Source organism: Schistocerca nitens, chromosome 8 (genome assembly GCF_023898315.1).
Source record: "Schistocerca nitens isolate TAMUIC-IGC-003100 chromosome 8, iqSchNite1.1, whole genome shotgun sequence".
Classification (NCBI taxonomy): Eukaryota; Metazoa; Arthropoda; class Insecta; order Orthoptera; family Acrididae; genus Schistocerca; species Schistocerca nitens.
Window position 1 is genome coordinate 113,086,158 of NC_064621.1, and position 72,089 is coordinate 113,158,246.

The following is a 72,089-nucleotide window of genomic DNA, read 5'->3' on the forward strand; positions in this document are numbered from 1 at the left end:
AGCTGGACTGCAGATTTCATTTGAAAAAACCGTGTATATGTCTAATCATAGAAATAACAAGAAAAATCTTATTACTAAATACGGCAATATTAAGAGAGTAGAAAAATTTAAGTATTTAGGTGAAATAATCCAAGTGAATGGTTTAGACAAGAGTGCAAACCAGGCGAGAGCAAGGAAAATGGAATTTGCTTTTCAAAAAACCAAAGACATATATAACAAAAAAAACATTTCGATTCAAGCTAAATTAAGACATTATAAAACTGTCATTAGACCAGAATGCCTGTATGCATCGGAGTGCCTAACTGTTAACAAAAAGGGGGAAATAGAAAACATGGAAAGGAAAGAAAGGAAAATTTTGAGAAAAATATTAGGACCGAGAAAGATTGGAGAAGAGTACAAGCTAAAGAGTAATAAGGAAATATACAATACTATTGAGAAAGTGAGTGATGCAATGCGTAAACGCAGACTAACGTTTTATGGTCACCTGTCGAGGATGGATGGAAACAGACTAACAAGAAAAGTGTTTGAACATAGTAACAGGAACGAAAAAACCAACAATAAATGGATACAGATGGTGAAAAAGGATTTGGCCTATTTTAATGTCACCCGTGAGTCAATCAGGGACAGGAAAAAGTTTAGACAAATAGTGAACGAAATTAAGTGTTTTCCAGAAGAAACGAAACTAAAGAATAATAACAGGAAATGGTCGGAAGAGCGGAGGAGGAACCATTCGAAAATGATGAGGAAATATTGGGAAGAGAGAAAAAAGATCAAAAAGCCGGGCAAGTGAATTGTTGAACGTGGTCCAAAGATGGCCGAAATCGAAAGAAGAAGAAGAAGAAGAAGCAACTTATAGAATTGACTTTCATTTCAAAACGATGTATACTAAGAAATATTAAAATTTGCGACCTCTCATCCATCCACTAAAACAGTTAGAAGAGGGAGAGGAATTTCAGTTTTGCCACTGGGAAAAATGTCCATTCGTCGGTAGATGTGTTCAAGCATGTAAGCGAGAAAAAATTTGGAAATGGTTTGAAATTATGTTTAAAGATTTTTGAAAGTCGTTAAGTGCTATCATAATAAAACACTTGATTTTACCGTGGATAACTTGCACTCTATTTTGAGCAGAAGGTAATTTTTCTGTCAAGCACTGGACGCATATACTAAGAGAAAGCTAGTATATCACTGATCTAAATGTTTATGGTGTCATATCTCATTAATTATGTGTCATAAACAATGAAGCTACCCCTCTTCGTCATAATTTCACCGACATTGAATCTATTGACTCGACGTCTGCTCATTGACCTAGAACGCATGACGTCACTAGCCACGACGCCCTTATCTATGACGTGATCAGCTTCACGAGAAATATGAGGCTTCCCTCACCTAAGGCGTCATTCACACTCCAAGAAGTCACACACTATTTCTTGGAACGTTGGCGTGCATTGGAACGAAACAGCCATTTGAAATATGACTGCTGATTGATCGATGTTATATATTTCTATATATGAATGCAACACATAATTTTTTCAGTGTTCTTGTGTCCAGTGAAGTGAATGCGCTATTTGCGAGCACATATTTATTTCATGTATCGACTATCTTCCTTTTCTCCTCATCACCCGTCCCACAGATAGTAGTAGCTGGTTATTTAATGTCTTTTGGTCTGATATCGACCGGTGTGGCAACCAAAAGTTTTCTTGAGTAATGTTAAATGAGTATAATCACGTTCATAAAGTGGTTTCCCATGCCCGTACATCAATTAGTTTCCCTCCTCCTTAAACTGTAGCTTCTTATCAAAAGAGAAATGGAAAAGATTGGTATTATGTTCAGATAATCAAAACCACACCAATGTACAATCACGTTCGGGGAAAGGGAGCGTTAGCATGGTGCAGAATTCAAATCATGATTCCTTGCTAATATCAAATCCCGATTGGCCGGCGGTAATACTCACAAAATTAGCTATCACACCATTTATCAATAATAACTGGCAAATTGCACAATCAAATCTTTGTATTTTAATGGCCCATAAAATCAAATAGGCAACCTCAGTGTAGCATCAGTGCAGCCAACATGGCTCTTTGTTCAAAAATATTTGAAATTAGCACCATGTTCATAAATACGCTGAACACCCAAAACATTATGGCCATTGCCCCTGGCTATGTTTCATGTCACTTGGTGAAGTTGGGGGCACTTGACAAGTTCATCATACAGTCATACAGTATTGAACATGGAGCTCGGCAGCAGATCACCCTTGCGTCTTCAAATATTAGCCGGCCGAGGTGGCCGAGTGGTTCTAGGCGCTACAGTCTGGAACCACGAGACAGCTACGGTGGCAGGTTCGAATCCTGCCTCGGGCATGGATGTTTGTGATGTCCTTAGGTTAGTTAGGTTAAAGTAGTTCTAAGTTCTAGGGGACTGATGACCACAGCAGTTAAGTCCCATAGTGCTCAGAGCCATTTGAACCATTTGATTTGTACAAATATTGACTCAAAGACATCGTCAATTACGATTGCAGTGAGTATGGGACCATCGGAATTCTACCGTCCATCAATAGAAACGAGCCTTGTCTTTGAGTGAATCCTTTTCTGCTACACTAGATCGATGGTCGCCTTCGCAAACGCCGTCATCGAGGTGAACGGCGCCTCGAACGTGCTGCGCGCCACGGACGCAGGCTGGTGGGAGCAGTATTATGTTATGGGGGACCTTCTCCTCCTCTTGTGTGGAACCTCAGCGAGTAATCGACGACACACTGACAGCTGCGAGCCACTTGCATCCCTTCATGCGTGATGTATTTCCCGACGGCGATGTCATCTTTCAACAGTATACTTGTCCGTGACTCGGAGCCAGAAAACTACTACAGTGGTTTGAAGAACGTTATAGTGAACTCACGTTGATGTCTCAGTGGCCAAATTCCCCCGATGGAAATCCTATGGAACCCATCTGGGTCGCTAACGAGCGCTATCACCACGTACGCAAATCAGCGGCAAGTTATTTACACGAATTACTTGAGCTGTCCGTAGACGTCTAATAACACATACCTCCACAAAAATACAAAAAAATTGTCGTATTTCCCATACTCATAACCACTGTACATTTCTTTCTAAAGACAGACAAACGAGCTATTAAACAGGTGGTCATAATGTTTGGCTCATCAGTCTACGTGGGTATACAGTTAATGTTGCAGTAATTCGCCCTAAAAACTATGCAAGCTTGAGTTTTGCGCACGTTTTAGACCCTGAAATAACAATGTGAGACTTGGCAAACATCATAGGCCTTGCAGAAAAATTCAGGTGTTGAAATAATTTATTTTAGTGTCGATTGTGCCTGTCACAAAGTGAAGACATATAAACTAAATGTTATCTGCAGGCTTAGTGTGGTGTCGTCCAAAGAGTGAGGTCCCAGAATGCAGCCAGTACCACAAGTTAAAGGAAGTCGCTGACAGTCGCAGCCACGAATGAGAGACGTCGACGAAGACACCCCTTCAAGAGGTTTCTTACGCCTCCGCTAGTGGATGTAGCTTTATGTAGAATGCCAGCTTGTGAACCTCGCAAGTAGCTTACCATAGAAGTGTCCAGCCGGCTGCATATCGTGGAAGCCCAACATGATCGGTCAACAGACTGCCGTACTAACGGCAATGAGACTCCTGTGTACGCATATACTTAGAGACCAGCTGCCGGTACCGAAGAAATCATAGCTAACAGCACGGCCGCTTTTTGAGAGCAGTGACTAAGCAACAATGTAGGACAGATGCTGAAAGCACGTATTTTGTTGTCGAGTATCCGAAACTGCACGCAATCAAGATGATATCTAGTGGCAAACTCTATCATACAAAAAATGGTAGCCAAGCTATAAATGTAGGTCCAGATGCTCTCTAGCAACCGAACACTTAAAGATCACTGCTGGAAGGGATTTTTTTTTTTTCGAAGGTGTGTACTTAAGCTGGCTGAATATACTCGGCATTTTGAATTTCTATGAGAATAAAAACAACGAGATAACTCGTGGTATAATGTTAAGCTGCCAAGCGTTGTGGACACAACTAAAGATGATTCAGAGGCTCCATCTAATTCTCTTCCTCACACTTCACAAGGCACTCACCTAAAGTTAACGTTAAACTGAATGCAGGCAGCGCTCAAATTAAGAGGAATAGTAAAGTCACATTACACACGAGATGTACTTCATAATACGGTGTGTGGTATTTTTATTTTTTTAAATATTTATATTTTGCGTGAATTATTGTTCTCTTGTGAAGATTCAGAAATCTGTTTTGAGTTTTGCACCACTTCTTGGTGGGAAGAGCAATGACTTTTCAAAAACTTAATTACTGTATTTGATAGTATATATGTCACCGGAAATCGTTTGCAGGAGGCGTGGCGTTCTCAAGATTAAGAACAGAGTTCGCATTGACACTTAATTTATTTGTGTCGTGATCATGTTCGATCACGACCGGATATGAGGCATAGCAACTACGAACAGAGAAACCTAAGAGACCAAACAGAGCTGGAAATTTTCTTTGCTATTCTACACCACACATTAAAAGAAATTGGATTTATATCACAAACAAGGTAAATAGCAATGCGCCTTCTACCTTAACTACGACGTTTTCCGACATGCAGTCGGTCCCTCGTAGCTGTATGAAAACTATAAAATCACCGTTATTTCTGTTGCCATTAATAGGAGATAGACAGCATAGAAATACTTTAAGTAATGAGCAGGCACTACAGCATTTGAGAGCACAATAACCAATTTAATTACCTTAGTCAGTATTGCTAATAACTGGCTCCATACATTTCAATTTTATATCTTGCTGGTTGTTTCTTTAAATGAAGTCCTTTAACAATTTCGACATTTCATCTTAGCTGCACACATAAATTCTTACATAGCACTGCACAATAGTAGTGTTTTATAATAACTAATTAGCGATTGCGGACCACGCCATATACGCGTCCGCCGTCTTCAAAAAAATATATCAGGACTGTGGTAACAGAAGAGGATTACAATTCTTCAGCTGTCAAAAAATAAGAAACACAAAATATCTCTATCGATACAATTTATGAACAAATCGTATTCTGCGCCGTGGCGCGTAAGATATTCTTTGAAATACACTCCTGGCTAATGGCTCTGAGCACTATGGGACTCAACATCTTAGGTCATAAGTCCCCTAGAACTTAGAACTACTTAAACCTAACTAACCTAAGGACATCACACACACCCATGCCCGAGGCAGGATTCGAACCTGCGACCGTAGCAGTCCCGCGGCTCCGGACTGCAGCGCCAGAACCGCTAGACCACCGCGAAATACACTCCTGGAAATGGAAAAAAGAACACATTGACACCAGTGTGTCAGACCCACCATACTTGCTCCGGACACTGCGAGAGGGCTGTACAAGCAATGATCACACGCACGGCACAGCGGACACACCAGGAACCGCGGTGTTGGCCGCCGAATGGCGCTAGCTGCGCAGCATTTGTGCACCGCCGCCGTCAGTGTCAGCCAGTTTGCCGTGGCATACGGAGCTCCATCGCAGTCTTTAACACTGGTAGCATGCCGCGACAGCGTCGACGTGAACCGTATGTGCAGTTGACGGACTTTGAGTGAGGGCGTATAGTGGGCATGTGGGAGGCCTGGTGGACGTACTGCCGAATTGCTCAACACGTGGGGCGTGAGGTCTCCACAGTACATCGATGTTGTCGCCAGTGGTCGGCTGAAGGTGCACGTGCCCGTCGACCTGGGACCGGACCGCAGCGACGCACGGATGCACGCCAAGACCGTAGGATCCTACGCAGTGCTGTAAGGGACAGCACCGCCACTTCCCAGAAAATTAGGGACACTGTTGCTCCTGGGGTATCGGCGAGGACCATTCGCAACCGTCTCCATGAAGCTGGGCTACGGTCCTGCACACCGTTAGGCCGTCTTCCGCTCACGCCCCAACATCGTGCAGCCCGCCTCCAGTGGTGTCGCGACAGGCGTGAATGGAGGGACGAATGGAGATGTGTCGTCTTCAGCGATGAGAGTCGCTTCTGCCTTGGTGCCAATGATGGTCGTATGCGTGTTTGGCGCCGTGCAGGTGAGCGCCACAATCAGGACTGCATACGACCGAGGCACACAGGGCCAACACCCGGCATCATGGTGTGGGGAGCGATCTCCTACACTGGCCGTACACCACTGGTGATCGTCGAGGGGACACTGAATAGTGCACGGTACATCCAAACCGTCATCGTACCCATCGTTCTACCATTCCTAGACCGGCAAGGGAACTTGCTGTTCCAACAGGACAATGCACGTCCGCATGTATCCCGTGCCACCCAACGTGCTCTAGAAGGTGTACGTCAACTACCCTGGCCAGCAAGATCTCCGGATCTGTCCCCCATTGAGCATGTTTGAGACTGGATGAAGCGTCGTCTCACGCGGTCTGCACGTCCAGCACGAACGCTGGTCCAACTGAGGCGCCAGGTGGAAATGGCATGGCAAGCTGTTCCACAGGACTACATCCAGCATCTCTACGATCGTCTCCATGGGAGAATAGCAGCCTGCATTGCTGCGAAAGATGGATATACACTGTACTAGTGCCGACATTGTGCATGCTCTGTTGCCTGTGTCTATGTGCCTGTGGTTCTGTCAGTGTGATCATGTGATGTATCTGACCCCAGGAATGTGTCAATAAAGTTTCCCCTTCCTGGGACAATGAATTCACGGTATTCTTATTTCAATTTCCAGGAGTGTATCAAGTGGTCGCTGCTCAGTGACGATCTAAGAAATTTTTAGACAAATTGTGTGGCTTTTACGAGCCTGCGCGGTTGGATTATCAGATGTAAGTTTATTTAAGCCATCGAAACAGACACTAATATTACAGTGCCTCCCATGAGGAGGGGATGAATACCGGATGTATTACTTCCGTCCTCATGTCACTCGTAATATTAGTGGCATTTAATACATGTCTACTGCTGAAATTGAGTAGTCATATAGTAGTGTACACTTGACGTTTGATAAAGTTACCATACTAGAGAAAATATTCATTATTAAGATCATTAGTAACAATTGTCTTTGTGCACTTCCTCTTCATCTGTGTTTTGGTCACAGGGTTTCTTATCATCTACAACAACATGGAGAGTATTACTATTTACAATCAAGAGCTATATACATTAAGTGGAGATAACTGGCACTGTCAAAAAAAAAATTGACATAGAAGTACCTATATAATGCTAAAATGCTTTCAAACTATGAAACATACATGACTTTTCGTTATTCTTTCACACGTTTTCCATTTCAATGTCTCTACAAGATCGAAAGGATTTTGTTTATTTCTTTGTAATATTATGTATTTTTTTTAACAAATTGTACCTGGCTGTTTCTTTAAATAAAGTCCTTTAACATTTTCGATATTTCATCTCAGCTGCACACATAAATTCTTACATAGCACTGCACAATAGTAATATTTTATAATAACTAATTAGATATTTGCGGACCACGCCATATATGCGTCCACCGTCTTTAAAAAATGTATCAGGACTGTGGTAACAGAAGAGGATTACAATTCTTCAGCTGTCAAAAAATAAGAAACACAAAATATCTCTATCGATACAATTTATGAACAAATCGTATTCTGCGACGTGGCACGTAAGATATTCTTTGAAATATCAAGTTGTCGATGCTCAGCGACGATCTAAGAAATTCTTACAGAAATTGTATGGCTTTTTATGAGCCTGCATAGTTAGATTATCGAATGTAAGTTTATTTGCCCCCCCCCCCCCCCCCCCCATGTACCATGGACCTTGCCGTTGGTGGGGAGGCTTGCGTGCCTCAACAATACAGATAGGCGTACCGTAGGTGCAACCACAACGGAGGGGTATCTGTTGAGAGGCCAGACAAACCTGTGGTTCCTGAATAGGGGCAGCAGCCTTTTCAGTAGTTGCAGGGGCAACAGTCGGGATGATTGACTGATCTGGCGTTGTAACACTCACCAAACTGGCTTTGCTGTTCTGGTACTACGAACGGCTGAAAGCAAAGGGAAACTACAGCCGTAATATTTCCCGAGGGCATGTAGTTTTACTGTATGATTAAATGATGATGGCGTCCCCTTGGGTAAAATATTCTGGAGGTAAAATAGTCCCCCATTCGGATCTCCGGGCGGGGACTAATCAAGAGGAAGTCGCTAGCAGGAAAAACAAAACTGGCAATCTACGGATCGGAAGGTGGAAAGTCGGATCCCTTAATAGGGCAGGTAGGGTAGAAAATTTAAAAAGGGAAATGGACAGGTTAAAGTTAAATATAGCGGGAATTAGAGAAGTTCGGTGGCAGGAGTAACAAGACTTTTGGTCAGGTGAATACAGGGCTATAAATATAAAATCAAATAGGGGTAATGCAGGAGTAGGTTTAATAATGAATAAAAAAATAGGAGTGCGGGTAAGCTACTGCAAACAGCATAGTGAACGCATTATTGTGGCCAAGATAGAAACGAAGACCAAGTCTACTACAGTAGTACAAGTTTATATGCCAACTAGCTCTGCAGATGACGAAGAAATTGATGAAATGTATGAGGATATAAAAGGAATTATTCACCTAGTGAAAGGAGAAGAAAATTGGAATTGGAGAATAGGAAAAGGGAGAGAAGGAAACATAGTAGGTGAATATGGATTGGGGCTAAGAAATGAAAGAGGAAGCCGCCTGGTAGAAATTTGCGCAGGGCATAACTTAATCATAGCTAACACTTGGTTCAAGAATCATGGAAGAAGGTTGCATACATGCTAGAACCCTGGAGACACTAAAAGGTATAAGATAGATTGTATAATGGTAAGACAGAGATTTAGGAACCAGGTTTTAAATTGTAAGACATTTCGAGGGGCAGAGGTGGACTCTGACCACAATCTATTGGTTATGAACTGTAGATTAAAACTGAAGAAACTGCAAAAAGGTGGGAATTTAAGGAAATGGGACCTGGATAAACTGACGAAACCAGAGGTTGTACAGAATTTCAGGGAGAGCATAAGGGAACAATTGACAGGAATAGGGAAAGAAATACAGTAGATGAAGAATGGGTAGCTTTGAGGGATGAAGTAGTGAAGGCAGCAGAGGATCAATTAGGTAAAAAGACGAGGGCTGGTAGAAATCCTGGGCTAACAGAAGAAATATTAAATTTAATTGATGAAAGGAGAAAATATAAAAACGCAGTAAATGAAGCAGGCCAAAAGGAAAACAAACATATCAAAAATGATATCGACAGGAAGTGCAAAATGGCTAAGCAGGGATGGCTAGAGGGTAAATGTAAGGATGTAGAGGCTTATCTCATTAAGGGTAAGATAAATACTGCCTACAGGAAAATTAAAGAGACCTTTGGAGAAAGGATAACCACTTGCACGAATATCAAGAGCTCAGATGAAACCCAGTTCTAAGCAACGAAGGGAAAGCAGAAAGGCGGAAGGAGTATAAAGAGGGTCTATATAAGGGCGATGTACTTGAGGACAATATTATGGAAATGGAAGAGGATGTAGATGAAGATGAAATGGGAGATACAATACTGTGTGAAGAGTTTGACAGAGCACTGAAAGACCTGAGTCGAAACAAGACCCCCGGAGTAGACACCATTCCATTGGAACTACTGACAGCCTTAGGAGAGCCAGTCCTGACAAACCTCTACCATCTGGTGAGCAAGATGTATGAGACAGGCGAAATACCCTCAGACTTCAAGAAGAATGTAACAGTTCAAATCCCAAAGAAAGCAGGTGTTGACAGATGTGAAAATTACCGAACTATCAGTTTAATAAGTCACAGCTGCGAAATACTAACGCGAATTCTTTACAGACGAATAGAAAAATTGATAGAAGCCGACCTCGGGAAATATCGGTTTGGATTCCGTAGAAATGTTGGAACACGTGAGGCAATACTGACCTTACGACTTATCTTAGAATAAAGATTAAGGAAAGGCAAACCTACGTTTCTAGCATTTGTAGACTTAGAGAAAGCTTTTGACAATGTTGATGGAATACTCTCTTTCAAATTCTGTTTTTGGCAGGGGTAAAATACAGGGAGCGAAAGGCTATTTAAAATTTGTACAGAAGGCAAATGGCAGTTATAAGAGTCGAGGGGTATGAAAGGGAAGCAGTGGTTGGGAAGGGAGTGAGAGAGGGTTGTAGCCTATCCCCTATGTTATTCAATCTGTATATTGACCAAGAAATAAAAGGAAACAAAAGTAAGCTCAGAGTAGGTATTAAAATCCATGGAGAAGAAATAAAAACTTTGAGGTTCGCCGATGACATTGTAATTCTGTCAGAGACAGCAAAGGACTTGGAAGAGCAGTTGAACGGAATGGACAGTGTCTTGAAAGGAGGGTATAAGATGAACATCAAAAAAAAAAAAAAAAAAAAAAAAACGAGGATAATGGGATGCAGTCGAATTAAGTCAGGTGATGCTGAGGGAATTAGATCAGGAAATAAGACACTTAAAGTAGTAAAGGAGTTTTGCTATTTTGGGAGCAAAACAACTGATGATGGTCGAAGTAGAGAGGATATAAAATGTAGACTGGCAATGGCAAGGAAAGCGTTTCTGGAGAAGAGAAATTTGTTAACATCGAGTATAGATTGAAATGTCAGGAAGTCGTTTCTGAAAGTATTTGTATGGAGTGTAACCATGTATGGAAGTGAAACGTGGACGATAAATAGTTTAGACAAGAAGAGAATAGAAGCCTTCGAAATGTGGTGCTACAGAAGAATGCTGAAGATTAGTTGGGTAGATCACATAACTAAGGTCTTTGGTGATATCACACCCTCTCCCCATTTTATCCAACCTTTCCTCTACTGCTGAATTTGCCAGAGCGTTTTCTTGGATTATCTGCCACAGATATTTGAACTTTTTTAACCCACTCAATTTGGACAACATCTGTTTTCGGGAATTTTGGAGCATTCTTAACGTTTGTTAAAAATTTCTTTTTCCTGCAGAAATTCTAAACCAATTTTATTGGCTATTTCTTCCAGGAGATTTATTTGTGTTATAGCGCATGCCGCATTTTCGGAAAGTATGCAAAATCATCTGCAAATGCAAGACAGTTGACTCCAATCTTTTTGCTTCCTCTTCCTAACCTTATCGGTGAACTGTTGAGTTAATAAATTTTTCGATCAAAATACTCACTGTTTTCTTTAACAGCACTAATAAAAACAATAGCGTGTATGCCGTCACCTTGTCCAACATCTGTTTTTATTTTGAAAGGCTGTGAAGTTTCTCCCATAAATTTTACTTCACAGACTGTATCTGTAGGTGCTTCACCGATCTTATTTGCCAGATTAGATTTTACGCCAAATTCCCTAATTATTTTATCCATAGTTTTGACTTTCACAAACATAACTACAATATCATTCCAATTAAGTAATCTGTGGCAGATTATTGACTTGAGAGGATATATTCGTTCTGCCCATGACGATCCCTTTCTAAAACCACCTTCATATTCATGTTGATGACTGCCTAGTGTTGTTCATATTCCGGTTAATAAAGTCTTGTAGAATACTCTATACGCTACTAGCCGTAAAGAGGTTCCTCTGTTGTTATTTACATCCTGTTTATTACCTTGTTTGTGGAGTGGATGTACCAAGGGAACTTTCTATTCCTCTGGGATTTTTTCTGTTTTCCAGATTTCTTCAAAGAGCAGATTTAGCTCATTTACTACATTTAGCAAGGACCACTTCGAACGTTCACCTGTAATAGAATCTTCTGTTTTAGCTTTTTTGTTTATGAGCGCTTTAATTACTTTTTCAATTTATTCTATAGCTGGTGGTAAATCTTGTCCCAAATTTTCATTAATATCTGAGGATTTCAATTTATGACTTGATTAGGAGAGGTTGGGAGCTGATTCTTATATTTTGCTAGTATTTCACAATTTTCTATATCCTTTTTTTTCATATTTCAAACACACATTAGGAGTTTGTTACACTTTGAAATAGTTCTTAAAAGTTTGAGTATTATTTTTTACAAGATTTCTGTTCATTTACAAAAGATTCTCCTTTTCAAAGGCTCTGATTGTCGTGAGTTTCCTTTCTTTCTTGATTAAATTAACCATACCCTTCACTGTTCTTTGAGCATTTCCATTTTCCGATTTTAGCGCTCTCTGCTATGGCTTCTTTGTATATTCCGTTCCACCATATTTTCCTTTTACTTTTTATTTTCCAAATGTTTTCTGTGCAGCACTATTAATTGCTTTGGATATTTCTTACCAGTAGCCATTTTTAGCCACTTTAATGTCGACTTGATAGTTTTTAACTGATTATATTTTATTAACCTTTGTGATTTTCTTTGTTCTTTATTAGCGGAGGTTTTACTTTAAGTTTAGAGGGAATAAAATTCACCACTACTTACTACTTCGACATGCATTATTTCCAGTGTACTTTTTTGCGTAATATCCACGTAATGTAACTGAAATTCTGCTAACATTGGGTGGAAGGTATGCACGTTTTAATTTTTATTGGTATTTTCCTAAGGAAGGTTGCTAATAGGTTCAGGTGAGAGTTTTTACACAAACTGATTAGCCTCATACTACATGCGTTGGTTCTTCTATTAGCTGGATATTGTCCTGCTACATTCCTTAATTTCGTTTCTCTTCCTATTTGTGCACAGGATGTAAATAACAACGGAGGGACCTTTTTACGGCTAGTAGCGTATAGGGTATTCTACAAGACTTTATCAACTGGAATGTGAACAACACTAGGCAGTCATCAACATGAATATGAAGGTGGTTCTAGAAAGGGAACGTCATGGTCAGAACGAATATTTCCTCTCAAGTCAATACTTAAATCACATAATAGTAACATGGTGTTCATCTGTAAAATTTAGGATACTTCACATTCTAAAAGATCACAGATTTTTTTTGGATTTTTCCTGTTTCTTCATTGTCTGATCCACGGCATTTCACAAGTGTATATACTGTACCTTGCTTTTGCACTTAACTGATAGGAAACATATTGTCACTGCTGAGTAGGATTAAAATTCTGTTACATTTCCTATTATTCTTTTATAAACATAGAAAGGTGTACCCCATCATGGCATCTGATTGATAATTTTGATTGCTTATTTGCCTCTGAAGATTCAACTATATTTTCATGTAGGAACCTTGTTGCTGGAACTGTTAAAATTTGAATTTTGCATTTGTCTGAAAGTGTTTCTAGAGCTTTTTGTTTACCAGTTTTGAGTAGAGAATTTACATTTAAAGTGCCTAGAAAAAACTTTTTTTGAATTTTATTGTAGGAGGATTCCATGGTTTCTCCGATTCAGCTATTGGGCATCCCGAGGACCGTTTTCTCAATGCACTGCGTGACGCAGTGGTGGATTTCTTTTTCACGTTACCACCTAGGGTGGTGCATTTATTTTGTAGCCTTTTCATACCGCAATCGAAATTATTTAACACGCAAAGTAGAGAATTAGATTTCAAGATAATTTGATTTTTTTCTGTGGTTCTTTCCACTAGGTTCTTCTGTTCCGCCCACCGTTGGGAAGTAAATGAGACTTAATCTTCTGCCAGTTTTACCACGTAGCCCGAGGCAGGGTCTCCACAGGGTACTACTGTCCGTCGCCAGATGGAGCCAGGTTTTTTTAACGAGGTTGTTACTCCTCCGCCTCCTCCTTCCCTGTCGCTTACTATACGGTGCCCCACTCTTGGGACCGCTAACATTAGAGGTATTGTACTGTGTTGTAAAAAAAAATTTTGTTGTACTTTTTTGTATTTTTTTTTACAAAAAGGGATGGGTGATATTTATATACGGAATTAATTAGGTAATGATGATGTGATGTTACTACAATTAAGAGGAATTTGGCAAGCTTTAGCAATTCTTTTCCTGTATGGGTTGGTAATAGTATACGAGTATGGACATAGGATATCTTCGGAGTTTCGTCATTAGAGTTAACAAAGTTAAGGCTTGGGGCTATAGTAATAATTAGCCACTTGCATACATTTCGGATCCGAGTGGACCTTGGATGTAGCGTCCTTCTAAAAAAAGGAACATAAAATTGAGCGACAATCCCATCTTAAAATGATTAGTCTTGTGTCTATTAGATTTGATCGCTCCAGATAATTTAGCGACAAAAGAAAACTAATAATAGAAGGAATTCGAATTGTGGAACACTGATTAGCCGTCAAATAATGTAAATCTAACGTCACACTCTCACACCTCAGTTCGGAGACGTCATTGTCGTGTCACCACTCCGTCACAGGCCGTGCATTATGAACAAGTGCTCGAACGTGTTGTCGGTTGTAATCGCCATCCACGAATTGCTCTTCAACAGTAGGAAGCAAGAAGGTGCTTAAAACATCAATGTAGGCCTGTACTGTGATAGTGCCACGCAAAACAACAAGGCGTGCAAGCCCCCTACATAAAAAAAAACACGACGACACTATAACACCACCCCCTCCGAATTTTACTGTTGGCTGTACACAGGCTGACAGATGACGTTCAACGGGCATTAGCCATACCCACACCCTTCCATCGGATAGCCACATTGTGTACCATGATTCATCACTCCACACAACGTATTTCCACTGTTCAATCGTCCAATGTTTACGCTCCTTACATCAAACGAGGCCTCGTTTGACATTTACCTGTGTGATGCGTGGATTATGAGCAGCCGCTTCACCATGAAATCCAAGTTTTATCACCCCCCACTTAACTGTCAGTACTTGCAGTGGACCCTGATGGAGTTTAGAATTCCTGTGTGATGGCCTGGATAGATGTCTGCCTAATACATATTAAGACCCTCTTCGACTGTCGGCGGTTTCTGTCAGTCAACAGACGAGGTCGGCCTGTACGATTTTGTGCTGTACGTGCCCTTTCATGTTTCCACTTCACTACCACATCGGAAACAGTGGACCTACGGATGAGTGTGGAAATGTCGCGAACAGACGTACGACACATGTGACAGCCAACCAGCTGACCACGTTCGAAGCCCGTGAGTTTCGCGGACTGCCCCTTTCTACTCTATCAGGATGTCTAATGCCTACTGAGATCGCTGATATGGAGTACCTGGCGATGGGTGGCAGCACAGTCTACCTAATACGAAAAACGTATGTTTTTGAGATATCCGGTCGCAGGTTCGAATCCTGCCTCGGGCATGGATGTGTGTGATGTCCTTAGGTTAGTTAGGTTTAACTAGTTCTAAGTTCTAGGGGACTAATGACCTCAGCAGTTGAGTCCCATAGTGCTCAGAGCCATTTGAACTATTTTTGAACTGCACTGTTGCCAATTGTTGCTAAGAGTTAGGTGGTTTTCGTGGTGACTCTTTCGAGATATTGACTCGAGTTTGTACTGTATAGATTTTAAGCAATAGTGGGTTACGAAACAGCCCATACCCAGCAAAACACGTAGACTGATTCCTCATACTACCAACAATAAATGTTTAAAACTGTTCCCGAAATTTTAAAAGTTAATATAAACTCTTCCTCGACGTTTTCTTCTTATTTCCTGTATGACCCACCACCTGCACATTAGTTACTGGAAAATAAATACACTTACACTGATTCTGCTTTCTGTCCCAAGTATTTTCTGATAGTGTGTTGACTTGGCTATTCACGTTCAGCAGAAATTGTATTTCCTGCTCGGTGTAGTATGCAGGTAGGCATGTTGCTTACTCGTTCTTCCTTTTCCGCGAATTGTTCTTCTCCAAGAGTCTGCTAGTCTCTATACACCAAAAAGCATTTTTAAATTCATGGACGCGAGAACAACTAGGCATGGGGAAATTTTGACTATTCTCTGTCACTTCCTATATAACCACGCCATTAGGGTTCTGGCTGTTCTCACCGCTACTAGTTTACACTGAATTATTGTTAATTCTGTTGTCTATGTTGTAATTTCAATGTTCAATATGGCAGTCACTATTGTTAATGTTAGGTGGGATTTTACCATCCCTATTGGGAACATCCCACTACCATCTTGTCGTTGCCCTTTCTCCCAACTTATTCACCTCCTGGCTAGCTAAATTTCTATCTATTTGCAAATTCTACGGGTGCAATCTTCAGTTCATAATGAATAAATGACGATCAGGCTACACATTTGCCCTTGGACATGTGTATAAAATATGGATCAAAAATCTCTACCTTATCGCTGTACAGACTGTCTGAAACCTTAAATTACCTCCACTGCTCTTCCACATAAATACCTCCTTTCAGGATTCTTAAAACAAGTGTTAGCAATGCTGAATACTATAACGCCGAAATACTTGCACGATGTTCTCCGTTAATCCTGACTTGAATATTGTAAGGCTCTTTCTCTGTTATAGGCGTTATCATACACTTAAGTTTCGATCTTTCTTTAACCCAGAATAAATTTTAACGTTGCTTTTCCTCAACTCCTTACGACTGTCAGCCAACGAACTAGACTCTACATAACAGCATCGTCACCGAACAGCCGTATAGCGGTGCACTCCTATATGCGAAATCGTTCACGTACATTGAGACGTGTGAGGTGTAGCATACAGTATAAAGCATTGTGTGTCATCAGTTAAATAATCGTCGAGTAAAGTCTTCAGAAGTTGGGACAGTACTGGAATGCCGCAGGATCATTCCACACACTACAGACAAAAGGACAGTAGCATATCTATGTTTCTTGACACAGCGATAATGTTGTTTCATCCTGCTGCCGATTTTCTCGGAATGATTTGAGAAATCTCAACTGCTGAACTTTCATGTGTTGGTAATTATGTTAGCACTTGGTATCCATAAACCCACCAAGCTATACTGTAGCGCATAGCCGCCACAGTATTGTGTGCAAAAAGTTGACGAGAATTCCATTAAGAAGTCATTCCCATTTTTGGGAATTATTTCCATTTTTGGGAACTATCATCGTGCTGATGTATACGGTTTTACACCTATATCGTACGTGAGTCAACTTTGGTGTCAACTTTTGAACACTCTTATGCTCTCTTATTATGTCCTTTTTGGGGACGGAATATCACCATCATTCAGTAAACGATGACTGTTCGTCCATGAGATCGTGAAAGTAGTAGATACTGGCATCTAGGATGACAGAGGGTCGCTTCTGGTCAGCGCTGTCGTCACATGAATAAAATACGCAATATCAGAACAGATATATGATTGAAGAGTTTCAAGTAAATATAATGCTTCTATTAATGGCGAGTATAGTTCAGGCTCAACTAGTTTCAGGCATCCTTCTACGGAGATATATAGCCTTCAGCGGCTGCCCGTCCGGTGCACGGACTGTGGTGACGTATCCCTGGTGCATTTCGAAATATTTTTTGGCGTGCAGCCTGAAATCACTGCTGCCTCGCATCAGACTAGGAGAGTGCAGTGTGCGTTTTACGAGTAGAGATGAATGATTAGCAATTTCCCGCCAATTTACACTACGGGCAATTGGGCTCGTAGCTAAGCGAACTGTGTCGTAAGAGAAATGGGGGAAAACCTACTATAATACATGCATTACATTTAGTTTCCTGCCAGTTTCTGAATTTGCCACTTTATACACACTGGCGTGTGATGTCATAAGTCAGGAGTGAGAGGGAATTTTTCAACGTTACCTTATGATGTCACCAATGGCGTCATCAGAAATCTGACAACAATTCAGAGTCGGTTTGGGCTGTCGAAAATACACTACTTAAGTTTTATGTTAAGATTTTTATGCAACATACATTTTATATGTTACTACCATCGTACATGTGTACATCCTATCCTATTTCAGACGGATAGCTATTACCTCTGATTATTTTATTTTGTGTTATGTTACCTGTAGGAAAGAAAAAGTGGAAGGGGATCCGAATTTATGGCAACTACAAGAATACGGCTGTGTCAGAAGAGGACTGAGTCATAGGAATTAAACTGCACAAAACCAACGTCCGATAAAGAGGTACACTTGGACAGCTTGATATCCAGACACCAAAGTAAATATCCGAAACTGTTGGCTATTCGACAGCCAATAGGTGAGTTTGTGCGCACCTGTTGAGAATGGTTTTGCCATGTAAGAATTCTATGGAGGGAAGTGTTTGTCTATGCAGTATTGCTCACTGGCGCACCTCTACGCCAAGGCTCTTGTCATGAGGTGTGGCACAGACGGATTTTCTATGATCACAGTACGATGTATCGAAAAGATAGTATAGAACTGCCAGCGGAAAGCGTTCCACAAGGGAAGTTGCCTGTGTGATATGACCATGTCTGCTATCCTGAGTGGTGGGACTATCTCATTCTACTCAAATAACTTCTACCCCGACGTGTTTATCATCGTGACTCAATCTCCGAACGGACTTGCTGTTATCACTGTTGCTTTTCCGCTACAAGATCTGGAGGCGACTCTGTTACTTGTAACTTCCTAAGTAGTTCTACACGTTGTGTGTCAGTGCCTGTGTCTAAATAACTCGTATTATTATTACTATTAATTTTGCACCTGTGGTTGTTGCAGTGTGTAATGCTTGAATTTGCAAGTAGCTAGTTCACTGGTAATTTTATATGCTCGCCCATAATGTTTTAGAATGAAATTTTCACAAAGAGGACAAATAAAAACGTTGGATGCCACGGTGCTTTGCTAAGAGTAGATGTTTCTGGCAATCAGCAGTTAGCGTTGTGCCACAAACATTTCGAAACGAGCCATTACGTGTGTGAGCTTCCGATGTAAATGTCTTACACACGTAAGTAATAATATCTATCGCCTGTGGAAGAAGGAACGAAGATCGAGTTCAACGTCCCATCGCCCTGAGGTCATTAGAGACGGAACACAAACTCGGCATGTGTCAAGGATAGGGAATGAAACCGACTGTGGCGTGTTAGAGGGACTATCCCGAGATTTGTCTGGAGCGGTTAAGGGAAATTAAAGAAATCGTAAATATGGATGGCTGGATGCAGGTTTGAACTGTATTCGTACCGATTACGAGTCGATTGTGACAACCATTGCGACAGCTCACTCGGTTTTCCCTCGTACGCCAGAACCTATTCTAGCACGTTCTGTAAAAAGTATCATAAATAATGGCTCTGAGCACTATGGGACTTAACATCTGAGGTCATCAGTTCCCTGGAACTTAGAACTGCTTAAACCTAACTAACCTAAGGACATCACACACATCCATGCCCGAGGCAGGATTCGAACCTGCGACTGTAGCGAAGTATCATCAAGAGTACACTGTACAGCTTGGAGGGGGTAATGATTTTGTTACAGAAACCTGAAATTTTGTATGTTGTTATCAAATCAGTTATGTATTTGGGAGCAGATAGTGAATGATGCATAGACGAAATTTCCCAGTAATCATCCATTTGATTTCTTCCATCCTTGTAGGCAATTTTCCCCTCTCAACATCACCCACAGTATACTGTGAAGGGCAAAAATTACGCATAGAAAATACTACTGACGAATCTGAGCAACTTGAGATTTCTAAACGGAGCAACCAAGTAACTGAGGATGTCATTAAATACTGTGAATTCAAATATACAATTCTCGTATCGGGATACAAGGCAATTTTAAGGGAACATTATAGTGAAGACGAAATGTTTCATTAAGTATCCCAGACACAGGCACAAATGTGCTAAATCAATAAATTATAAACTTTTGTTAATATCTTAGAGTGTGGTTTGCCAGGCATTTGCCTCTAACATATTTTAACAAAATATTGTTTCCCAACTGTCTCTTAAAGGAATTGATGAGAATCCAAAGCATTTATGGTGACTGCACGGACCTACACAAGAAGGTTAGTTTTGTAATGGTGCTGCTAGCAGCTTGCGTTACTGAGCTTCGAGACAAGTCTTCAGATACTAATGTAGTATTATTTCAGGTAAAGCTCGTATATCATTTCAGCTATCTTGTCATATGTTGTCACTTTCTCCGTGTATTTCAGTTGCGAGGCATTTCCTCACTTTTCCATGCACTCTTTGGAGCAGTGTTCATCGTTGAAATCGTACATTCTCTTAATAGAAGTTAATTTTGCTACAGTACATGTGTTACTTCTTGACGTAAGCAATCCATACGTCGAAAACGTTTGTTTAACGTGAGAAGTGTCTATACACATTAAGAGGATATGTAAAACAAAGGAGTGAGACTAAAAGAGTGTACAACATAGTCTGCAACTAATGCATGTATTTAAAATTTGCCATTATATAATTTTCCAGCTGTAATGCTTCAACGTGACATTCTTAAAAGGCTGTGGTTGTTATTATCCAAACATTGCCTTCATATCTAAGATGATATCGGGGATTCAGACGGTGACGGCTATGACGAGGTGATCCTGGTGAAGTAGGGCAGCGTGTTGAGAGGCGCCGGGTAGTCGCGGAGCCAGGTGGGGCCCTCTATGGTGGGGTGCTCGGGGTCCACCTCGTCCCGCCAGCTGCCCTTGGGCAGGTAGATGTCTCGGTCGGTGTTTTTGTGGTAGATCACCGGCGCCACAAGGATGTCTTCGCCCAGAAGGAACTCTGCACAGAAAGGGAACAGCTAGCCACTCATACTGTGCAAATAATTGCTGCGTATTGTAACTTGTAGGGAAATACACAAGTGAGAAAATAATGATTGGAAAATTTTTGTTAATGAATTAAAAATAATAATAACCCATGTTTATGTCCTGTGTGAGCTTCTCGAAACCTCTCACGGACTATATTGCATTAATATATCAAATTCACCAATTAGTAACTTCCACTTTAAAGTCCTCTCAAAAGGAAAGACGTGGAACTAATTTATGCCAGATAGGTGTGCTACATTTTCCGGAAACAATATTTAGCGTGTAACATGAGCCAAGGACAAGATGTAAAAATTTAGGATAGTGTTTAAAATAGTTTTTTCTGCTAGTTGGTACACAGCTGAGGAATATCTAGTTATTCATTCTGACTTGTCTCTCTTAATGTACTTAGCAGACTCATTTGTTTGACAATCACTTATTCAGTCACACCTTCATTTATAATCTTCGCTACCGAAGATGATAAATGAAGGTGTGACTGAATAAGTGATTGTCAAACAAATGAGTCTGCTAAGTACATTAAGAGAAGAAGAGACATGAAGTATGTGCGGTGGTTTACACTAACACAAGTGAAGCGACTTGTAAAACCATAATCTTTAATATCTTTATCTGCACATTGCTTAATGTTGTTTATATTTTACGTCATCTAGTATAAACTTGTAAACAAGAAGGAAGAGTGCTGTTTTTAAATAGCAAATGCATCCTCAATTGTATTAAAACTCTGTTGTTTAATTTATGTAGGTACCACAAAATATACGCCATTGCACTGGTATTTTTCAAAGAAAATAGTTACTTTCATCAATAGTAACAGATGCGCGATTTCTATACCCAACTACATGTCGTACATTTCCACAATAGAAATTAAAAAGGGCCAGATACGTAACCCCTTCACTAGATAATAAGATAATGTGTGAAAATAAAAGATAATGAGGTTTGTTGTAAATTTCATTCGAAATGCTAGAGTTTCCAAAACTCTTGCTTAATTGTACAGAGGAGCTGGTTGCATTTAACAGAATGTACCTGTACTTCTAAATCTCTACAAATACATAACATTTACACGACAATTACTTTGTCCCAAATGCTGTAATTGTGCCATTCAAAGTTCAGCAGAATCTGAATGTTATTTTCAGCAACAATAATCTATCAGGAGACAATGTACTCGGAAATAAACGAAAGAACTGCAGTATCTGTAAAGGGAATGAGAGAAATTGGAGTGTAGACCAATACATTAGTTCTTAGGTCTGCAAAACATGCAGAGCTAAACTCTATTATGTTATCTACTTTTGACACCACATTGATATCCAGCTGGAGTTTACACACAAGTGTATCAGTCATTGTACGAACACTAGTGTCTACTTATGGAGCTACCAACACATTTTTGCATATGTGAAAATGGATTAAAGAAGTGATTGTGAGAATATGGCATGAATTGTTTGCTTCGAACTAGTGCTGTAGAGTTACTGTCTCCACTGATATTAAGGCTGATATTAAAAGTTCCGTTGTTTTATTATGTTGTCGACGAACACGAACCTTTTTAAACTGTCTTTAGGAAGGGAATATACCAACTGATATTCTTTAGTGTTGTCAGTAGAATGAGCATGACGAAAGGGAACTGAAATAATATGGGTGATACCGTCTAAATGAAACAACTTGTGTGACCCTGGCTGCTTATATTCGTTGCACATATCGGGGTGTCACAAACTGAATTCGTGTCCTGACCCAGAAAAAGTACAGCCGCCATACAAGATGAATAAGAATCAATTTCTACTACAGGAGTTTAGAGCAGGGTGAAGAGTGTAACGTACATTCTGTCCATATGCATTTCATGCATTTGTGTTATTAGTATCCTCTCTATACTCCACGTTGTTCTTTGTGGGTAATGCATGTGTCAGCGGGGGAATGTGGACTGAGAGTAAATCGAAGAAAGGCGAAAGTAATGTGATGCAGCAGAAATGAGATCAGCGAGGAACTTAATATCAGAAGTTGAGATCACGTAGAAGACGAAGTGAATGAATCTTGCAGGCAGGCAGGCAGAGCAAGGATATGAAAAAAAAAAGACTAGCATTGGGCAAAATGGCATTCATGGCGTAGAGAAATCTACTAGAAGTATTACACATAGGTCTTAATTTGACGAAGAAATTTGTGACAAAGTACGTTTGGAGTACAGCACTGTATGGAAGCGAAGTACGGAAAGTGGGAAACGCTGAACAGAAAGGAAGCGAAGCATTAGCGATAGGGTGCTACAGAAGAATGTTGAAACTTAGGAGGAATTGTAACGTAAGGAATGAGAGGGTTTTCCGCAGAATCAGTGAGGAAAGGAGTATATGGAAAATACTGACAAGAAGAAGGGGCAGTATGACACGCCATCTTTAAGACATGCAGGAATAGCTTCCATTGCGCCAGAGGGAACTGTGGAGGTTAAAAACCAAGACAGAAGTAGGAATAGACCTCGAAAATAAATTAGGACTTAGCTCGTCATTGCTACTCTGAGATGAAGGGATTCGCACAGGAGAGTAACAGGCTGATGACTCGAGATGGAATGTTTGGTACAGGAGAGTGACAAGACTAATGTCTCCAAGGAAAAATAGGCAAGAAAGACCCACTAGCTGATTCATAGTAGAAACACTGATCTATAGACAGGACATTATCTCAAATGTTGTGCCTACTAAAGTGGTGAACTCCTCCCATTCATAAAAACTGCCCGTCCTGGCACTTGGTAACAATCTGCTTTGAGACTAGGAAAAGTTTAACGCTCAATTCGAATCTGAAATTTTCTTACAGCAGTCAGTTGCTTTTTCTCGCCTAAAATAGCAATGCCACCAGGACATTAAGATTAATTTTAAGTGTTAAAGCAATGATCAAGTTTTCTCCTCCAAGAACTGTGAAATGGTCAACTTTGTTCATATCACTGGAGAAGAAAGAGAATAATCTGCTGAGAGAGAGACCAAACAGAAACTAAGGTATCAGCCAACAGAAGTCTAATGTGCAGCAGATGACAACAGCGCCTTACAAATCAGATTTAAAACACTTCGTAATTCACAGAATTTTATCTTAGATCTGGGAAGAGAGCTTCACAGTTTGATTGAATTTAGATGTATAATGCGTTACATTTGCTTGTAGGTGATGTACATTTATTGTGAAAGTATGACAAACAAATCTGTCACGCAAACGTGGTGAGTACTTTAGAATGCAGGAAGGCAGATAACACACACTGGTGGGACAGAGAAAGTCTGCGCTGGTACCTGAGTCGATGGTCTGTGCCGTGGAGTCTGTGGGGTCGAGCCACCAGATGGGCAGGTTGACCGGCGTGCCGTCCTCCACCGCCTTCTGCATCAGCTCCAGGATGCGCGGCGCGTACTTGGCGTGCAGGTCAGTCAAGTTGCGGGCGATCTCCAGCGTCTGCAACACGGTCGCTAGTGACAGCCTTCCGTAAAGTGTCTACCTGCTGGAAGCAAACCTTAGGAAGTACTCTGGAGCTAACGAGAAGTCTCGCTCGATTTTTATATTCTCATTTGAAATTTAGATATCTGTAAAATCTTCAGTAAGAGTGACACTTCTCTGAAGAGAGCAATGAAACTAGTCTGACATGAGGAATGGCTACATCTTCTCAAGTTGGCTCAAAGATAATAACGCCTAGGTGCTCACAATACCATTTCCATACGCGACGCAGTATCACCGCAGTCAGAAGAGAACAGAGTTTATTGGGCTATCCACAACACCGCTTTTCTGTTGTAGACTAGCCGAAGTTGTCACACCTGCGGGCCGCCAGCGTAACTGGCAGTCTGTACAATTTTTTGACGTTTGCAGACGGCATCAAGTGTACAGAAATTTTCAACTCCGGCTACTTAGCCAAATAATACACACCTCCTGCCTTTCCCATTAGTTTCGTTTTACCAAATTTGCAACTCCAGCACGAAAACTTCCAGAATCAACTGCTTACTGTGTCCATCTCCAGGTCTTCCTCTACAATTCTTGCCCCACAATTCGCTCAAGTACTAAATTGGTGATTTCTGTATGTCTCCAAATGTGTCCTCTCAATCGACCACTTCCATTAGTCAAGGTATGCCATAAATTCACTTTCTCCACTATTCAGATCAGTACCTCTTTACGTAGGTTACATTATCTACTCATATAATCTTCACACCCCTTCAGTAGCATCACATTTCAAAGCTTCTCTTCTCTTCTTGTCTGAACTGTTTATCTTTCGCGTTTCACTTCCGTACAAGGTTACACTCAAGACAAATGCCTTCAGGAAAGATATCCTAACACTTAAAATAACTGTCGATGTTTTTCAGAAATGCTTTTCCGTCTATGGATAGTTTGCATTTTACATCCTCTCTCTACTTGATCCGTCATGCTATTTTACTGCCCAAATCGCAAGACTCATCTACTATTGTTAATTTCCCGTTCCCTAATATACTTCCCACAGCATCACATGATTTAATTCGTCTACATTCGATATCCCTTGTTTTGCTGTTGTAGATGTTCATCTTATATCTTTATTTCGAAACACTGTCCATTCCTTTCAACTGCTCTTCCAACTCCTTTGCAGTCTCTGTCAGAATTACAATATGGTCTATAAAACTTAAAGTTTTTGTTTCGTCTTCCTGAAATTTAATTTATTTTCCAAATTTTTCTTTGTTTTCCTTTACTGCTGGCTCGATGTACTAGTCGAATGTACACTATTACGAACCATTACTTAAAGTTCATGCCCCTCGAGTCTTATAACGACCGTCTGGTTTCTGTTTCGCTCCCTGTATTTCACCCTTAATACGTTCAGAATTTCGAAGAGTGTAGTCCAGTTGATATTGTCAAAAGCTCTCCCCATATCTACAAAAACTATATCGTCGCTTTGCCTTTCCTTAACCTAGTCGTTTCTTCTGCAGTCTGCAGTCAAACATAAAAGATACTGAATGTAATTCACAACTACTAAGGTGACAGCCTTAAGTACATTAGTAGCGTCCAAATAGATGGCTGAAAGCCTGCAATTGGTCCCGAGTCACTCGATGCCTCGCATGTCAACGTGACACGTTATCTATTTAAATTGTAATTCGATAACAATCCACAGGGGAGTCCAATCGCAAGCAAGGAATTAGCTGTTTAGCGGGCTATTACTAATAGAGGAAACAGAAGAATGCATCTTGTATTAGGTGTGAACGCACCTCGTTGTCGTAGTCCCACGGCGTGTAGGAAAATTTCACAACAGGCATGAAGACTGTGGCTTCCAGCCAACGCAGGAACAGATCGCTGGATGCCGGCTTGCCGTTCTGAACTGAACCGCCGATCATTTCCGGCAACACGAAGGGGTGTCCGACCAGGTTGATCTGCAGCAGCTTGGGAATGAGCGTGTCGTAGCCGCCGTGGCCCGACCAGGCGTTTAGCACGATGTCCATGAGGAAGAAGTTGGGCAGCTTCTGGCTCTCCACACCCGTCTGTATCGACACCATGGAGCCGAACTGGGCGATCGTCTGCGCGAATGCGTCAGAGTAGGCTATCGGGCTGACCTCCTTGGGCTCTATGTTGGCCGGCTGCGGCAGGTAGTCCACCTCCCCAGCGGTGAACTCGAATCCGTCGATACCAGACTCGTTGCGAAGCGCCTGGGAACAGTGAAGAACCAATATATTAGGAGACAAAACGGAAAAAGCTGACCTACCTAACATCGTGTTGGTCCTTCTTTAGAGCCCAATACAGCTCCTGTCATACATTCGATACCTCCATAGTAGGTTTCGAGAGGTTCGTGCCACCAGATCTCTGCATTCAGTGCCCTACAATTAAGGATCTGTGGTTGGCGGACGAGGAAGAGACACCCGTTAGCGCCACAGAAGTGATCCAGCAGATCAGGCGAATCTTGTGGCCAATACATTAAGGGGGGTAGGACGTCAAACCGGCCGACTTGGAGCAGGAGAGGCAACACAGGACATTTTATTTTTTACTGTCTACACTTTTACAAATAAATTCATAAAACTTTGTCAGCATGACCAGGAAGGATTCAGGATTCGCACCCATAGCAGTGAAAGTGCAAAAACATAACAAAACAGATTTTTGTTAGCTATGAAATTTCATCATTTTTTCACTTACTGTTGGCTGCATTTGTTGCTGTAGGTACATTTTTCTTCACAAGTTTCTTTGATGAATTTTGCACAGCATACAAACCATACTTACAGGTGTATGAAACACTAGAATTTTCCCAATCTATTAAAAACTGTGGTGGAAATTGAGATAATTAACTATAAAATTTGATTTTTTTCTAAACATAAAGTTTAAAACGTAACAGCTCATTAATTTTTTCATAAATTAAATAGATTCTAGAGTTTCAGACATCTGTAAGTATGGTTTGTATGCTGTGCAAAACTCATCGAACAGTTTCTCTTACTTATGAAGAAAAGTGTACCTACAGCAACAAATGCAGCCAATAGTAAGTGAAAAAATGATGAAATTTCACATGTAAAAATAATTATTTTGTTATGTTTTTGAACTTCCGCTGCTACGAGTATGAATCCTGAATCATTACTGGCCATGCTGACAAAGTTTTATGAATTTACTTGTAAAAGTATAGACAGTGGAAATTAAAATGTCCTGTGGTGCCTATCCCGCTCCAAGTCGGCCCGTTTAACGTCCTACCCCCCTTAGCGTGAGTTCTGTACCATGCGCCTCAGGTCACTACAGTGTGGTACTGAATATGTTACACAAGCATACAGGAGGAATGCCATCGCCGTCTGGGAAGGTATAAGGCATGAAGCAGTTCTATTCACGAACGAGCAGCTGTTAAATGGATTAAGGCGTATCTAGATCTGGAGACACCCTTCCCAAGTGTAACAAGGAAAGTAATTCACCTGCCCATTTCAGACGTTTCCTTTGGTCCACAGTGTAATCTCCACGATCTGTTGCTAAATCTGAACCTCAGTACGAAGGATGTGCAGACGTCAGGAGCCACTGGACATGGAGATAACTCAATGGCAACAGTTCAATATTTGTGCCGGACCGCGCCTCGAATCTGGATTTCCGACCTTAGGCAATCTGTAGCTTTAATCGCTCCGGCTATCCGAGCATGCTCTACGATCGATCAACATTCTCAACTTATCGCACACTACTGACTAGCAACCCTGTCCATTTACCTCATACACAGCTTCTTGCATTCCTGCGAGAGGTTCAGATCCTATTGAGCATCGGCACTAAGGGTATCATAGTAATGAACCTCACAGATATACTACATAATATGAGTAGACACCATATACATTATTATATATTTATGCCAACAGGCGGCATACAATTGGGCTGTTGTCGAACGCATGCTGTCTCCTTTACGAAGCCCTAAAATAGAAAGTCACTTGGCATGAGACCAGAAGGGCTCCGTATCCATTTATAAACATGTCAGACCAGACACCACTTTTTTCGAGAAAACGGCAGTAAATCTCAGTATTTCGGGGGAGGTTCCGACGGTAGGCGCAAATGGACAATGAGGTAACTCAATGGTGAAAGCTAAAATTTGTACAGGAGAGGGAAAAAGGCAGCTGACGTCGTTAGCTCTGTCGAAATACAGATGTCTGTGATCTTGTCTTATATGATATCCCCATGAGAATGCGCAGTGGGTCAGAACCTCTTGCGACGATGTTCCAGGATGTTCCGTAAAGAACCGGAATATTCCGAAATGTTCGGGAATAGTCTGGAACATTTTGGAAGATTCCAGAATGTTCGGAAACATCCCTGAACATTCCCGAACACTCTCGAGTGTTGTGCAATGTCCAGGAAGATTGTGGGCTATTCTAAGGCTTTTTGGTGAGTTCCTGAATTTGTCACTGTTGGGGCTACTCCGAATATCAGTTTCTTATTAGTTACAAAGTTAGGAACCGAAAAAGTAGTGTAGTGTGTGAATAAAAACACACAGTGAAGCGTGAGTACTTAAAATGATACGGTAACCGAATATAAATGGAAACGAAAATGTGAAAAGTGTGTAATTATACTTACTGCAGTTGTTAATAAAAAGTTGATTGCATTTTTATATTAGGCAGTGTCCAAATTTCGAAGAAAAGGAGATCTTACCAGTTGTGAGGCTAAACGGCGAAAAAAAAAGAACAATGAAGAAACGAAACAGACGAAGAGCGCCAAGCACATTTAAGTTCCCAACGAACGACGATAAGCAACGTGAGAACCAGAGAAAATGAAGAACAACGAAATGAGCAGACTGGAGAAATATGAATTGCCAGAAAGTAGTGCAGTGAGTTAACAAAAACAAACAGTGAAGTGTCAGCAAAGTGGTACAGTGACTGAATATAAATCTTACTAATCAGGCGACCGGCCTCATAGAACTCAACAGTGATTTCTGCAACATTGCCACTCTTGAGGACGCACTCATCGACCAAATTTAACATAATATGGTTCACGACTGTACTAATCCGGACGTGCTATTTGGTAACTAAAAATAATATTGTCGACGTTATCAACTTTAAGATTAAAAAAAAAAAATTCCCGGTGAAGAGAGAATATACAAATTGAACTCACGATGGTAAAAGTTGAAGAAAATGTGAGCTTCCTTATAGTATTTCTAAACTCTTTTCCAAATGCCACGAGTGCCATTACACTGCCTTCGACTTAAAACTGGGTCTCCGATCATACTACTCAGAAATCTCAGCTCACCAAAACTGTGTATGGGAACAAGGATGATCGTGAATCAGCTATCGAATAACATCATGGAAACCGAACTTAGGACTGGGAAGTACAAAGGACACACAGTATTTGTCCCAGAACACCACTGATCTCAACTGAACTGCCCTTGCAGTTTAAAAGACTCGAATTCAAAGACTCCAGTAATGTAGAGCAATACGTTCTAGTAGATCCCGCCTGCATTACAACTACATACGTTTGCTTATATACTCACCAAGAGTCGGTTCGTCCACCAGGATACTGCATCAGGATTGGTGAAGTCGACAGCGCCAGCAACTTCATTCTGAAACTTGGTCTCGGTTTTACCATTCGCGTTGGTCACGAAGTAGCCTTTCTCCAGTGCCTCGGAGTAATACGGCTCACAGCCTTTGTTCACAAAGGGATGATTCCACAGCACTACACGGAACCCCAGATCGTGAAGATCGTCAGTGAGCTTCTTTATGTCGGGAAACTTGGTGGTGTCAAACGTCTGGCTTCCGTAACAGGTCTCCCACTTTTGATCAATTTCGATGTGGCTCTTGTTGAAACCATGGGCAATCACCTCGTTGGCGAGTTTCCGCACCGACTCCTCATTAGTGTTTTTGCCGTATCGGACCAAGGTAGCCCAAACGGGACTCAGCACCATGGAGTCGTCTGGGATTGCAGTCGGCTTGCCTAGGTAGTTTTGGACAGCAAACTCGTGGGCCTCCCTGGCGTCCTCGAATGAACACAGGTCAAACTCCAGCAGGTTGTCGGCTCGATCGGCTGGGTACGGAGACTTGTTCTCAGCAGTAAAGCAGATAGCATTTACTGACTGGTTTGTATTCTGGTTGATGAAAAGAGGGACGTTCGAATGAACGTAGACGAATCTGCCGTCGGAGAAAAGCCAGTAGCGCACGGCAATACCAGCTTGTATGCTTTGGTCTGTAATGTACGGGAAGTTCTCGTACTTGGTATCCTCGATGAGAAACTTTTGCTCTCTCTTCTCGATCCCGCCATAGATGTGGCTGGTCAAGTGGTTCTGACAACTGGTGAGCACCGTCTGGGGTGTGCTGACCCACTGCCGGACACTGAGGCAACGACCTTCTCGTCCTTGGCGCCGGAAGGCGATTTTATGGTCTCCAAAGTAGAAGGATTCTCCATTAGTGCCTCTCACATGACGTGGCGCATGTGAGCGCTGCTCGCTACTTATTGGGATGTAGCCGATTTCCACTTCGTTGCCATCTGCAACAAGTAAATAAGCAAACAGTGCCTTCAGAAATAGATCCTTATTTTTAGAATATTAGTGGGAATGCAGATTGGTGAGTTTCTCTAGCCTAGCGTCTCGCACAAGCTTTCTAACATAATAACAGCGGTATTTACATGTGTATCAAGTGGCGCTTCGTTATTCACATTATGGATTTATATCATTTTTAATAAGTGAGGGGACACCTTACAGTGAAACTGACATCAAAATGTGGTTAGGCGTGGTTAGACATGTTGCTGCCGATAATATCAATTATTTTGCTTAGCTGATACGCTGAAAATGGAAGAAACTGAGAGATACTGATAATAAAATTAATGCTGGAAGACATATTAAACATTAATATCAAATTAGTTCACAATATCGGGAGGTTACATTTTGTTCACCAGCAGTAAGGAAAGTACTGACATGACGTATGCGAATCTGTAATTACGAAAACAAATAAAATTTTCAAGACAAATTCAACTGATTATTGTTATGGATTAGGCGGAAGTAAAGAATTGTGCAATCGAAGTAGATTTTATACTTCTTTCAGAAAACCAGTTTTGAGATTTAAATTAGCCTAAACCATGGTACAATATGTTTAGACAGGAGAAATGAAACTGATACAAAATGAAAACAGAGCACTTTTTAGACAGGAAAAAATCTTGAGGTACTGTGGACTTGGCTATATTTGTCATAAATATCAGTCATCTGAGGATTTTAGGAAGTTAACCTACATTCACACGTATGACACAAGAGCTACTTGTTAATGTTCCAGTACCTGAAAAAAATTTCATAGCTGTATATTTCAAAGCCTGCAAATAGAGATCATCATGTACTGTCTCTTTGCTGGATTGAGTCATTCTGCAGACAAGAATAAAACTGTGAAACCACGTAGTATATTAAGAATGGGAAGCTGTCAGTGGTAATAATTTTAATGGGAGCTTCTTGCTGGAGTTAATATAATATGTAAATATAGGCTGATCTGCTTTTGTCGGTACGTTCTTTGTTACCTTCAATTACAGACGGACATTTCCCAGTATTGATACCGCCTTGCAATCATTTTCCACGAAGTGTGGTTTGATTAGGTCGAATCGGTGCGAATAGACCGTTATCTCCATACTGGAAGCATCAATATTTTCTGTCGTTGAAACAATAAACTCAAGAATGTATTGTTTTCATGCGTAGTGGTTGGTCTCCCTCGTACGTTTACCTGAAGGTATCGCTGGGTGTCAGCACAGATCAGGTCGTTTGGTTACGCTGCAAGTACAGAGTGGCGACTCTGTTACAGCTGATATCAGCGAGCCGCGCGGCAGCGGCAGCGGCGGCGGTCGCCGGCCACTCACCTTTGTGGGAGAGTATCTGGACGCGGCCAGCAGCCTCGTCGTAGCGGGTGCTGAGGCTGGCTGCGGCGGGAGCCACCAGCAGGCAGAACACTACCAGCAGCGGCACGGCGGTCGCGGTCACAGCTGGAGGCAGAGGAGAGTGGCGAGTCGTCAAGCCCAGTGCATTCACAGCAACTGCCACAAAAACACCTGGCATTTTGATCCCACTGTTCCGCGTTATCCGGCGAGGAAACGAGGGACAATAACATCTCTGGGATCAGAAAGTTTCCTAGGTGAAACAAATACACTGGTCTGCTTCACGTGGACGCCCCCTTGAGTATGATGCGCTCATTAGTTGCCCTGCGGTCCCTCTTGGAACCATGGCACACTCAGGAACCTCGAAGAATCCCATATGATCCTAAACCGGTCTACAGTATCATCTGCAGTCAGACGCCCTCGGTCGGACCCCCTTGGGACTACAACACCCACAGATTCTTGCGTGAATATTACTAGAACTTGTGTTTGACCAGAAAACAAAATATTAACAATATCATCTGTAATTTCCTGTGTTAGTCTAGGGATGAAATGGCGCCTAGGTTACAACCCGGTCTCGAATCGTCAATAAGTGACGTCCTCATATTAATAGCAATCCCAACGTAAGAGCAACAGGACATGGTTTGAACACAAAAAAGACTACGCTCAGGCGCTATGTTCTTGGCTGACAATCTCGACCTTTGTGCATTAGGAGTTTATTTCTACACGAAAACTACAACACTCGCTCACCAAGTGTTTGGTTCGAATTTCCCATGTCAGTGTAACAGAGTATAATATAGACCGAAGTACGATAACGGTGTGTCATGTAAGTGCTTGTCTGCTGGTCGAATATATTCAGGATATTTATAGAGAAGTTAGACCTCATACATACCATCATTAAGACGAAGACATATCGACCTATGTACTGAATTCAAACTAGTGTGCGACTGGCCACGATAGAGACGATTATTACAAATTTAGTCTCGTTGTTAGCTGTATATCAAAAAGGCGCACACTTAAAGAAATGACTGACTTTTTCTAGGTTTCAACATGACGTTCTGTTTTAGAATGATGTCTCTTATCTTTTATTTATCTTTTGTACGATAGATTAGAATATATCGCATTTGAGAAATATGTTTCTGAGAACACATAATATTACATCATATGTTCCTGATTTATGAGAACCTTCGTAACAGAATTACACTGCAGAACCACGTATATCCATCATTCCCCTACTCCTCCAATAGTCCCCTGATTCTGTAAAATATCTCGTAACAGCAGGTCAGTCTAATTCTTCCTGTATCGGTCATAAGTATGGAAGATCGATATGAGTATCCATTGAGATCGCACATAATCCAATAAAAAGATGAAACATCTGAAGTGCTGTATTCCAACTAGTACCCGACCTACCATGACAGAGATTCTAGTTACACGATTTTGTAGTACTGCATTTTAACGAAACCGAAGTCGTCCTACCCTTGGTGTGAGTTCCAGGTTACCTGGTATTACAGTATAACAGAATAGAACAGAAAATATGGGTGACTTACTTAATTTGGCCATTAAAAGGCGCCTTTAAGAGACTGTGCCACACATACTTGGCTGCTTTCCGTTTTGTATGAGAAACATTTGACTCTACATACCTCTGACTAGGGGCTGTATGGATAGCGATCCTGTACCTCCCTAAACATCGTTTAAAACTGGATATCGCTCATAGACGTTTCCGAAGCTTAAAAGGAGCATTAAAAAATTTCCATTTCTTCCCGTAATCCAATGGTAACCAAAGGGAAATACCTGTAGTAAACTATTCAGTGGCGAATGTCTAAAATAGTGTCTTACTTTATTTTTCTATCGCATTTCTTAGCTGCATAGAAATGAGGTTTCCGTTCACGTACTACCTGCTCATTACTTTCTTAAAATTATCCATCGTGAGAACTGTTACTAGCCTTATGAAATAATAAATGCACTTAAGACCCGTACTTGTGCAGGTTAGATATAAAAGATTTTAAGAAATCACTACATGAACTAAATGCATCGAAAATGTCTTTCAAAAACAGTGAAATACTAAGCTAGAAATAAACCCTAGAATCCAAGCGGTACAGTAATCTACAACAGTGCCACCCACAGGGGGCGTGAGCTCACCTTGAACCATCCTAGAGCTCGCTGTGAGGTGCACTACTGCTGCAGCTGATCTCCTGGCGTGTAGATTCAATACATGGCTTATATATAAGTGAAAGTTTGTCCAAAACTGCAAGTCACTTGCACATGAAGGACGCTATTATCATCGCCATGTTTTACGATGAACTCTTAAAATGCGAAACCTCTCGAATCACGTCTTGTCGCACTCGGAGATAACTTATCAGTATAATGTAATACTTAACATGGTCTAAAAAGTGCTTTATTGTTTGCTGAAAGATAAAAGATCGTAAAGATATAAATAATTTACTCTTTGTTAACACAAAGATAAAATAACTATTATCCGAACGAAGGAACGCAGTATTGTGGTTTCTTTAGTGGGGTAAAGTTTCAGCTGGCGTGACATCAGAATCATTTTACGTTTTGTCTCTTCATTTGCATTAAACGGAATTTACACATGATAATGTGTAATAACTTATTTTTATACTTACGATGAGTACAAAATTCCAAATAAATTATTATTCAAAAATTTAGATCGAACAAATGGGTAATGTAAGCCAATGAAAACGCTAAAAGTAAGTAGAAATTGGATGAAGAAAGTAAGTATAGCGTAAAATGTATTAGAAATAAAACTGATGGACATTGTAGACACTTACCAGATTAGCTTTGTTCTTTGGTTTCTCGCTGTATTCTCTCTTAGACAATCAGCAACTCGCTATGTATCCAAATGCTACTCAATTTAAAATAAAAATGTAAGAAGATAGTGATTACATGAAGTGTGAAACTGCTAATATGTGTTGTGTAGTTATTTGTGCTGGCATCATGGCAGATGCCAAACTTCCTGAAGGTGATTGATGTAGCTCTATACATTTTGATCGGTGAATCAGGGGCAAATAATAAGAGGCTGCCAGAAGACGTCCTCGGGGCAGTAAGGGTCAGTTCCAGAGAAATGTAGGGAAACATAATTCAATGTAGGAAGAACGTCTTATTTTAGAAGACTAACTGGAGTAAGGCGTAGCTACATCATTTACAGCTTTATATGGCTTAGAGAGACACTGTTACATAGTATACACGCTTAGGACTTATGAGGTTAAATGGATACAACACGGGGAGCATAAGGTTACCCACGACTTGTACAGAAACCAGAATGTAGTTACAAGAGGTGAAGCATAAGAGGACAGGAACGGACATAGAGCAGAGGTGGGAGTGGGACAGAGTTGTAGCTTATTTCCCATGATGTTCACTAAATTATAAGTCGACTATGTGGGAATATAAATACGAAAATAATTCGAGAGGAATAGTAATTTCAAGGTTGGTCTGTCATAGCGAAATCCATTCAGAGGTAGCCAAGTATGTGGAAGATTAGCTAAAAGGAACGAATAATATATTGAAAAAGATTATAAGATGAACACAAAAGTAAAACTGGGATAATGGAATTCAGCTGACTCAATCAGAGGCCACTGTGTGAATTCGGTTACGAAGCGAGACACCAACAGCTAGTAGTCGAGGTATGCTATTTCGTTAGCAATATAACTGACGACGTAGAGAGGGTAAAAAACACAGTCACAATAACGAGGTTAATGATTCGGAAAATAAGAAATTTTCTTACATTCGATATAGATTTAAATTTTAAGATGTCTTTCCGCAATGTATCTGTCTGTTGGGTAACCTTGTTAGAAAAGTGAAACGTGGGTCATCAGCTGTTCAGACAAGAAGAGAATAGCACCTACTGAGTTAATGTGATATAGAAAAATGCTTAAGGCTTCATGGGTTCACTGGTTAACCAATGAATAGATACTGTGAAGAAATGGATATAGAAGAGTATTATGGTACAAAGTGACTAAACAGAGTGTTGACAGCACAGATACTAGGATGAATTTTAAAATTTTTCTTCAGAACTGAACGTTCAGAGAAATTTCGGGCTTGCCGCCGGATCTCGTTCACTACACTGCATGATATTTCGATTGGGCAACTGCCAGTCATCTTAAGACGAATCATCGAGCCTTTGACATCATGGAATGTAGGAAACAACACGAAGCCTTGAGTACGGAAAGCAGATTTAAATGGATGTAGCTTACCGTAGTTGTGTAGAGATAAAGACATCTACATAGGGTACATTAGTGTAGAGACCTGTATCAAATCAGTCTGCAGATTTTAGGCCACAGCGACAACAACGGGGAGCTACAACATGGTAGCTACTGCTTTGCCATGTATATATGCATTTACTTAATTTATTTCAATAGTAGTTACAGTCTCCTTACCACACGTTGAAATATACAAGTATAATGAATTGTTGAAAATATGACCCATGTAATAGAGAATTGGGACTGTTACACACCTGAGTAAAAATTATACTTATAATAATAAATGGATAACGCAGTGATCATACGAGTAACTGTAATATCACACAACACTACAGCTCTTGGACATGGATATTCTAAATAAATCACAGAGACTTTCACACCAAGATTCGTTGGCTACGCAGTAATGCCACAGAGACTTTTCGGCCGCTCGTGAAAATGTTTGCCAGCCTCTGCGATCGAAACGCATGTGAGATGAGACGTCACTGGGTCTGAACGTATCATGAATATTTCAGACAACAAATTCGGTCCTTTATGCCATGGGACTCATTTATCCACTCTGATCAGAACTGCTCTTTCAGGTCATCTCTTACATCGGACAAGGGTTTCACAAACTCAAAACTCTTTTTCATCATAGTCATCTAAGAAGTAACTATGTTTTAATATGGCATACAGTAATATCGTCGTATAAATAGAATTAAAAATGATCTGACCGTATGTAGAGAGAAACTGAATAAACAGCACTAACTTAAGGCTAACAAAATTTATAAGGTACTTCAGTGCCTCTGTTGCTAAGAAAACCAGTGTAATGTTACTGCGGACATGTTCCTCGGACATCCACTGTGGCAGGGAGCAACTCTCAATTCAAATATCCTGCCCTGTACGGGAATTACATAACGTGTGTGCGAGTACAGGTTTGTGACGCAGCAACGGCTACATATGGATAGCCACAGCGGATAATGCAGCCGCCAGCATAAAGCTGGAAATTCGTGATTTCATGCATATAATGTAATTAAAATTAATAATAACAGGAAAAATTATTTGCTGAGGTAAGGTATACGGATCAAAAGTAGACACTGTTGTTGCCTCAGCAGATATACCACTAACCATCATTGCAAGCTGGAGATGATATTCAGTTTTCTGATATAAAGTGGGATGTCATTCCAGAGTCTTAAAATGCTACTGAAGAGTACATCGAGAAAGCGGGTGAGTAATGAAGTGGAAGAGGATTTTGTTCTGATGGGATCGAGTATTTCTACTATGAGGGACAGTGGCATATGATAAGACAGCAGAGCAGACGGAGTGTATGGAAGTTTCTTTTCCAAGTCGATAAAGAAGAGATTTTTTATATTTTTCTAGTGCTTGGTGAGCAGTTGACACCTTTTTGCACACTGCCAGTATGTCCACAGTCCAACTTAGCTTCTTATCTATTATTACTCCTAGGCTCTTTGCTGAAGGAGAGAAGTTGATATTTGTACTGTTTATCATTATAGTTGGTAGGGATACCCGATATTTCGGGCTAATGACACTAGTATGACCTAGCATTTAAGCTTGTGTTTTGATTGAATTCAGCTTTAGCACTGTATTCTGTACTCATTTCAATAGTTCACACAGGCCTGTATTGAAATTCTCGATGGCTGTTTTAGATTTATTGGTTTCGCACTTAGATACAACCGGAGATTTATTTATTTATTTATTTTTTATCGTATGGAATTACATACGAACAGTAACTAGCAATTGTGGATTACATAGGTTTACAAAATTGTACAAAAATATATTAATTTCATGATTTATAATTTAAAAAATAAGTCTATGAATTAATATCTAGTTTCTTGATCCATTCAAGGGCTGCCTCTGTCACTTCAAAAAATCTTCCGGTCCCATGGCAGGCTCTTCTGCTACAGCTTGTTGCATTGTGATGGATCGTCTGGTGTTCATTTCCAGTCACAGATAAAGCCCTTCCCCATCGATAGAGGTTTTCAACACAGACGCCGCGGCCTGTGCGGATCAGATTAATTGTTCTCCAGGCACGTCGTGTTATTTCCATACCGGCTAGTCTCGTGTCAGGTCCTTGGAGGGTCTGATGTTCCTCATGGGCAATAGTGTTCCACATTTCTGTCCACTTTTGGTTGATACTGTAGTGATTCTGCCAGTAGGTCAGATGACTGCCTAGATTTTAATCTGTTCATTCGGAGTGTAGGTACGTCAGAGTGCATTGAAAGCTAGGGGATTTTAAATAATTTTTGGTATTCCTTGAGGAGGGCATTCTGTCTTCGGAGGTCTGGTGGCGCAATGTTGCTTAGAGGTGGTAACAGGTATACAGGAGTAGATTTGATGCAGCCTGTTATTGTCCTCATTGCTGCATTAAACTCCACGTAAATTTTCGTCACATGAGTGCTATTGAACAATACTGGAGCACAGTATTCAGCAATAGAATAGATCAGCCCTAAGGCAGCGCATCGCAGTGTCGTAGCTCTTGCGCTCCATGAGGTACCACTCAGCTTCTGTATGATGTTGTTCTGTGGGCTCAGCTTCGCTGCGGTGTTTTCTATGTAAGAGAGGGTTCTAACAACAGTCACTCCTAGATATTTTGGATTGTCTTGGTGGTGAAGGATCTGACTATTAAAGGTGACATTCAACTTCGCATTGGCCATTCTGTTGTTAAGGTGAAAGCAGCTGACTTTAGTCTTCGTTTGATTTGGTATCAATCTCCACCTTTTAAAGTATTCATCTATTGTGCTTAGATATGCGGATAGGATCTCCTCATCAGCTCCAAGAGTTGTCTGCTGGGTGATCAAGGCCAGATCGTCTGCATAGATGAACTTCCTTGACTCTGATTCAAGGAAGTCAGATGTATACAAGTTGAACAGGATTGGCGCCAAAACGGAGCCTTGAGGAAGACCATTATTAAGTTTCTTCTGTCTGCTTAGTTGGTTGCCAAGGCCTACTTGCTAGTACCTATCAGATAGCATGTTGTTTACGAGCCTGATTGTGGTTTGGCAGTGTATTACACTGACGAGTTTGTACAGGAGTCCTTGTCTCCATATTGTATCATAGGCAGCTGTAACGTCAATAAAAGCCACTGGCGTTTTAAGGTGATGTTGGAATCAAGCTTCTATGCTTGTAGTTAAGCTGAGGACTTGATCTGCGCAGCTTCTGTTTGGTCTGAATCCTGCCTGTTCGATGGGAATAACTTCATGGACCTTTGGACCGATTCGGTTGACAATGACTCCTTCCAAAAGCTTGTAGGAGCAGCTCAGGAGGGCGCTGGACGATAGCTAGCAGTTTTGTTCGCTGGTTTACCTGGCTTTAGTATTGCTACGATATTTGTTTTTTTGAAGGCTTTTGGCATGTTCCCTGATAGCATAATATTAGTGAAGAAACTTGCAAGCCATCTAGGCGTCCTGATACCACAAATTATGAGGAACTCTGGGTGTATCCCATCCAATCCTGGAGCTTTCCCTTTTTTTCATTTCTTTCATTGTTGCAATGATCTCATCTACAGTGAAGTCTCTGGAGTGCTCTGATTTGTTGGGTGTCTTCTGCTTCAGGTTTCTAAGCTTTTTCTTAACCATTCTTTTGTGTGTGGCTTACGTTGGGGGTGCTTTGGTGAGATAAATTATTCTGTTCGCAATCTGGTCTTGTGTTATTCCAGGATCTTTCAGGGTGGGTGGTCGCCTTCCTCCCAGTTTTCTCAAGAGGTTCCTCTCTGCTTGACCTCTCAAAATCAAGACTCTGTTTTTCGCTCCCAGCACTCTTTACGAGCTTTATAAAAGTGTTTGAGTTCTGCAGCAGTTCCGCTGTCATTGGCGGTTAAATAGGACTGATACAATTCTTCGCAGTCATTACTCCAGCCTGGGATATATTCTCTCCGGAATTATCTAGGCATGTATTTTTTTCTGTTGTTAGAACTGCTCTGACGAATCTTTCATAATTTTCACTTAGTGGGAGGAACCACCTGATCACTTTATCAAGTTCTTTGGAGAATTTAGTCCAGTCTGCTTTTCTAAAGTTCCATATTGGTCTAGGCATTGATCTGATTACAGGAATTTGAATTCCTACTTCTAGAATTACTGACCGGTGTTGGCTTTTTGGGAAATCTCCAAGGACTGTCCTTACTATATGTAGAGGTTGTCCCTGGGAGTCCTGTGTTACAAAACATAGATCAGCGTTGGAATCTTTGTTCCAGGCTCCAGATTTAAATGTTCCCTTGTCCTTTGAGCCAAAAACTAGGCTAGGGTTCTTATGTTTAGCTCATGTTTACAGGTCCTCGCCATCTTTTTCAGTGTCGCTGTATTTCCAATTGCTGTGATGGCTGTTGAAGTCGCCAATATATACACTTGGATGCGAGGAAACGGGAAGAATATGAGCTAGCCAGTTACCTGCTGGAGGCTTGTAGACATTTGAAGGGCTCTGAGAGATATAGTCATAAGCCACAACTTTCACGAAATTGAGTTTTTCATGTTGCGGCATTCTTAACAATGTCTTCTTCACAATGTGTTGAAAAATTTCCATGTTACTGCAACAGATGGCAGGCTATGGCGGAGTGCAGTTCTATGCTGTGCTATCTGGAGGTAGTTTCAGAAGATACATAGTCACAAGCCACGGCAAAATGGCAGGTGGGTCGGGAACTTCTGAAGCGTCTTCGGGTCTTCAACGCATATTTGACACAGACAGTAGTGGAAGTGAAGAGCTTCACTCTTTGGAACCTGACAGTGATGAATCTTGGCATCCATCGACCAACAGTTCCAGCTCAGATGATGTTTCAGTAAGTATATAAAACGGTTTATTTCTGATGATTAATTTCCTGGGGCTTGTGAGTTTGTTTCTCTCAACACTGCCAACGCATTTGACAGCCATCCTGTGTGTTAATGATGAAACTTGATGGATACATTTATATTATTGCTTACTGGTGCAATAATGTAGTTTCAAAGGCAAAAGATGTGTAAAAAATGTTTTCTCATTAATGTGATTTCAGCGAAATTTACTGTTTTGTGTGGCTTATGACTTATATCTCACGCAAATTCTTAGACTATTTTGCTCTTCATATTATACATTTAAATAAGTAGAATAATTGAAGAATCACCCAAAAAACCAAAGCCTTCACGGAAAAGAAAGCGAAATATTGATCAGTGGAAGAAAAATAAGGCAAAACGTCGTCGAAATGCTGGTCAGCAGTATAAGTCTTTAAAAACCCACAAGACTGTTTAGGCTGCTACTATAGGAAGTCCCTGTACTTGTTTAAATAAATGCTTCACAAAACTGCTTGGAGAGGAAGAAAACATTTTTCATTAATTTTGGGACATAGGAAACTGTAATGCCCAGAATACTTAGCTGATGAGCTGTATGAAAATGGAACCGAAAATGCGGAGGTTTGTTCATTATTTAAATACAAATGGTTTAATATTTTGTATATTTATTTCATTTTGTTATATTTGTCATAATTTCTTTCAAAGCTATCCAAAAAAGACTTCCAAGAAAATATCATCCAGGGATGTTACATATTCTTATAACGTGAGGGTTGCGGTATAGAAGTCATCATCTGCAAGGAAGCTTTCCTAAGGGTTCATGGCTTACAGATACATGCACGAAGAGTGAGGAATTTGCAACATCAAATGGAGCAGGGATTTGCAGTGCCAAAAGAAGATGGAAGAGGTTTGTATGTTACTCTGTGCTATAAGTTAGGGATCTACTCATACTTCTATTAGGAAGAGGATATAAGCTCATCTGTTTTTTCTTTCAGGAAAACATGGAAACTACCCACATAAATTTCAAGACGAAGCTGTACAAAGTGTTAGAGAGAATTTCTCAACGCCATACCGAAATATAACTGTCATCACAGTAAGCAACAGAACCCCAATAAAGTGTATTTGGATTGTGGTCTCACAACTGCTTCCTTATTTCGAGATAAATACTCAGAATACTGCAAGGAAAAGCAGGTTCCTGCAGTATCTGAAAGTAAATTCAGAGAAATTTTCGTATCTGAATTAAACATAGGCTTCAAACTACGAAAACGTGACACTTGTTCAAAATTTTATGGATTTCTAATTGCATTAAATAACCCAGAATTATGTGCAGAAGAAGTCACAGAAAAGAAACAACAATATGAACTGCATCTCAAATTGACTGACAGAGGACAAAATATGATAGTGTCTTTAACTGCTCTGGCTAAAGAAAATTCGAAAGAGCATCAAGTGACAGCAATGGGCATGCAGCAAACGTTCCCCACACCTAAACTAACAGCAGGTCCAGCATGATACAACAGGAAAATATGGACATACAACTATGGTATCCACGACTGTGGATCAAATAAGGGTTATATGTTTCTGTAGAGCGTGAAAGATGGAGGACGGGCTTCAGATGAGGTTGGGAGCTGCTTATTGAAGTACTTGGAGATAACTAATCCTCAGACAAAACATCTCCACATAATCACAGACACCTGCAAGGGTCAGGTAAAGAATTTGACTATTATTACTTTGGAAAGGTTCCTTGTTGCTAACAAAAGATTTGATTCTGTCCAGCATTACTTCCCTGTGGTAGGCCACACCATGCTACCTTGCGATAGTGATTTTGGTTGCACTGAACGCTATGCAAGAAACAGACGTCCAATATTGTACACTCCAGATGAATTGGCAGAAGCAATAACATCTGCGAGTCGAAAACATTTAATTGTAACTAAAATGGAAAGAGAAGACTTCAGAAGTTTGGAAAGCCTGAAGACACTGATCTCAAAACGTACAGAATCCACGTCTGGAGATCCCCACCATTTCAGTGAAGCTACTCAATTTAAGTTTGAGTCTGAAGATCCCTTAAAGGTAAATGTAAAGCACTCTTATTCAGACATAGAAACTTTCATGTCAATGGATATTCGTGTCAAAAAGAAAGGAAGGCTAGTTGAACCAAATCAAAATCAGCTGCCAATAAAGTACAGAAAGCCACTACCAATTAACCAGAAAAAAATTGATGATGTACTGTCTCTTATGCCATACATACCTGCAGCAAATCAAGATTTCTTTCGGTCATGTACTGGAAATAACGTGTTCAATGATGAGGTAGAGGAACTTCCTTGATGTAACTGTATCAATGAAAAAGTAATTTATACATCTCAGATACCTGATATGTATATATTAATGTGTAAAAATTACATATTCTGTTTGCTGTGTAAGAGTAGTTAAAATAAGCCCTTAGAAATTCATACTTTATGTTTTAAACAATTTTTTGGGAGATATAGTCATAAGCCACTGTGGACTACATCTTAATTAGAATAATTCTAAAAGTAATATTTTATAGGATGCAGAGAGTTGACTATTTAACAAGATGCTTCGCAAGTATTAAGCAAGTGTTTGCAGTGGAAATAAGGCTTCTATTTTGTATTAAACATTTTCAGGCCTCCGTGGAACTTTAAACTCGCTGTATCTCAAAACTAGTTCGATGTGGCTTATGACTATATCTCTCCGACCCCTTCAACTTTAACTGAGACAGTCTCAATATTTTGCACGGAGTTTGCAGATATCACATAGGCATTTTAATGTTACTGCGTATATAGGGAGCACAGCTGTAGCTCTGGTGGTATGTAGTTCCCAGGACTTAACATCTACACGTCCTCTTGAATACAGTATTTTTTTGTTATCTATATGAGTTTCTTGAATAACTACCAGCTGGCCGCGGTGGCCGTGCGGTTCTAGGCGCTTCGGTCCGGAACCGCGGGACTGCTACGGTCGCAGGTTCGAATCCTGCCTCGGGCATGGATGTGTGTGATGTCCTTAGGTTAGTTAGGTTTAAGTAGTTCTAAGTTCTAGGGGACTGACGACCTTAGAAGTTAAGTCCCATAGTGCTCAGAGCCATTTGAACCATTTGAATAACTACCACATCAACATTATTTTCTAGTAGCATACTAGAGAGATGTTGTGATTTAGATCGGCTGAGCCGTTAGATGTTGAGCTGTAAAATCCGAATGTTACGGCTTCGGTGTCTGGTTGGTTTGTTCTGAGAAGAAGCTCTGTGAAGTAGTTTCGCGTTCGCGTTTAAGCCAGAAGATCTATAGTAGATAACTCTTGCTGCCAGCTCTGATACTCATTTAGCACCAACCAGGGGATACGTGTAGCTTATGGTGTGCTGCGGACCCGAGTACCTTCATTCTCGGAGATAATCCGATACTTGCGAGTACCGAACCCTGTGGTACGCCTCATTCTACCTGCGTTCGTTACGACCTTACGGTGCGGGAGAGGAAGTGTTTCTGGCGAGATGTCACGCACGAGCGAAACCGTAGCGCTGTAGCAGGAGAGAAATTTAGGCTGCTAAGTTTAGCAAGTAAGATGTCGAAGTCGACGGCGTCGAAACCTAGGCAGAATTCTAACAAGCATACCAGAGTCGTCTATAGTCTATGGCAAGCTTTAGGTCATCTGTTATATTTACGAAAGCAGATGCCCTGAGACGGTTGCGGAAACCTGATTAGTATTCGTGTAGCCAGTTATTTGTAGCTCAATAGTTGGTTAGCTGGCAGTGTGCTATGTCAGCCAAGGCCATGAACAGTACCGGAAGAACGTATGCAGGTCGGTAATCAGAGTTTGCTGAGAAAAGACCGTTTTAGACAGTGGCTTAAATATTTCATCTTTGGAAACCTCAGGGAAATCACTTGCGAATAAGGAAAACATGTGTTATGGAGGGCATTAGTGTGTCAATAACAAGGTTAATCATTATTCTTCTGATCCATCGCGTTCAGTAGATGCTGCTCTAAAACGAACGATCGTTTTAAGATGGTTTTAACAGTAACATACTCCGTAGCTACCGTCGTTTATCCCCATGAATGTATCAATAAGTCTGTATTTCCTTTGTGGTTAGAATGTTATTATAGATAACATGGAGTAGTAGGACAATTTCTCGAATGCGACCTGGGATGAGATGCATTTTTTACTATGCTGGTCACAAGACCACACAGATTTTGCCGTAGTACAGCTGATCAGTGTCTGTTGTAGGTCAATCAATGAACATACCAGCTCTTAGAATTTATGACAGACTGACCTACTCTGTTGCGCTCCTTCTCATAAGCGATGTCATTTTATTTGTGCGGTGTACTTTGTATGGCCGATGTGCGGTGTCTCTGAAATTCATGAGGTATATTATTTCATCAAGTAGGCAAGCTGCCGGTTTCCTTCTCGTTTTCTCCTCATTAGGGGAGCTACTTGTCTAATAGTTGAGTAAGTTTGTTAGTATATCCATGAAGGGTTTCATTTACGTCAGAAAAAGGAGCGGAAGTCGTCTCCTAAATGATTTCGTATCAGCTTCAAGATTCAATATATTGATGCTTTCCAAGTTTCTGTATGTAACCAGCCGTGGTTTCGTTCTTGAATATTCTATTGAGTATGTCATGAAAATTGTGTCGTGGGCGGACCTGCAGCCGTCAGCGTTTAAGGAGGTACGAATTACTGTGATTTGGTAACAAATGTATCTATGAGAGTGTCACACTAGCCATGTAACGTGTAGCCACAAGCTGAAGTACGACCAGATTTGAAGAAGAAAGCAAACGCTTTAGCATCACGCTTGGGTGCCTTTTGTAATGTGTATTAATGTCAGCAACTACAATTTATACTCGTACATCGATTTGAGTCTTGCGAGGGCAGTTTCGAAACCCGCCAACCCGCATACTTTACGAGCTTAATAGATGACACAGATTAGTACTTTATTTCATGCGATTTGATGCCAATAAACATGTACTCCACTTGTTTATCCTGAACATTGTTGTGTGTGCGTTACACAATTGGCAGTAATTGAGAGCGAATGTAAGCCACTACTCCCCCTCCCCCCTCCCTACAACCCATCTGTTGTGTCTTAGAAAGACATAGCCGTCTAAAGTTACTGTTCTAGTGGGAACACTTCATTTAAGCGAGGTATCGAGTGGAAGTATTACCTGAATAACTAGGTCTTGAAATATTTGGCAGAAATCATCATAATGGGCAGGGAGGCACTGGAAACTTGCGTATGCGACATGGAGCGTAGTGCGTCAGTTGTAGCATGCGCCAGGATATTGTTAGTTCATTTAACATCGGGCTCTGGGTCAGTGTTGACAAAGTGCCAATTCATGGAGGAATGTGTTTAGTTGGTGAGGGGGTGGTGTGGCATGAGAAATAGGGACAGCTAACATTCGGGGCGACCGTAGGTACTGCAACCAAGGCCTGCAGGGTCCGTCAGAGAAGCGGGACATTGGAACGGTAATGGGGAACAGAATTCCTACAGACAGAACCACAATAATCTGCACGCAAATTACCAAATGCACGGTAAGAGGAACAGTAATAGAATGAAGCTAATTACAAGCAACGACATTGATATGACAGTAACTTTCTAAATAAAAATGAATGTGAAATTAAAGTAGCAGACGGATTATAGGAGAAGTAAGAGATAAAAAAGTAATTACTAAAGTGGAAAATTAAAGTAGTTCAAGCATTAGTAAATTATGATGAATAACACCAAAGAAATGACAGTAAATTGCTGATTAAAATGTCAGTATGAATGAGTTAGTATGTTAATGGAACGTCTAAATAAGAAATAGAAAGGAGTTAGTAATAATATATCGTGAAACAGTTAATACGTTAATAAATTATGGCTAGCTATGTTCATACTCACAGATGCCACTAGCAGCTGCCAGGGTTGGCAAGTTCTTAGTTTCAAGCCATGGGCTTTCGATTTCATTTGCATTGCAAACTGATCTCTTTCCATCGCCTTTCTGCACCATAATTTCACTTTCACTCGTCTATCTATGGATGATATTCGGCCCCTGTACCGAATTGAGTAGAACGGAAACATTGCGGGGGAAAGCGGTCGGTATTTCTGAAGCATATGAAGTAGAGTATCACACTTTGTGAAACACGACATCACAGACTTACAGCTGGCGTCAGCAGAACATCGTGATATAAATTTTTGAAGTCACTTTTTAATGGACGAGTTGCAGTACGTTAATGATTAAAACAATGAAACAAATAAGTGGTTCAACATAACACTAAGGATGACGAATACAATGTAAGAGAATTATGTCGATCGATTATGTACAGTGGACCGGTGTGGATATCAGGGATAGTGACTGAGAATTTTGCTTAACGGAGTGCGACACTTCCCAGTGCAGGCTTTGATGCAGGAGGCATTATCCTAAGCGCCTGTCTTGTATAGTCTGGCTTTTATATACCGATTAGAAACACAAATATTAGTGTAAATTGTTTCTTAAAGCTAACGTTTTCACGTAAATTATCTCTACCGCTGACAGCAGTGATATGTCAATGTTCAGAACATAGCTCTTTAAGTCAGTAATAAAGTGTTGAAGAAATGAATAGGGACATGAGAACTGATGATAGATTGTATCGATTGTATCGAAAAGCGTGTGAAGACTGCGTTGGGTCGGGTGCTGTGACGGGGACCTTGGTGTTCTGCTCAGAATGGTCGGTACAGTTGGAGCGATTGTACAGCCGTGTTGCACAAAGTTAATTCACATTTGGATTCAAACGACGGACTTAAAAGTGCGGATGTTTTGGAGCATGTGGTAAAAATGCAAAATAGCGGCGTAAGCAGTATGTAGGTGGTATTACGACGGACAAGTGTATCAGATGCACAGACGGGTACAGTTAATTCACATTCGGTGCTGGCACTCGTTCCCTTACTACTATGGGTCGAATGATCTTTGCATACAAGGCACTACAGAAAATGGTGGTGCTGGCATTGGGTTCAGAAAGGTTAGTTTAACATTTGCAGTGTCTAATGCAACGTAAATGTTAAATCAAAACACAATGGTGACTCTCTGAAGAAGGCCTGATGTAGAAGCCTAGACGCATCCCTCTACGTGTCAGGATCTGTGACTCCCATCACCGTACCACCTTTTAACAAATGTCTCATTTTTAACGGACCTTCACCGACTGCACAACACAAAGATCTGAAACCAGCACTGTGTTACATGAAGTGATAGGCAGTCACTCGGCAGTTTATGTGAGGCTCTTTGTAACGTATACTTTGCTGTCTTAACAGTCGTTCTAGAATAACCACGAAAGAATTAGGAATCGTTAGAGTGTGGAAGTAAAGTAAGCGAACAAATGAGGCCGTGCATTACGACGTTTTGGGAATGGGTCACTGTGTCGTCGGTGAAAGGAAGACTTGCATCGTACTGGTATGATCATTGCCACACATAAAAATTTCTTTTTTCTTGTACCGGATGCCGGATCCCAATACAGACTATTAATTCACTTCATGGATGTAAAGCTTTTACAGGCTTTGTGGTGGGAGAAGATTTTCTGCGTTGGAACCTTTACCACTCTTCAAGATATCGCTGTTCGTTCTTGAGTGCACCGTCCCTCAAAATCTTTGGGGAAACCTAATTGCAGTAGAGATAATTTATCTGCATTGATATCTGCATCCTCACCTCTCTTATGAGAAGAACTGTGGCGCAATTAGATTAACATATAAGGCTTCAAAGCTGTGACAAAAATATCATATCGATGTTTCTGTTGGGAATCAGATGTCGAAGAACGTGGACTTACACCGGAAGCTTACGAACTATCGAGCAGACGTTTTGCTGCCGCGCTGTGCTAATGCTGGCATATTTCAATTTACAATGACTGGGAGACAGTCGTGTTTACCCCGTTGGCGAGAACGGGGATGGTGATTACTCCGTACACACAATGACTGACTGTTAAATAATGTCTTACCCGTGCTCCTAGGTCATCAGCGTTCTAACTGATCGCATTGAACCGACTCTCTGAGATCCAGAAGCGCTCAGGCCTCACCTATTTAGCGGCAGCCTACGTTACATTTTTTTCCCAATTGGACCCTGCCGGAGATCTATGTTGCGCTAGCGTTCAGTCTAGGTACACGCAATCATCAATCAGCATGAGAAGCACGTAGAGGAAGTGTTGACTTTCTCCTTTTTCCATATCATTGTCAATATTAAAGAAGGCCGCATAGAGCCCTTCAAAGCAAGCTGATGTATCTGGAGATAATTAAGCGACAGTTAGAAAGGACAACTCCGTAAGTGCATCAGAAGATCAGTAACAGCTTCATTATGGACGCTGCTCTTGTGTAACCTCAAAGATTTCTACCTGTATCATGATTATCACGGTACGAGTAGTTTCAAATTTTCCACAAGGCTATATATAGTAAAAAGAGAAGCAAGAAGAGGGTGAATTTTTTGATATTCCTTCTAATATGAAATTGCAGCATACAGTCATTTCCTGAATTTGTAATGAACTGGACAAAACATCTCTTCTTTGATTTTCTTTCCTTTTGCTTCACTCTTAGTTTCTGAGTCTTGTTATGATCTTAATGTTCTAGAAATGAATATTCCTCCAGCGTGCACCATCTTTAGTCTAATGCAGGGCTTCCCAACCTTTTCAGCTGGTGGACCCCTTCTACAGTCGAAAATCCATGGCGGACCCCTAGTCAGTGAAGACCACAGTAACTTTAAATTTCAGAGTGAAATCCATGGGAACTGAAAGCTTCGTAATGCAAGTGCCATGTCCCCAATGACCCCTCCTCTCCCCCTCCCTGCCACCCCACCCAACCTGAAGTATCAATAGTCTTTGGAGCTTCTTGTGATTGTTCTTCCTTTGGTCGTCCTCCCTCCTCATTCATTTCAACTGGAAACATCCCTTGTTGTGAAGGCGATGGAGAAACCGCACCCTTCTTCAATGATCCCGACTGCAGCCACGGATCCATGTTAGAAGTAATAAACTTGTCAAAAATCGACTTATGGGACAGGTAGCGCACTGACAAAGCAAGTTTAACATTTAACGATGCCTGGGGCCGCATACGTGCCAGCGAGCGCTGTGATTGGTCGACAAAGCTCGCTCCGCGCATGCATAAAAGGTTTCAGCGCATCTAGCGCCGTGAGCCGGCGCACAAACGACCCCCGTATTGTTGCGAAACAGTGGATCACAGAAGCCGCATTCTCCGGCACTAAACTGTGTATGCGTTCTCACTTAGGAACCGCAAAGGCTGCTTGGGAATACGACCTGAAGTAAAAGTACACTGTTTTTCACACGAAAAAAAAGGGATGAATTTTTTTTAAAATTCTTTATTTCATAACATCATTAGTGGGTCCTATGTTTCTAGTTTTATAATAGCAGCTTCTACATTCTACTTGACTACAGACAGTATTTACTACTAGGCAGACTGCTTCTAATTTTACTAGTGTTAGCATAATTTCTAGTTTCTGAGAAAGGTGAGTGTTAACTGCCTGCAGCGTTACAGTTGTGCCAGTGTTAATAATATAAACCTACATAATATAAAACTACATAGAGGTAATCCCTATGAGCATGCCCCTGGCACAGGGCAGGCAAGAAGTTATTTATCGCTGCAGGTCCCTAACTTACTGTCCTACTGTATTTGACTAAATCTACTACCTATTCTACGTCATAATCGGTGCGTTGTCTCAGTTCGTGATGAGGATCAGCCCAGTCCCCCTAGTCCTGCACGTGGCGGATTCCAAGTCGACCTTTCCACGAACAGGCGGTACGGGATTGGGGCAGTGGTCACAATCGGTGGTTTCTATTTATCTAGTCACGAAGGTCTCTCAGAAAAGTTGTTAATACTTTTTGTGATACCTCGTTGGCTAGCGTGTTCAGTCTCTGAAAGGTCTCCTCTTGTCTTAGAAGGTCATAAGTGTTTGTACTTGGTAGTTGTCGTCTTAGAGTTTCGGCTACATCATTGAAAAGGGGGCACTCGTAAACCACATGGTCAGGAGTACCCTCCGATGCGCCACAGTTGCACGCGGGCGTCGCCCTTTTCCCAAACCGACATAGATAAGTCGGATAGAGGCCATGACCAGTGAGAAAGTGGAACAATCCCCGAGTTGGCTCGAAGTATTTCATTTTCATTCTTTCCTTAACATCTGGTAGGAGCTGAAAGGTTCTTCTACCAGTTTCACCTGACTCCCATATCTCGTGCCATAGATCTTCACCTCTTCCCCGTATCTCCCCTTTTTCCCTGACTGGTGCCCCCATAATTTCCTCTACTTTGGTGATATTATCTTTCTTGGCCCAGTACCATGCAGCCTGTTCCCTTATCTTTATATCCAGGGGACAGAGCCCCATTATAATTAACAGGGCTCCTCCCGGTGATGTTCTGTATGCTCCCACGGACCTTAGTATCATGTTCCTTTGTACTCTCCTCACCGTCACGGCAGGCACCACCCTCGTGAGCCTGTGAGCCCAGACTCCCGAGCCGTAACCCACTATTGACGTCAGTATACTGTTATGATAGAGCTTGATTAAATGAGGCGAGAGGTGGAATCTCTTATGTCGAATGGAAATCAGGTTATTTAGTAGTTGTAGTGCTTTCTGGGTTACGGTTTCAATGTGCTTTGTAAAGTTCCACCTTTCATTGATGATGATTCCCAAGTAGCGCGTTTCTTGTCTCCGAAGTACCGGCGTACCATCAATTCTCACGGTCTGATTTCTCAGTAGCTGCCCTTTGAGTAATAGGTAAGTCTACTTGGTTGGTGAGATAGTCATCTTGGTGTTGCGGCACCATAGTTGTAGTTTGTCTATTGCTCTCTTTATTTTCGGTTCTATGTCCTCGCGACTTCGGCCGCCGACCAGCAAGAGGAGGTCATCAGCGTAGGCTATCACCTCTAGCACCTCTTCGCTCTGTTGCAGGCTGTTCAAAAGAGGCTCCATGTGCATGTCCCAGAAAAGGGGACCCAGCACGGAGCCCTGGGAGCAACCCTTGGTGATAGTTTTCCTGACTTTCCCGCTAGGGGATGATAGCCATACCTCCCGATCCTCACAATAACTCCTCAGACAGCCATATAGTAGCCCTGGACACTCCTTCTCCCGAAGGCAGGAGAAGAGCGAAGGCCACCACATGCTGTCGAAGGCGCCACTGATATCCGCCATGATGCCAACAACATACTTACACGGGGATGAGCCGCAAACTTCGGCCGCCAAGGCGATTGCATCAGATGCCGATCGTCCCGGCCTGAAACCGAATTGCCTGCTGCTCATCCCATGCAGCATGCGGTGAGCAGTCAGTCTGTCAGCTAATAACTTTTCGAGGAGTTTGCCAAAGCCGTCCAACAGACAGATGGTCCTGTAGGATTTGGCCTCAGCAGGGTCCTTCTCAGGGCCTCTTTTAATGATTACCACATTTGCGGTTTTCCATATTTTTGGGAATCTGCCCTGCCTGAGGCATTCGTTGAAGAGATGTGTGAGTGGCGCAACTAGCTGCACCACCTCCGCCACAATGCCGTCTGGCCTGGGGGCTTTTCCTTTCTTTAGGGACTTGATGAGAGCAGCAACCTCATCCTCAGAGAAGGGGAGGACCGCTTCGTCATTTACATACCTAGCAAGGTCTTCATTCCGTAATTGACGCTGCTCTTCGGTGTCGCCATTCCTGTCATCGTCAGGCAACAGGGACCGGAGGAGGACCTCGGCAGTTTCCTGCCAGGATTCCGTCATCCCGTCCCCGTGCCTGAGCGTTGATATCATCGTTGGGAAGCGGATCTTCTCCCTCACCAATCTATATGGCACACCCCAAGGGTCGAAGGCCAACTGGTTGGTTACAAAAGTTTCCCAACTTTTTATTCTGGTCTTCTGTAGCTCTTTTTGGAAGTTATCTTTTGCCTCCCGGTATAACTGCAGCCATCTTTGCTTTTCCCACCAGAGGACACTGCGCTGGTAGTGCTTTCTCAGTCTCCTGACTGACGCAGATCTTGTAGCTCGGCTGACCATGGTGACGGTGTGGCCGCCATGGCCCTCCTCCTGGTTGGTACGGCCGCCTTAAGCGCCCTTGTTATTGCGCGTACCAGCCCCTCGGTTCTGTCGTTCACGTTAAAGTCCTGTCGTGCGTCCCCTTCTGGTAATGGAGGAATGTCGCACTCTCTGGCTAGGCGTTCCCAGTCTGTTTTCCTAAAATTTCTTTGCACCTCCCACACCATCGCCCAGCGGCCCTCTCTATCTCCTACAATAAAGGTAATTAGATTGTGATCACTAGTGGTGGCGTTGTCTACCACTCTCCACTCTTGGAGCGTATTTACTGCGTTTGGCGTGACCAACGTCGCGTCAATGTTTGCACCCAGTCCTCCTCCGGCCACGTAGGTGGGGGGATTGCCTGGTCTGTTTGCCACCACTAGTTGAAGAGCCATAATCATTTCTTCTGCTTTAGCACCATTTTCATCCCTTGTGCCACCTTACCATAGGGGGGATTTGGCGTTTATGTCAGCAGTTATGATGATTTTACGTCCCCGCAACGCCATGGTCACACTCACTAGATGGTCTATGTGCAGTTCGATTCTGTCTCCGTACTGGAAGTACATGTTAATGATGATTACAATTCCAGCAGGAGATTGTATCTCCACGACGTTGCAGTGACTATTGGAGTACTGTGACAGAGATGTTGCACGCAGTGCTGTGTTTGTTACCAAAATGGCCGCCCTGAGGGTATCCCCACTGCTAACGGTTTGCCATGTTGCGGCAGTGAACGCAACTTTTCCAGTCAGAGAGTATGGCTCCTGTAAACAGAGTATGTCCAGTGTCTTTTTCACCACTTCCCTACGGAGCTCCTGCATTACTAGTCGACTGTTATGAGTATTGAGTTGTCCTATTTTTAGTTTGGTCGTCATGGAAAGTAAGTGTGTATGTGGTCATGTGGCCAGGTTTTGTTCCAGTCATATGCTAGTCGTCCGTTTGCCATCACTGATTGATGGTAGATTTCATCCAGGTCAAATTTTTCTCCTTGTCTTTCAAAACCTTTTTTGAGTAGGTCACGCAGTGCTCAGTGGGGAGGTTCACTGACTTTCATTGTATTCTGTCCACAGCCTCCATCACCGAGAAGGTTACCCTCCGTCCGTTCTCATGTCCTACTCGGACCACATGTCGTAAGGCAGTGGTCAGGGTAGTCGGCTGCTCCATTCTAGCTAGTTGCATGGTGTACTCGAGATTCGGGTACACCCTCACCGGGTCTACAGGTGGCAACCAGACCACTGGGCTGTCTTTTGTGACGGAGTTGGCGGTGGAGCTTGTTCTCGTGTTTTCTTGAACAGGTTTTGCAGCTTTACCTGTCGCTACCACAGGATGCTCTTGCCGTTGTGGATTTTTAGTCGGCAGCGTGTCCCGGCATTGGGAGGAGGGTGCTCTGACCACTGAGGGGAGCTCAGTTTGAATGGCAATGTCCCTAGTGGGGGACTCTGTCTGTATTGATTTGTCGACTGCTGGTACGTCAGCGCTGGTAAGCGACTTCAGGAAATTCCTGAATCTACTTGCTCTCATAGCATCCCTCCTCCTTTTGCTCGGGGATTTATGCTTTGGCATCCTGCTTGGTATGCCGTTCTCAACCATAATCAATTCGCGATATTAATCTTTGTTCGAGCATCCTGTAGGTAGGGCAGTTCCGTCCTGTGGCTCCACAAGACTTTTTGCCACGACTCTTGCAGGGGATGCAGACGCCTGTGGCCTTGCAATCTTTTCGGGTGTGACCGCTATCACCGCTTTGGAGCAGGGATTCCCCTTTTTTGGCGGTTCGCACCTTACAACTGTGTTCAATTTCGGGTTTTCAAGCAGCTTGTTTTTGTCCTCCTCAGACGCAACTTCTACAATCACCGATTTGCGGCTTCGTTTAACTCGCGTAATCTTTATTTTATCTTCCACAGGGTGAATTGTGGTGGTTAAAACTTCCTGGATCCTTTTCACGCTTGTATCTTGTCCAGGCAAGGTCCTGAGAAAGACCGCCGTCTCTTGTGTTTTAGTCACCCTGTCTATGGTCTCTTTCGTGTTGTTTTGTCTGGTGGGGGCTTGTGCAGCCACCGCCGCCCAGGTCTTGCTCGGTTGTTGTTGCTGTTGTCTCAAACGGGTATTCTCTTTCTCCAGCTCCTCTACACGTCCTTTCAATTTTGCGTGAGAAATTGTCCATGCAGCCAATTCATTTTTTATTTGCGAGATTGCTGCCTGGCTTATTTTTCCATTTTTTATGCTCTGCTCCAGGAGCAGCGTAATTTTTGCGTTCCTCTTCATCACTGAATAATCCTCCTCTGCCTGTCCCACCTCGTCCTGTGGAGAGGGATAAGGCGCAAGAGAAGCTCTCGAAAGCGCACTAGTATCACTCGTCTCTGGTGTCGCCATTTTGTACGAGTGATAAAAAGGAGGTGGGAGCCCGTCTCTTACCCCGGACCGGCTTCTCTGGCATGCGGGGGGGGGGGGGGGGGACTTCCGCAGCTCGCCCACCGCCCTCGCCCCTAGGTCAAGGGCACTTCCGAACTGCCGGGTTCAGCGCACCGTCGCCAGTGCACTGGTCCCCATCGGTGACTCCGTCATCGACGATTTCACGCGACGCTCCTCGGCAACTGCACTCCACACTCCAGAGACGCGGATGCACCTCTCGCCCTTCGCCGCCTACTTGCCCGAGTTTCCACCTCTCGGCCAAGGACCCACACCTACTCAGGTGGCGGGCCGGTCCCCCAGACGTTCGGCGGTCTGGACCCATCTAACCTGGCCCAGGCGATGTCACCACCTCCTGGGTTTGGCAGAACACGCCCCGGATACCCAGGGGCGCGGCAAAGCACCCTTGCCAACTCGCGCCGCGATCCCACGCTGACAAACGAGATCGCCGGCATGCAGAGCACCTGCTGGTCTGTGCCCTGCGAACAGAAAAGGACTGGTGTTCGGTCCCTCGACACAGCTCCCCCTGTGCCACGCACCATTCGCTTTCGCATCGGGTTGGGCCGCAGCTCTCCCTTCTGTCGCAAGGCAGAATGCCAAGCTTAACATCTGGCACCACGGAAAGGCGGAAAGAGAGAATTTGATTTTCACATTTTTATTCAATACTTTTAGTCATTATTTTACACGATTTGGTGAAAGGTGGCCACGGACCCTCTAGAAAGGGCCGGCGGACCCCTAAGGGGTCGGCGGACCACACATTGGGAAGCCCTGGTCTAATGAATGATAGGCGGGCCGGGTGGCCGAGCGGTTTCCAGGCGCTACAGTCTGGAACCGCGTGACCGCTACGGTCGCAGGTTCGAATCCTGCCTCGGGCTTGGGTGTGTGTGATGTCCTTAGGTTGGTTAGGTTTAAGTAGTTCTAAGTTCTAGGGGCCTGATGACCTCAGAAGTTGAGTCCCATAGTACTCAGAGCCATTTGAACCATTCTTTAATGAATGTTATGTTGTTTATAGTAGGTGTGTGGTGGACTGCGATGTGTCGGTGTCTGTGGCAAAAAATGAATGAAATAATACTGTTTACTGAGTGTAAGGCCAACCATAGCACGATGTATTATCTGATTTTAGTATCAATTTGTATAAATTAAACGACTGAAAGAAATTATCAATGCTGCCACGTTACTATCTTGTTAAAAAGAAAATAAGAGTGTAAGCATCATACAATAATCTGCATCTGATATTATGTTACTACTCCTTTTGTTTACTGATGTCATTTAGATGTCCATCATTGTCATACAAATCCTTGCTTCCTTCAGCAAATTTGAAATAAGCCACTTAAATTCACAGGAGCAAACATAAGACGTTTGCCCTACCACTATTCGCACTTTAGTAACATTTAGTATGGCACGTAGGTGGCTGAGGTAAGAAAATTGGGAGCCACTACGTGACGAGATTAATTGTAAAATTTTTCGCAGGTACATTTTATCTTTGAAAATTGACATTAACATGCAAAAAAGCTTCCAGAAGTTAAGGTTTGCTAGTGCCTAACTTACTGACTAAGCAACAATAAACTAAAATCACGATAGATGCCAAAAGGCTTCTTTTGGTAGCATCACACACGAAACTGAAGGAAGGGAAAGATGGATAAGTACACGTGACTGGATTCACGCAGAGGAGATTACAGATGGGATGTGAGACCTGTAGGAGTAAGCACGTGGCTAGATGATACAGAGTGAACTTGGGTAAATACTGAACCACGGCAAGAAAAAGAATTACAGACACATGAATACACTTTTACACATAGATTCACTCTAGACATGGAAACATTCAAACATAATCTAAGCATCTCGGTGTCAGTCACACTTCCAGATAACAAAGTACCAGTGGCACAAAGTAATTCACTGACTGAGTCAAAAGAACATGAAGATCCTGATATTATGTCCTCTAAATAATTCATCGAACGTGATTCCAAAAATGAAGCTGAAAAAAAAATTATTAAAAGCTTCAGATGACTGATGAGTAGCACAACCTCAGCACACCAAAACTAAGAGGAACCGGTATGAGATGGGCTAACAAGGTAAACTCTTCTTACATTGTCACAAGTGTGCACATATAAATGAATGGCAAACCTTAAAAACATGTATATCTTCTATGGGTTAACCTAAGACTTCAAATCATGAACGAAAATTTTATGAAACTGTAATTTAAAGAGGAAACAATAAAGAAATACTGACAGTATGGACAGGAACAAATGGGGGATGGGCATGTAGTCACTTATGGTCATACTGTCCACCTGCAATCTAGCTACCTCCTTCGGCCCAGGGAACCTCCTCAAAGTGGTCCGTATCATCTCATCCATCTCGTTGCCATTGTGCAACGTGGTAGTCCTGGTCGAGCGTCTAGACACGTTGTCGGCTTCCTCCCAGCATGGTGTGACGATGGTCGTTTGGATATTCCTGCATAAGGGTGGCACGTCATACCTTCTGTGTGACTTTCTTAGCAGGCATAGAACATTGACTAAGATGCACTTTCACAAGACTGCAGTCGACTGGTCAATTTGGACGAAACACCCAACTGACATTTTGTGGATTTGGTTTATCATATGACGCCTGGCATGGGCTAACATGCCTCGTTGGTACGTCTGTCTTGTTGCATGCCGATTTCACACGCCTCTGAGGATGGACAGCCACGAATCTTCGCCTTGTTGCAAGCGCAGGGAGCTGGGCCATGCTCCTGCACTACCCAGAAAACTTGATAGTAGAGCTGCTGGCCTGTCGCACGTCAGCACAACCACTTACGCCATCTCACCAGAACACAGGTTCACTGCCATTACATACTGCGTGCCAACGTCGGGGGGGGGGGGGGGGGGGGGGGGCGAGTGTCTAGGTGACTGACATCTCGCCACCGAACGTCATCGGCACGGCGAGGAGACACGTCTGACCCAACAAGTGGTATTGTTTTGGCTGAGGGCGTGGAGGAGACACACAACTCGCAACACCCCTCTGTGTTGGCCACCATGGTCGCACCTTGCAGAGTCCCGTAGAGAGTGTGTGTCCTTGCTTATTCTACATATGTGTGGCTAAACCTCGACCTCTTCAACTGCGGCGCCGACAACATTGGGTACTGGCTGATGATCTCACTTCTCCATGTCAGCTGTACTCATAGCAGTTGTTCACATCATAATACCACAAAGCTACAATTCTTAATACACAGTGTTACTTACCGTTTTTACAAAAAGAAGAAAATAACATGCCTAATTTTAACCTAGTATGTACAAAAGAGAATCACCTATAGTGTCTTTACAGCTTCAAAAAATAGAACAAAGTCAGATATCTTTAATTAAATTAAAAGATACACATGAAGCCATTAAATGCACTTTGACAAAGGGGAATTAAATAAGCCCGCATGTGATTTGTTTGAAAATCAAACACGTAGTCCTGAAGTTATTCGAAATTTCTTTATAGAAGAATGATGGTAATCACAATTTATTTTCCGTCAAATAAGCATTATTATTCCTTGCATAAGGAGGATAGCGATAGCAGGTGTTAGTGTTATCGTTATTTACATGTACACGTTCTGTCATTAGGTACACCCAACATAAAATATATCAAGAAACAGATCAAACAATTTTGGCGTATCACTGCATCGTTCTCTTTAATATCCATCAATACTTTATCCTTACCTTATTTCTGCAAGATGGTACCCAGCTCGATAATGACAAAATTTCAAATGTGACGTTCATTAGGTACAAACTGCTAAAATTGTTGTTGTTTAGATTATAATCTTCTCCGACAGAAAGTCCTACATGCTCATGTGACAGACAGTCTGCAGTCATAGTCTTCTGGCCAAGAATGTAGTACACAGTGAATTCCAGTAGGTATAATGCGCAGAATTCCAATCTCCTGTGAAACTTTCGTGCTCATAAGAAATTTCACTGCACGGCGATCGATGAATACTGTAGTTAATGTGCCAAATAGGAAATACCGAAACTTTGTAAGAGACCAGACGAGATCAGTAACGGTGTAATTTCTCTCACAGTGAGAGACCACTCCACTATTATGTCATCAATCTGTAGTGCCCCATCACCTTTATAAAGGCAGCTGCTAGTTCTTCAGCCTTAACTGGAGTCGTCGAAACTGAAATTAGTTTCCATAGAGCAGGAATATATAGCTTACATGAAGAGTGTATAGTCATCTGACAATAGCTGACTCGAAGGTCAGTTGATAATAACATGTTAACCCTGTTTATGTATTACAAGAGTTCATCCTCGGTTTCTTCATCCTTTGTTCCGTGTTATTCTGCCTGGAATCCAAGACTACTCGAAGAGAATTGCCGTGTTTTGTAACCACCCGCAGAGGCAACTCATCTTTTATATCATCTCATTTAATGACTTTTATACCTGTACATTTTGCGATAAGGGAATATGGCATGGTATAATAAAAAATTATGATGCTTACACTTCCTGAACTGACAAAAAAATGGCTCTGAGCACTATGGGACTCAACTGCTGAGGTCATTAGTCCCCTAGAACTTAGAACTAGTTAAACCTAACTAACCTAAGGACATCACACACATCCATGCCCGAGGCAGGATTCGAACCTGCGACCGTAGCGGTCTCGCGGCTCCAGACTGCAGCGCCAGAACCGCGCGGCCACTTCGGCCGGCCCTGAACTGACAAACTCCTTAATTACGCCAGTCGCCTCTGAGTATAAACTGATGTGGTCCTTCAGCATTCATCAAACACTGAATTAACGGGGTTACTCTCAACATGTACTGTCATTAATCGTCCACCCATGTCAATTGCTTATGGTTGCCATTCATTAAATTAGTCGCCAAAATCACCGCCATATTTATCAGGTGCACAGACAAAAATTGAACTCAGCTGCCCTTCCTTGGCATGTAAAACTCAATCGACTCTGCCTTCGGATCTCTATAACCTTACTGTAGATCGCGCTCCCTACCTTCATCCCTCAAATCAAAAGATAAGTCCCTGTCTCCCTGCACTTCCGAAATGCTTCCTTGCTAATAACTGAGGAGTGTCTAACAGTATCGAGTGCACACTGAACACGCGCTTCTTCAATCAAAATGGTCCCATCAGGGTTAGTGGCTGAGACCCTAACGCAGAAGAGCCTCTTGCAGCAAACCTTCCTAAAATCTTCCTTGGATATGAACCATACACTACAGGCTGCTTCCTCATGCTCCTCTCCAGTACAGCACCTTCCACACCTGAAATCGTTAGTGCGTTGTCCACTCACTAATGCATGGTTGTTATGCAGGGGGTTAGCCGATATAATCTCACCTCCTGGCTGTGGAGCCGTTAAAGCAATATTGTTTCTACCCAGTTCTACATGGGACCAGCCACAGTTTCAGTATGCACCACGTCCTCCATACATACGATCTCTTTAGTTTCTGCAGTCTCTTTCATTTCCATACAGATTCCTCCTACCGTTGTTTACATTTTCTGATTGGTGGCGATTACTATTACATTAATGTGTGCAGTAAAGCTTTATGTGTGATCGTTATTTATGAAAGAAATGTATACTTTGCCATCAAATTGATTTTCTGTAAAGCAGACTGACAATACTTAACTTCAATGTACAAAGGTGTCACAAGCTGTGTGAGCGGTCGAGGCTGACAGGAGCAGCGCTTACATTCACTTCAACTTGAGGGCGCCCCTGTCGTGGTGCAGTCCTATTCCATGCACCATTTTCCGACATCGTTTCACTGCCTTCTCTGGTCTTGCGTTCTTCATCTTCGTTCCTACTTTTGTGGTTACGCCAGAACATTCCTCCTCCACAAAGCGACGGAGCGTCGCCGTGTAGGGAGTGCGACCACGGAGGGGGCGGGGGTGGGGGAGGGAAGGTGGGGGAATAGGAGTGTGGGCGCATTGGATGGGCCAGAAGCTGTGGCAGGAGGGGACGTCAAGCTTCTGACCGTGCTCTGCCATCCGGGATGCGTTCTTTCAGAAACGTCCCCCAAAAAACGACCAGAAAGATATGCGTCCACCTCCTGCTATCATGAAACAGATGAAGAAGATGGCGACTGCTGCGGTGTCAGGAGGGACAGCTCCATCGGTAGGACGAGTGGAGATCGAGGAGGCCAATGCTCCACCTCCATGGGATCGTCCCATGTTGTCGTGATGACACCCTCTGGCGGCTGCTGTGGCCACGCTGTCCTCTGGACCTGTGAATCTGGGGGAAGAGTGACTGAAACATCATCCTGTACATGACAGAGGCAAAGTTGATTTTGATGGCAGCACTGCAAACAATGTGGACCTGAAAGAAGATAGATGCAAGCACCAAGTCGACGGACGATCTGGCCTCGTGCCCACCGTCTGTTTCTGCTGAAAACCCTGTAAAAGACAGTAGTATATGGCTACGCTGAGCGCAGTAGGAGCGCTAAACAATTAAAAAGGAAACAATGGAAAAGCGTTATTTATGTACAATTAATTACATATTTACACGTTTTCAATTAATATCCATATGGAAGAATATCCTAATTTTCTAAAACTAGTCTTTTATCGTACTGAAATGAGAATTCTTTTTTAACATCTTTATTTATTAATTATTTAGTTTTTACATTTATGGTTATCTGATTGTATTCCAATTGCACTTTTTCTTTTACTTCATTTTAAAATTGATCTTATCATAGTTTCACCATTCAACTTTTGAAGGTTGTAGTAGTTTAAAGTAAATCATTTTATCTTTGTTACAGAGCTTTTATCATTTGTTTCGTAATAATAACTTCTAGGACCTGTTGAAGTCCAGTTTGTAATCAATTTATTATTTCCAATCTCATCTGTCCACTCTCCTAACATAGAACCTGTCCCTCTTGTATTTTTCCCATTGTCAATATGCACTATAGAATCGGTATCAAAATAAACAACATCTTTTCCAGTTTAGCTATCATTTCATATAACCTAAGTCTACATCTACATCTACATACATACTTCACAATCCACCATACGGTGCGTGGCGGAGGGTACCTCGTACCACAACTACCATCTTCTGTCCCTGTTCCACTTCCAAAAAGAACGAGGGACAAATGACTGCCTATATGCCTCTGTACGAGCCCTAATCTCTCTTATCTTATCTTTGTGGTCTTGCCGTGAAACTGAAGTTGGCGGCAGTAAAATTGTACTGCAGTCAGCCTCAAATGCTGGTTCTCTGTAACACTCGAGTGATGATCAAACCTACCAGTAACAAATCTAGCAGCCCGCCTCTGAATTGCTTCTATGTCTTCCCTCAATCCGACCTGATAGGGATCCCAAACGCTCGAGCAGTACTCAAGAATAGGTCTATTAGTGTTTTATAAGCGGTCTCCTTTACAGATGATCCACATCTTCCCAAAATTCTACCAATGAACCGAAGACGACTATCCGCCTTCCCCACAACTGCCATTACATGCTTGTCCCACTTCATATCGCTCTGCAGTCTTACGCCCAAATATTTAATCGACGCCTCTGTGCCAAGCGCTACACTACTAATGGAGTATTCAAACATCATAGGATTCTTTTTCCTATTCATCTGCATTAATTTACATTTATCTATATTTAGAGTTAGTTGCCACCAATCACAAATCATGTCCAAGTCATCTTGTATCCTCCTACAGTCACTCAACGACGACACCTTCCCGTAAACCACAGCATTATCAGCAAACAGCCGCACATTGCTATCCATCCTATCCAAAAGATCATTTATGAAGATAGAAAACAACAGCGGACCTACCACACTTCCATAAGGCACTCCAGATGATACCCTCACCTCCGATGAACACTTACCATCGAGGACAACGTACTGGGTTCTATTATTTAAGAAGTCTTCGAGCCACTCACATACTTGGGAACCAATTCCATATGCTCGTACCTTAGTCAGAAGTCTGCAGAGGGGCACCGGGTCAAACGCTTTCCGGAAGTCAAGGAATATGGCATACGTCTGATAGCCTTCATCCATGGTTAGCAAGATATCATGTGAAAAAAGGGCGAGTTGCGTTTCGAAGGAGCGATGCTTTCTAAAGCCGTGCTGATGCAGGGGCAGCAACTTCTCTGTCTCAAGGAAATTCATTATATTCGAACTGAGAATATGTTCGAGAATCCTGCAACAAACCGGCGTTAAGGATATTGGTCTGTAATTTTGAGGATCCTTCCTTCTAACCTTCTTATATACAGGCGTCACCCGCGCTTTTTTCCAGACGCTCGGGACTTAACGTTGGGCAAGAGATTCGCGATAAATGCAAGCTAAGTGAGGAGCCAATGCAGTAGAGTACTCTCTGTAAAACCGAATTGGAATCCCATCAGGACCTGGCGATTTATTTATTTTCAATCCATTCAGCTGCTTCACAAGCCCAGGGATGTCTATCACTATGTCCTCCATACGGGAATCTGTATGAGACTCAAACGGCGGTATGTTTGTACGATCCTCCTGCTTGAAAGATTTCTCAAATGCTAAATTTAAAATTACAGCTTTCGTTTTGCTGCCTTGCGTTGACAGGCCAGACTGATCTGTGAGTGACTGGATGGAAGCCTTCGACCCGCTTACCGATTTTACGTAAAACCAGAATTTCCTTGGGTTTTCAGCAAGATCTTTTGCTAAGGCATGACGGTGGTAGTGGTTGAATGCTGCACGCATCGCTCTTTTTACAGCAGCACGAATCTCTACTAACTTTTTCCTGTCCTCATTCTCCCGATCTTTCTTGTACCACGAGTGCAACTGCCTTTGCTTCCTGAGCATTCTCTGAATTGCGCTGTTAAACCACGGTGGGTCTTTTCCGTCCGTAACCCACTTTTTAGGCACATACTTGTCCAATGTGTGAGTTTTAAAAGGTGTTTAAAAGTTGCCCATATTTTTTCCACGTCCATCGTACCGGAAGTAAATGAAGGCGATTAATTTAATAAGTTGTATGCTAACAACTGCTTATCTGCTCTTTCTGGTAAGAATACTCTCCTAGCCTTCTTGACCGACTTTTTGACTTTCGTAATCATAGCCGTAATGACAACATCATGATCACTAATCCCTGCCTCAACACGGACACCGTCGATTAGGTCTGGTCTGTTCGTGGCTACCAGATCTAAAATATTTCCGTTACGCGTTGACTGTCGATTTAGCTGCTCAAGACAATTTTCGGATAATGTGTTGAAAAGTAATTTACACGACGGCTTCTCTGTACCACCTGTAATGAATCCATAGACATCCCAGTATATACTAGGTAGAGGCCGGCCGCGGTGGCCGTGCGGTTCTAGGCGCTGCAGTCCGGAAACTCGGGACTCCTACGGTAGCAGGTTCGAATCCTGCCTCAGGCATGGATGTGTGTGATGTCCTTAGGTTAGTTAGGTTTAAGTAGTTCTAAGTTCTAGGCGACTGATGACCTAAGATGTTAAGTCTCATAGTGCTCAGAGCCATTTGAACCATTTATACTAGGTAGGTTGAAGTCGCCTCCGACTAATATAGCACGATCCGGGTACTTCTGTGATACAGAATGTAGACTCCCTTTGAATGATTCTAGAACTGTCACGGTGGAACCTGGCGGCTGGTAATAACACAACACAATTAACTTTATTTCCCCTAGCCCTGTTAAACGTGTCCAGATAACTTCACACTCTACTTCGACCTCAGTAGACACAATATTTTTGTCAACTGCAATGAAGACACCACCTCCTACGGTGTCCAATCTGTCTTTCCAATACACGTTCCAACCCTCACTAAATATTTCAGAACTTCCTATCTCAGGGTTCAACCAGGCCTCAGTCCTGGAGGGCAGTAAATTCAGGAACTTTATTCTGAACACTCTGAAAATTTACTGCTAATATCTTGATAGCTGAAGTGTCTTTACACTGAGCGCGTCCTGATTTACCTGCCTGCACGTCGACTGGTGAGTGTTCATCAGGACACCTCGCACTACTGCCTTGCCTAAAAAACCCCCATGTGCACGCCACAAGTACTCTGCTACCCGAGTAGCTGCTTCATTTATGTAGTGCACCCCTGACCTATCTAGGGGCGTCCTACAATTCCCCAACCAATAACGCAAGTCTAGAAATCTGCAGCCAAGACCGTCACACAGTCGACGAAGCCTCTGGTTGAGAGCCTCCACTCGGCTCCAAACCAAAGGACCCCGATCCACTCTGGGAACGATGCTGCAAATAGAGTGCTCTGCTTGCACCCCGCGTGCGAGGCCAGCGGTCTTCACCAAATCCGCCAGCCGCCCGTACGAACTGAGGATCGCCTCGGAACACAAGCGAAAGGCATCATTGGTGACGACGTGAGCAACTACATGCAGACGACTGTACGCTCAATAGCTGCAGGCAAGGCCGCCTCCACATCTTGGATGAGGCCCCCCGGCAGACAAACCGAGTGCACGTTGTGTGGTGTCACCGCCAGACACCACACTTGCTAGGTGGTAGCTTAAATCGGCCGCGGTCCATTAGTACATGTCGGACCCGCGTGTCGCCACTGTCAGGATCGCAGACCGAGCGCCACCACAAGGCAGGTCTCGAGAGACGGACTAGCACTCGCCCCAGTTGTACGGACGACATTGCTAGTGACTACACGTACGAAGCCTTTCTCTCATTTGCCGAGAGACAGAATAGCCTTCAGCTAAGTTAATGGCTACGACCTAGCAAGGCGCCATTTGTACCATTGCATGTATCTCAAGATAGTCTCACTTGTATCATCAAGAATTCTGTATACCAAAGGACGATATAAAAGTTAAGTGTTCTAGTAGCTACGTTCTTTTCTTTATCACATTCATTACGAATCCTGTTCCAGACAGACGGCGTGAGTTGACGCGTGCCCTTTCGGCTACTTCACTGTGGACTGGCTGCCTTAACAGTCCACTACATTGGCGACGAGTCTACAAAGGGACTTTAGCGTTCGTATTGCACTAATTTGCTTGTGTCATGGCTTCGCCACATTCTCCAGATGTACTGTCCGAATTTTATCGCTTGCAGAATCAGCAGACGCAGGCGTTATTGGATGCCCTTGGACAGCTCGTCCAGGGTCAACGTGCGCTGCAAAACGATGCGGCCGCCGCCGCTTCATCGCTACCGCAGCCACATCATGCTGTCGCACCTCAATTTAGGCCCTACGAGGCGGCCAACGAGACATGGCCGGAATGGTCACGACAATTTGGATTTCATCTCGCCGCCTACAGAATTCAAGGTAATGAGCGGCAGCCGTTTTTGCTTTCGTGTGTAGGTGTGTCCACCTACCGTGTGATAGTGCAATTGTTTCCCCGACGCGACGTAGCAACTCTATCCTACGAAGAAATTTTGTCGGCGTTAGATGCCTATTTCAAGGAAACAGTCAATGTCGTTGCAAAACGGTATACGTTCTTTCGTACAAAACGTACGGCCGGTCAGACTAATAGGGAGTGGGTTGCAACATTGCAAGGACTTACTAGGGAGTGTGCATTTGAATGTGACTGTGGACTCCCTTATTCAGATACTATGGTGCGTGATGCAATAGCACAGAACGTTTCTGATGTTCGCATACGGGAACAGATTTTGTAACTAGTTAATCCCTCCCTTCAACAAGTGATAGACATATTGGATAGGCAAGACACACTTGACTTTGCTCAGGAATCATTTGAAACTTCGCCAGCCGTGTGTCACGTTAACTGGCCCAGCGGGCCCGCTGCACGGAACGCTAACCTGCCCTCGCGCACGTCCGCGCAGCCACGTGCCCCGCGCAAGCAAGCAAATGCAGTGAAATCATGCCCGCGGTGTGCAACTAGACATTCGCGTGAGAATTGCCCGTCCCGCCAAGCTATTTGCTTTTTCTGTAATAAGAAAGGGCATGTTCAAAGTGTTTGCCAGAAAAAGCTCAGATCAGACAATCACAACCATTCCAGGCCCTTTGCTTCGCGCCGGAATCGAACCAAGGACAATCGGGCTCGTGAACCTTCGCCCATGGACATTCATGTAGTTCATTCCACTCCGCCCAGTGTTCCTCTCGCTATCAGTGACTGTGTTCGTCCCACAAAAAGTGTGCGTCGACGTCGCCGGAAATCCCGTAAAGTCGCACGTGATTCTGTACCAGTGTCTGTTCAAGTTGCACATAACAGTCGCTCTTGTCGTCAGCAGGACAATAAACTTTTTGTAGATTTGGACTTTGCCGGACAAATGATACCGTTCCAGCTCGATACCGGAGCTGCAGTTTCATTGCTCAATCACGCCACGTACGAACAACTGGGCGCACCTCCGTTGGGTCCCGCAAATGTTCAGCTCACGAGTTATTCAGGACAGAATCTCCCTGTGTTAGGACAGTGCAGCCTTCTTGCAACATATAAGGGACAAACAAAACTTGTGTCTTTTTATGTTCTTCGTTCTTCTTCGGCAGTGAACTTGTTTGGTTTCGATTTATTTCAGTTGTTTCACTTGTCTATCGTCACTCAGGTCCTATCAGTGAATCAGACTGTGCCTTCAGCCAGTGTTTCTAGTCTCTGTGACGAATTTGCAGACATCTTTGCACCAGGCCTTGGTGGCGCTAAGAACTATGAAGCTCATTTGGAACTGAAAATAAACGCGCAACCGAAAGTTTTCAGAGCGCGCAATGTTCCCCACGCATTGCGTGATGAGGTCGCCATCCGCTACGATATCTTGTATCGGTCCACTGCTAAGCACGGCAACGCTGATGCTTTGTCCCGTTTCCCTGTTGCTGAGGATGAAGCATTCGATTCTTCTGAACTTGGTTGCCTGTTCATTGATTCGGAAACTGATGACGTGGTCGAATCGTTTCCGATTGCTTTTCGTCGTGTAGCTACAGCCACAGCTGCTGACCCTGTCCTTGCTGCTGTTTTGCGTTTTGTTGCTACGCAATGGCCATTGTCAAAGTCATGGATCGAGGATCCGTTGGTTCGCCGATTTTTTGCTCACAAGGAGAGACGTCTTGTACGACGTGGTGTTTTGTTGTTGCGTTCTGATAATGATCAGTCTAGAGTCGTGGTCCCACGTTCGTTACAGTCCTCTGTCTTACGGCTTCTTCACCAAGGACATTGGGGTATAGTGCGCACAAAACAACTTGCTCGTCAGCACTGTACTTGGTTCGGAATCGATGCTGCGATTACGAATATGTGCTCTTCTTGCATGGCGTGTGCCGAACAACAATCCGCACCACCGCGGATATTCTTTGCGTGGCCAAAAGCCACTTCCCCTTGGCAACGCTTACATATCGATTTTGCTGGTCCCTTCTGGAATGCTCGATGGTTGGTTGTTGTCGATTCTTTCAGTAATTTTCCTTTTGTTGTCCGGATGTCTGCCACGACGTCATCAGCCACCATCCAGGCGTTATCTGTTATTTTTTGCATCGAAGGTCTTCCACATTGTTTCCGACAATGGCCCACAATTCATGTCTGCCGAATTTCAGTCATTCTGCAAGGCCAATGGTATTCAACATCTGACATCCGCGCCGTTTTCGCCACAGCCAAATGGTGCCGCTGAACGATTGGTCTGGACTTTCAAGTCACGAATGTTGAAGTTGAAAGAGTCGCCTTCTCGGGCGGATGCGTTATTGCTCTTTTTGTCTTCGTATCGCTCTCAGCCCCGTGATGGTCGCTCACCGGCTGAGTTGCTCCATGGTCGTCATCATCGAACCTTGATGTCTTTGCTGCATCCGCCGCATCCGGTTCCTGTGCAGCGGCAGACTCCTGCTTTTGCTCCAGGCGACGTTGTCTATTATCGCAACTATCGCGGTTCACGGCGTTGGCTCGCAGGGCGCATTCTTCGCTGCCTCGGCCGCGTGATGTATTTGGTTTGGGGGCCTCTGGTGAGGTGCGTCGGCATCTCAATCAGCTGCGCCTCTGTCGTCGCCCGGGTTCTGCCGCTCCCCGTCTGCTTTCAGCGACGGTGCCGTCCGGTCAGCGCCCTGGGGACCCATCTACTGGCTCGCCTCATCCCCAGGTGTTACCGAAGATGCCTTCCATTTTGCCCCATGGCGACGCGCCACTGCCGCCGCCGCCGCCGCCGGTTCTCCCGCCGGCGCCGCCCGCAGTGGACGCTTCGCTGCAGCCGCCAAGCGCCTCCCTGGGTCACGCGCCGCCGATCGCTGCCCGTGACCAGCTGTACTCCGCCATGGAACTCTTGCCCGCTCCGGACCAGATGTCGTCTTCGCCCATCGGGTGCCCCACCACATGGAGGTCGACCCTTCGGCCACTCCTGTCTCATTACGGGCGCATACACCGCATGTTGACGTGCACCCTGGACTAGGTTTACAGGCGTTTCCTAGCTCCCCTCGGACCGAATGGCAGGGTGCGGGTGGCACAGCCTCGCCTGTTGTTAGGCTCCCCACCTCGTCGCATACGTCAACATGGGGTCCTCCCCACGGCAGGCAGAAGCCTTATCACACGTCCGTCCGCCGATTTGCGGGGGAGGAATGTGGTGTCACCGCCAGACACCACACTTGCTAGGTGGTAGCTTAAATCGCCCACGGTCCATTAGTACATGTCGGACCCGCGTGTCGCCACTGTCAGGATCGCAGACCGAGCGCCACCACAAGGCAGGTCTCGAGAGACGGTCTAGCACTCGCCCCAGTTGTATGGACGACATTGCTAGTGACTACACGTACGAAGCCTTTCTCTCATTTGCCGAGAGACAGTTAGAATAGCCTTCAGCTAAGTTAATGGCTACGACCTAGCAAGGCGCCATTTGTACCATTGCATGTATCTCAAGATAGTCTCACTTGTATCATCAAGAATGCTGTATACCAAAGGACGATATAAAAGTTAAGTGTTCTAGTAGCTACGTTCTTTTCTTTATCACATTCATTACGAATCCTGTTCCAGACTTAACGCCAGACGGCGTGAGTTGACGCGTGCCCTTTCGGCTACTTCACTGTGGACTGGCTGCCTTAACAGTCCACTACACGTTGGATTTCTTCCCAGCCCTGTACGTTATTTCCCTGAGGGGCTCCATCACCCTCCTAACGTAGGAGCTCCCAATAACCAGCAAGCCTTTGCCCCTGTGTGCCTGCTGGGGCCCTGCTGAAGGAGCAGCCACCTGCCCACTGACAGGATGAATGGGCGAGGCCAGCCGGACAGCCTCCACATTGACCCTCCGCCTCGAGCGACGCGAATGCGTTGCAGTCCGCCACTCACCCTGAGGTGAGAGCGGCCCCAGCGCGCCAGGTAGACTACAAGTTGCCTCGGCGGCTGAGTCAGCGGACGCAGCAAGCGACATTTGGGGTGTCTCAAGCGATGCGCCAGACCCTATGCCGTCGCTGCACCTCGAGGCAGCAGCCTGAAGGCGGCTGACCGTGGTCAACAGTCTGATATTTGATGTAGTAAATGCAGCTATGAAAATATTAGTAGCTGTGTTATTTTCCACATAATAATCCTTGAAATTGTAGTAATATGAATCATATGGTCATTAATAAATTTTATATCTATTTTGTCTAATCGATCATCCAATAACATTTCATAGAATTTTTGTAAATCTGTAACATACTCAGTTTTACTCAAATTTTGGCGTTGTTCAAATTTTCCCCATAGTAAAACAAGACATATCTTAGAAACAGCTCTTTTTCCTGAATTTGATTTTATATTATTAAGATCTAATTCAATTTCCAATTTTTTATACTCCTTATTGTCTTTGAAATTATGTGGACTGTGTGGGGCGGCGTGTGTTATTGAAAAATATGATTGCTGTATAAATGTTTGTATGTATGTAAAATCAGTTCCTATTATTTATAATGTTATTTATGCTGTCTTTCGCCGTTCTCAACACTGGCTCTCTAATTACACTTTAGCAACCAGAAAGTGATTTAACAAAACGTGAAGCCTGTAATTAGAATTCCTAGTGCCCACTTCATCTGAGAATACAATTATAGCTGCAGCTTATAGCTCTGAGGACATAGGAGATTATCCGGTATTTATAATCAAAGAACGATTTTCTAAAATAGTTGAGTATATTCTGAAAGTCACAGATGAAAAACACAAGTATCCATACAACCTAACTAACAGAGCAGTTCAGAGTCTAATGCGCTGATGCAACTATAAATGTCCGAATTAAATGTTAAAATGAATGCTCGCCATAATTTGATGATAATATTTCATCAAACGCCACGCTAAATAATGGTAGAATGTCTGTCCCGCGACGGCACGTGAAAATACGACAATACGCAAACTGAAGCTAGAAAATGAAAGTCATCCCAGAATTAACACTTCACTTGAAAGTGATTTCCTGGTTACGCACATCTCTAGTAGCTGTTTGTAGCAGTGACACCGACGCGACGTGACTCCCGACACAGATGGCGTGTTATTCAGCGTCTGGAGAGAACTGGGGTCTTGCTTCCTCGCGCAGCGTTCTTATATATAAAGCCGCGGTGCGGACGGCTGAGGGAACGCCTGATCAAATCGGCTCTCCCGACTAGCCGCTGGGCTAGTAAGGCACCACTTTAAGTTAACTAATAAATCATAGCTTCTCTTGCTGATGGCCGATGAAGCTCTTAATTTAAATGTGCATTCAGCCCGCAGGTAAGTATTGATAATAAAATTTTGACGTGGCTAAGTTAAATATTTTGGGCGAGATAATTAATTTAATTACACTGCACGCAGTAGATGAGCTCTGAACTGGCCCTTTGGAGATACGCTATCGCTATTGTTTTATAGGTATTCAAATGAAACTTTTCACATCTTCATAGTTATAGCGGATCTCCAACCTATTTAAATCTAAACATCCTAGCCTTATTTATTAGCCTACTTAATCTATCTTGCTTCCTTAAGTTTTGAGACGAAAACCAGAAAATCATGAATTTCCACTAAAATCTTAATTTGTGAAATCCAAAGTACTGTTTTTATTAAATTATTATGACAGATGAATCTAAATATAAATTTTGAAGTCTCTAGCTATTTTCTGTTGCGCCACTGGTTTTTACAGAAAAATGTCCAAATTTCGAAAATGGCTAAAGTTATCGAACTGATATTTAACACACATTAATTTAGTATTACTTCTGACATGCTAGAAAAGTTTTAGGTTATTTGCTTGATTTTTAAAGTACTGTGCAACCTTTATGACGTCAGAGCTAGTTACAGCGGACTGGCTGGCACACAATGGAAAGACTGATGTGAATTTACTACAGTGTGAGTAGGCTGCTTCCCTACATCACCCTCTACTTCAATTTTTTTTATGAATGTTACTGAAT

The 72,089-nt window shown here is 42.8% G+C and overlaps 1 protein-coding gene across 1 annotated transcript; it reads right to left on the minus strand.

Annotated features, from left to right (window-relative positions):
• Positions 1 to 20,014: 20,014 nt before the first annotated feature.
• On the minus strand, positions 20,015 to 33,824 carry LOC126198815 (myogenesis-regulating glycosidase-like). The gene is made up of 6 exons (XM_049935386.1): positions 33,767 to 33,824; positions 31,616 to 31,738; positions 29,280 to 30,268; positions 25,567 to 26,001; positions 23,647 to 23,803; positions 20,015 to 20,366 (listed from the first exon to the last, which is right to left on the minus strand). The coding sequence occupies exons 1-6, from the start codon at positions 33,774 to 33,776 to the stop codon at positions 20,167 to 20,169; spliced, it is 1,914 nt and encodes a 637-aa protein (XP_049791343.1). The 5' UTR covers positions 33,777 to 33,824; the 3' UTR covers positions 20,015 to 20,166.
• Positions 33,825 to 72,089: the final 38,265 nt, after the last annotated feature.

Coding starts and splice junctions, on each gene's coding strand:
- LOC126198815 (XM_049935386.1), bottom strand. Junction 26,002..29,279: donor GGTGGACGAACCGACTCTTG/GTGAGTATATAA, acceptor CACTGTTCCCAG/GCGCTTCGCAACGAGTCTGG. Junction 20,367..23,646: donor GGCACAGACCATCGACTCAG/GTACCAGCGCAG, acceptor CTTTCTGTGCAG/AGTTCCTTCTGGGCGAAGAC.